The sequence below is a fragment of the Strigops habroptila genome, chromosome 10 (genome assembly GCF_004027225.2).
Source record: "Strigops habroptila isolate Jane chromosome 10, bStrHab1.2.pri, whole genome shotgun sequence".
Classification (NCBI taxonomy): Eukaryota; Metazoa; Chordata; class Aves; order Psittaciformes; family Psittacidae; genus Strigops; species Strigops habroptila.
This window is the reverse complement of record NC_046359.1, coordinates 37,483,645-37,555,733: the sequence shown is the minus strand read 5'-3', so window position 1 is coordinate 37,555,733 and position 72,089 is coordinate 37,483,645. Positions and strand designations below refer to the sequence as shown.

Sequence of the window (72,089 nt, the reverse complement as noted above, 5' to 3'; positions counted from 1 at the left end):
CTTTCTCCTTTCTTCCATTTCATGATCTCTTCTGTGAAGTAGGATCTGTAACCAGCAATAAAAGATTGAGTTCTTTTTTTCTGTAGACATAATAAACTGATGCACAAGTTTGCCAGCATCTCACCTCCTCTCTAAACACAAACACTTCCATCTATCTATACTTAGGTCTTTCTTGTACATGTACTCTTTATGTATCAATTTCTGCATGTGTTATTCAGAAGAATAATATACAACCTATAGTATATTGATGTTGTCATTCTACAGTATCCTTAAATTTGTAATGGAAAAAGCCAGATCCAAAGGGAAATCTAGGAGGTTGATTAATACCAGAAAAGGAATAAATAAGATTGGAAACAGAGTGGATGCTTGAAAATCTTACTTGTTTCTACCTTGGGTCACTAATTTAATTTTCTCCTACCGTCCATGTGGTTTTTGGTTTTTAATTTCCAGGAATTCCTGACTGTTTACTCTATAGTGAACCAATGAGATTCTGAGGCCATGGTTATGATGTGGGAAATGTCTCAGTAGTATGTGTTCTTTGTTAAAAGTTGCTGAGGAGCTGCCTTGGTGTAATTGAATAAACACTAACTATCCCACTTTTAAAAGGCAGCGTAATCTGCACATCAATTAAAGCCAAATGTCTGCTTAATGGTTAAGACACTGCTATGTGTCATTCTCCCGACATTCAGCAAAGTGTCCCACAAGTGCCTTTAAATCAAATTGCCAGTGTTGGAAGAATATCTTCAAAAAGATGTGTGAAGGCAGATGGCTTGTTTATATATGATTTTAATAAGAACAACATTTTTCTAATAAAATCCTGTGTGATTCATCCAACATGTAAAGCACAACAAAGGAAAACAAGGAGTGGGCTATATGCACACACACGCTAGGTTCTGATTATGCAAAGGGCTCCATCTCCTACCCAAGCCTGGCCAGCACTGTGTGCTCCCTCCCTCCCTCCTTCCCACTCCAACACCCATGGTGCCTGGATTCAGGTGAGAAGCTTGTAAGATGATGGCCACCCTGCTCAGTTCACCCCTTGCCACATCCCTCCCTGCTTCTAACAGAATCCTAGCATTAAATATAGATGTAATCATGAAAGAAATAACAGATGAGATGCTGCCACCGGCAGTTGGTAGATGTCTGTCCCTGATCTAGGTCCAACCTCACTTGTCGTTCCTTGCCTCCTCCCATTGCTAATATTCCTCCCAGTGCTTCACAGATGTTTTCTTATCATGCTACTGAGTGGTTATTTTTCAAGTGGCTTCTCAGAGCAGATGTTCCACAGGCACGTGCTCTTCAGCCTTCTGTTGACATTATTTTTCTATAAAAGAAGCATTACTGCCACGCTGCTTTAAAAACAAAGGAAAAATAAACCCCAGAACTTCAAATAAACAGATGAATCATTGTTTATTTGTTTAAATACCTGCCGGTAATACTACAAGACAACCCTGATCAGGTTGAATGCTGTACTTATTATTGCACGTTTCACAAAGTAGCTCTTTCAAAACGTCTCTTGGACAGAAAGCTCTATTCCCCATCTAGTTGCAGGACAACTCATTTAACACAGCAATAAAGGCTACATGAGAAATAAAATGTGGCACACATATGTTTACTCTTTAGACATACACTATTTCACCACTATATTTTGATTATTTCCTTTAATAGAAAAGTCCCAAAATAAAATATGCATCGTTTGGGTTTATGCCAGCAGGTGAATTAGTTCACGCTCAGTGAATCCTGCCTCTGCTCCCTCCACCAAGTTCATACACTGGGGCATGGTCTTTTATTTACTTGGTCTTAGCACCTATCTATTCCACTTTTAATATAGTCTTCATTCCAGTTACTAATGCAGATATATGCACTTTCTGCAGTTGTGCTCAGGTTTTCACAGGGTGTTTGGAGGTGCTGCATGTACACTCAGCTAGTTCTCAGGTCAACACTTCAAACTCATTGCAGAGAAGTATCGTTGGAGGCTGGATTTCAAAGAGAAATGTGCAGCAAAGCAGTCATGTGGAAATAAAACTGGGTTGGAGGCACTAGCTGGGTGGAGAAAATAAATGTTATATGAGTTTGGTAGCTACAACCAGTGGCCAGGTTTCCCCCAGCAAGTATTAAACTGGAATTGCTCCATGAATTAAAACTTTCACAGGAGCTGTGCTAGTGAAAACCAGCTGAAGAGCTAGCCCACAGCCCACAGCTTTTGGCTTTGACCAAACTGCACATCCCACTACATGCCCTTGATGTGGAAGCATGGCCTTGAAGAACAAGCGCAAGAGCAGAAAATCTTGATTCAAGCCACCGCATGCCTCTGCTCCAGTTGGCCTTTCTATACAACCAGCTCATTAAACAATACTTTAAGTGCCTGATTCATCCTCTTTTATGCCAGTGAAACTGTTGGATCCAAATCAGCACAAAACTGGAGCCACACAGGGTTTAATTAAGCCCAAGGATTTTGAAAGGGTGGATTAGCTGATGCTTTTCTCAGTTCTTTTTAGTATTAAGCACCAAATGTGTTACTCTTGCAGAGACTTTTTTAACTTCTAGAAACCTAGGACCTGGGGCTGGAGAAGAGCAGCAGTGTGACAGTCATAGGTATTGGTTTTGAAACAGTCTATTCACCAGGTAGCCTTCTATGACTCTCTGAGATTTCTGCTCTGAAAAGCAGCCTCATCCTGCACTCACCAGTTCAGGAAAAACAAATCCAACTTCTGTTTACAGTCTCTCCCTCCTTGGATTAACATCTTTCTCACTGTCCTACATACCACCAAAACATCTGGGGTGCTGGCCTGTGCCAGAACTTACACCGAGTTGTCCAATTGGTCGGATGTCTCCAAAGATAGGACAAATGCCTCGTATCAGATGTCTCTCCTTTTTCCCACTTTTTGCTACACTAAGAAAATAGTTCAATGGTTTAAAAAAACCCCAAAACCACAAACAAAACCACCCCAAAACACAACAGTGGGACACAAGCAGTTTAGAAGCCAAGGTGAGGAGAGAAAGAACAAAAAGGCTAAATACAGTTGTGTGCATGCATGCATGTATTTACTCACACACATAAAAACACTATATATATAACATGCTCTCAAAATATGTAAGCTGGGCAAGAAATCTCAAGGGTGAGCACAGAATATTAGCAGAAAGCACAAGAGAAATAAAGTAGCTGACTGAAAAGAGTGGAAAGTACTTGTGATTGGATTTCTACTAACTGTGGGAAAGCTACTAAGGGAAAAGTGGGAAATGTTTAAGTAACTGTTGGAAAGAGTGCAGTTGAAATTTTTCCCACTTCAATCTAAACAGGGAAAAGTGCAACATAGGCCATTGTGGTTAGGTAAGGAATGAAATGCAAAGAGTTTTACAAGCAGAGAGCTGAAAGCTTTAAAAAAAGATAAACAAATCTGGCGCAGAGGATTTGGAGGCACTGTATGTAAAAATAAGCAGAAGTAAGTTAAAGGATCAAATTAAAGGAGCAAATGGAATTACTGAATGCTAAGCTACATAAATATTTCAACTGACAACAATGGGCTCTTCAGACATATTCACATTAAAGGGAAAATATAATGGTGGTCTTCTAAAACTGCACCAAAAAAAAAGAGAAACAGGGACAAAAGAAGTTGTCTAATAATAGTATAGAGAAAGAAGGAAAAAACCAAGGATTATATTACTGTTCCTGATTTAGACCCCAGTCCTACAGGAACAGAAATGCATCTCTTGACTCTCTTAGGGGCAGGTCTTCATTTGCACTAAGTGAAGGCCGAGACAGAAAAGGCAGGACAAAATGCACCACTTTGCCCACCTTTTCTCCCAACTGTGACTATGGAGCTGGTTCAGGCTGCTGTGCTTCTAATAGTAGGCACAAAACTCCCGCAGATTTTGCCTGACTGCAGTGGTCATAAAGGCTGAATAGCTGGGAGTCAGCTGTTTTCTGATCACTTAGGAAATTCAGCCCAACATGATGCCAGATAGCAGGGTGCTATAAATCCATTATAACAATGCTTTAATACCCTTTGCTCCAGAGAAATCCCAAAGCTTTCCCAAAAGCTCAGCAAAACTTAGGTAACTCCCTACCTATTTTGTTGACACCTGTGCCCATGAAAGGAAAAATGGATACTAAGCATTAAGGCAATATTAAATCTCAGTATAACATAGGCTGTGAAAGAGCTATGAATGACGGTCAGATAGTCAGTGACCTATAATTTCTGGACCTGAAAGACTGACTTGCTTTACATGGCTCTCTTCTGCCAATTGGACCTTCAAAGCAAGGCACTTATGCAGAGGGGGATTTACTGAGGGAATGGGCTAGGGAGGCTACAACCCCCTTTGCATCAATATGTGCTCATGCTGCTTGATGGAGAGAGGCATTGCACGGCAGTGGATAAACTAGCATTTTTCTTTCAAGCTCTCTCTCCCCATCTGGCTCAACACCTGTTATGTGTTAAGCTTATTTTCAGTGACAATGAAAAACATTTAGGATGACCTAATAGATGTGTACAAAATAATGAAGGAAGTGATAATGATGCACATGGTAAAACACCCTCCCATCCAAGAGGCCTAACAGCCATGAAATGTGGCAGAAGCATTCTAAACATAAACACGAATAAAATCCAGTAAGAACCTTTCTCACCAGAATAAATAAACACCTGGAAGAAGTGGTTGCACTGGGCAATGAAAACAAACTGCAACAGTGACTTAAGTATTTTCATACTGCAAATATATAAAACATTGGAAAATGGGAATGAGATAAACGCAACACAAAAATCAAACGAAGACACCTGGACGTGTCCATGTGCTGCATATGGAATAAAAGCAACTGCAAAAGAGCAACTGTTTATTATTATTAGAGTTATCCTTACTTTATTCATTCTTTTGACACCAAATGTATATGAAGCCAAAGGCAGACATATCATTACAGTGGAATTAGAAATAAATACACACTTACCAGGTTTGCAAGAACAAATCCCGATTTCCTATTTTGAGGCGTCACTGTTGAAGACATTGGCAATGCCATATTATGCCTGACCACTCAGGAAGGATGTTAACCTTTCAGAAGTAAGCCCACTGTACCAAGACTATTTCCTGCTTTGAAAAACCTTCCTGACCTCTCAAACTGATTTGGTTAATTTAAAGTTAGTCCTGAACCTGAACCCCAAATCCAAAACCTTAAAGGTATGTTTCTATCCCTACATTTGAAACTTAGACCTTTCTCTGGGCCTTGTTCTGAATTGCTTTATTGGTCCCACACTGACTTACACGTGCTGAGTGTGTGGGTCTCTATGTTTATTCTCTAAAGATGAGCTGAAAAAGTATGTATGCCCTGTGTTTTGAAACAGCCTTTGAAAATAGTGTTAAATCCTTAATATTGTTAAAAATATGGGAGTACATTTGATTTCTTCAATATCTCTACTGTCTCCCAGTTCTGCTAATTTTTGCCCTGCGGCACAATGCCCATATGTTCAGATACTTCCCAAACACGCTGGACAACAACCCTCTGTTTATACACAGGTCAACCCTCAGCCCAAGCTTCTCTTCTCAGTCTTCAGAAGACGTTTTCATATTGTTCTCAACAGACTTGTCTAAAGGCAAGAAGCAACATGGTTTCGTTATTCTTTTGTTTGGATGATTGCTGATTACCACCCACTATGGACGCTGGGGTTTGTGCCGTGTTTTGGCCCACATGTGCTGCAGCTCTTGCCCTATGTCTCACAGCCAAACCACCAGAGGATGGCGATGGTTGTCACTCCCCATTGCCCTCTGCCAGTTTGGAAACCAGCCACTGAGAAGCTGCATCTCATTACTGCCGCTGGACAGTGCTGAACCACATTTGCGTACAGTGATTAACTCAATGAATTTGGCATGCAGGAAAGAAACGTCTTGAAATTGCATTATTCTAGTCAAAACACCTGGATGCCCTTAGGAAACAAATGCAGCAACTCTGGTATTGAGGGAAAAAAAATCACTAAGAATTTTAAAAGGGGGAAATAATTTGAAGTCACAGCTTTCATGTATCAGAACCAGCTTGGTAAAACAGATCCTTTTATAGTGTTATCAAATGCTCCCATGATGGAGCATGGAATCATAGAATGGACATGCAAACTGCAGGAACTAGATGATCTTAAGGTCCTTTCCAACCCTAACTATTCTATGATTCTACGACTTCATCCATTGAATGCTTTGCTTTAATATTACAAACCTGGACAGGTCTTTTCTATGCCGCTATGAAACAAAACCCTATCAAAAGGAGTTATACTTTTGCACCCCATAAATCAGATCAAAACCTATGATTTTGACTCAAGGTCAGTAATGTCTCCCTCCTCCTTCCTCCCTAAGCTTTTAGACAAGAGAAGACACTAGAGAATTTTAGCATCACTCTGTTTTCTTGCTTCTCCCTTAATAAAATATAGGAAAATTGAAAGCTTTAGTAAACCCACACACCCCATCCTCACGTATTAAAAAGCTGAAAGGTACTGGTAAAGCTCAGAAGTCAGGATGTCTAAGCCAGTAACTCTTCTACACCATTACCTCAAAGGCTCTAATATTAAACCACTTCAGTGGTTTCAATTCAAAAGTGTCATAGTGGCCCAGATATTTGTAGCCTTTCTAAAACTGAAGTTCAGGATTATAAATGGTCATACAATGGCAAAAGCTATACGAAGAAAAAGCTCTGCCTAACAGTCCCATTTTGTATTTCAAGTAGTTACCATACAGAATGGCAGTGACCAGGACAGAGAGGAATAGAAAGGAATGTCACCCTCACATCTACTCAATAGGATTTTATTCGTTGTTTTAATTAAAAATAAATCCCTTTAATTAAAAATAAAATTCTGCTTTCCGAATCATTGGCCAGACACATAACAGTTGCATGTACTCTGTGATTCCTAATATGTATCTCTCAGTTAGCTATTTGAGGACAATATAATCTAATTTCAGTACTCTGAGCTAATCAAACCAGGGTGAGAGGGGCGAGTGTTTCCAGTGTTTTTCTGTGGAAATCTCTCATGGCCCATTCTACTAAAAACAAAAGTGAGATTCCTTTTAAATGTATAATTTCTGTATGCAGTCAGTAAAACTAAGTTCATATATGACCTCATGGAACAAAAGAAAGGTAGTGTGATGATGTGACAAAGGTATTTATTTTCCATGTTCCATTGCTATGAAGTTATAGCTTCCCAAACTCACCACCTATAACATCAATCTAAATGAGATAGAACAGAACAGTTCAGTCTCATTCTACAGCTTTCATCTGGCTTGCGAAACCCTTTCAGAATTTACAATTCCTTATTTACTTTTCTGAACTGTTTTTTTCAGTTCACTGGTATGATGAAAAGAACATCATCTTCACACCAGTGGTCTCTAGACCATTTCTCTACAGTCATAAATTAATTAGGACTGACCATCTTCAATGAAAATACGAGGGTTCAAAACTAACAGTGTTTCTTTATCTGAAATACAAATTGCGCTTATAATCACTGTGATAGCATACCCTAAGGTGTTACATGTACTTATAAAATACACCAGAATCTGAGTTGCACATGTCTTGCCTACATAATCTCTGCCTACATGTAAAGATGACAAATGCTAGCACCATGTTACGGATCTCAGGATTTATTCATTTTCTGTATCTGAACAGCAAAACACATGACACAAAAGCCATATCACGATTAGTACTTGAAGCTAAACTCAAATCCTTTCACATTCAAACTACTATTTGAGCACTTGTAAATTAGCATTTGCTTGTTCAAGATCTTACTGCAATATTTTGGATGAGACCTTTTAGTATAAAATGCTGATTTTGTTCATTACGAAACAAGACCATTGTAAAACAAGACCATGACCTCTTACCTCATCCTGTACTGAACTTTTGCTTAACTTCAGCAAAACTTTGATAACAGTCACATTTGCTTCCGCAGTATCTCTGATAAATAAATACGCTCCTTTGAAAAAACTTCACCCCAAGTTCATCTTAGAAAATAAGGTCCTCCTCTTAGAAAATAAGGCATATTTTTTCTTCACGACCTCTTTCCTAGCAAAGACAGATAGATTGTGTGCAGAGTTTATTACAAGATCGATCAAGATAATTGAGGTATAATTTTCTCAGCTATTTCTGTGATCATTTTTAAAGACAGAGATGATTATGTTTTTCTTTCACCCATCTGGGAAAGCACACTGTGTTCTCATGTAATATGAACATTTCAGCAAGGATGTGAGGCCATCTTTTTGGATGTAGCTAATAGCTCTGCCATTAGGCCATCCTCTCCCGAGACTTCATTTTTCTTATTAATAACTGTCAACACTATCTCTTTTTCAGAAACAACCAACCACACCTAAGTCTTCTCTTCCTCTCTGGCACAACAACAGCAAATATTAAGTTCAAAATGTGGCTACGGTTCTGAAGATCCTTCAAGGTTCATTTGCCTCTTACGAAAATCTTCATAGACAATCCTTTTTCTATAGCACACTTTTTCTTTTTAAGAATTATTATTGAACATTTATGTAAAAAAAAAAAAAAGCTTCATTTTTTTAAAGGTCACCTCAAAATTAAACTCCCAGTCCCATAGTTTTGCTGGAGTGCCCATACGCAAAATTTCCTTCTCTTTCATGCCAATCTTCCAGTGCCATAATCTAAGTGAATTACTCTTAACTGCATCTAACCTTTCAGAGAACAAGATTCTGACTGCCTGCTTTGTTATTTTTCACTCAATCCTTTTTCCCCCTCTGTGCTATTCTGTTTCAGGTAACTGTGATATCAGTTACCACAAGAAGCATTCCTGTTCTGAAATACAGTTTTTTTGATCTAATATTAGATAATTTTCCAGATCTGTGATGATTACACTCTGTTTCACTGTGATCACTTATATTTCAATCTATTTTAACAACCAGTTTTCTACCCAGGACTTTTCTATCAGTCAGCTCCAGTCCTTAATGCTTGAAAAGGTTAAGACTTTAAGTCAAATTTTTTGCCTCTGCTTACTATTAAGGTAAACCCAAGACATTGAACAGGTTCACAACAGATGCATGAGTGTATATTATCATGTATTTAGTTTGTATCAGTGGTTTGAACCCTTAATTTGTTATTTTTCTAGAACTGGCAGTGATAAAACATTCCTACTGGATTTAAAACCAGTGATTTCCAAGTATATTTGTGACATCTAAGCAGATCTAAGCTTTAGTGTCCACACCATATCTAAGCACCTGTATCCACATTTCACATTCTTGTTTATATATATATATATGTACAGAACCTTTGATGTATCTTGTGCACCAAATCCACTCATCTTATATACATAAGCAAGTATAGCTGCTTGCTCTGCGTTTGACTTAGAGTGATAATATTAATAAATTTACACTGTTCCAGCTTACTCTTTAACAAGTTTTTTTCTCTACTACCAAAAATGAAGCATTTGAACTAAATTGTTTTGTGAAACTGAAAAACAGAATCAAAATAAATAGTAAGCTTTGAAAATTTGGATAGTAATGGTGACTCTTAGTTAAGGAACACTTTTTTTCAGGACTGTCAAAATCTCTTTTAAAATAAACCTCAAATTACTCATTATCTATCTGGAAAGTTCAAAGCGCTTCACGATTTTACCCAAGAGTTTGCCTGTTCTGACTGGCAGCAAAATAAATATGATGGGTGGTCTGTTTAAGGCACCTGTCCAAGCCCAATCACATTACATTTTCATAATATCAACAGTTGAAAACACTATAGCTGTTGCATCAACAAAAGTGCATGGGAATATCTCCAAAGCAGATGGCAACTAGCACATCACAAAAGCATGCAGATTCCTGAGCCAATTTATATAGCAAACCAGCATCTACCACAGAGCAAAGGGAAGAATAATTAGCATATTCAAACGTTCAGAGCTTCCCAGCATCACATGTTTTATGCTAAGGACCATGAAAAGTAATTGCTCTCATGTAATACTGGCTTTCATTTGGACAGGACCAATTTACAGCAGGGTTGATCCAACTGAGTAATCCCCTTTGAATCTGAAAGAATTTATTTAAAAATACTGGCTAAATTTTGCATTACAGAAAACACTGAAATCCAGACAAGGATTCAAATGCTTTAGTATTTTGTTGTCAGCTCTTTTAAGGTAATGTGGTTCTAATGTCATTGATGTATCAAATTTTATTGTAATTCATAGGTAAATTCCTAGGTCTCTTTGCAATTGTTTCTAAAAACACTGATTATGTTACAGAAATGTAACTTGCATGCTTCACATTGTCTGAAAAATTAATTGTTTAATTGTCTACATAATTCTCTGTGTTAGTTGACTCAGAATGGAGTCATCCAGTTATCCACAGGTGGCCCAGTTTTGCAGTTTTCACATGAGAATTCAGATATGTAATGGAAAAAACTGCTCTACAGCCAGGCTTTGAGCAGATCCAGCACCCTGGTGGGTAACATTTCTACAGTGACCTGTTCATATTCTTCATACTCTAATTCCATAGTTCCTCTGGTGCAGGAAACAAACCAAATCCTTGTTATTGCTAGCTTGATGGTGCTGATTTTAAAACCATAGGTACATTTCAGATATGGCAGAACTGAGCCATAACTTTCTTGTCATTCAGCCATCACGCTTCAACCACGAGAGTTTATACATCCAAGCTAGGACCCAATTAGAGTTCTGAGAGACATCGTTTTCAGTTGCCTGCTAATAATGGTATGGCCATGGAATCCAACAACACAAAACCAAAGTAGACCGTTAGGATTTGATTAATCTCAGCTAACTTGAGATGTCCAGACTTCACATGGATATAGCTGAGCTCCTGGTCATACGCACCCTCTACAGACCATACAGAAGACTCACTACCTCTGTTGACCACAGGAAAGGATCAGTATTACAGACAAAGAAAAAGATACCCACGCCCTTAAAGCCCAATTAAACAAAACAGTAAAAACCAACCATAGATTTTATCCTTACCACATAGAAAAAAATAAATATTATCATTATTTATTGATTGAACTTATGAACTTATTATCAGACATTGCAGAACTACTCTTTTAAGACATATTTAAATGTAGAAAAATAACATATGTATATATGATAGTCACTCTGCATATTGGTTTTATATTAAATTACAAATTTATATGTAGGAAAATGTACTGATGTATACTGCATGTCCTTATTCCATATGCCCATGGCAGGGGGGTTGGAACTAGATGATCTTTAAGGTCCCTTCCAACCCAACCCTTTCTATGATTCTGTATCTGGTCTGCTGTGGAAAAGATACACCACATTGTTTTATCTTAAGGCATTGCAAATGTTATCTGAAAAGCCTAGAGTACAGTATTGCATGGTGCGGCTTATCTCGATATTAATATTAGATGTCTGTGTATGGACATGTTGGATGCACATAGCACATTCAATTTAAAGAAACAGGGTTTCCATTAATCCACTGTCTGAAAGCAGAACTATGCATCTTTAGGACATGCTCTGATTTCCAGTCTTCCAAAGATCTTGGTGGTTGGTCCTGTCAAACAGTCACAACATTGTAGTGGAAATGTGAACGAGATACTAATTTTCCCAAATGAAATGCTATAAATTTAGGTTAATATAAACTTGTCAGAATTATCCCTCTATAAGTTTCACACCAGGGTGTGGTGCTGAACAGCTGAGGAGCTAAGCTAAGAAGTGCTGAAAAATTAAATACGATGCTTTATGGCATCATGTAAATTGGCACCAAAAACCCCCAAATGCTTGCACCTACGCCCCAGTTTTCACAAATAAATGCCAAAACATGGAAGCCATACAAACAAAGTCCCACTAGTCTGAAAACAGGAGAAAAGCAACAAACAGATCTGCCGGGGAGGTCTGTATTATACATTTCTAGTGTTGACATAACTTTTTACCTGCTCAGGCTCAGAAGGGGCAAATTAACAAAACCCAGTGTGAACACAGATACTTTCTACATGCAGATTAAAAAAGTGATTTCTGCCACTTCCATGTTCTAATGCCATTACAGGGTTTTGAGGCCAAAAGACTCTCTTGTTGGGTTCAACCTATCTCTGGGTCAACCAGAGGGAATTACTCCACACTGACAGTAACATAACCAAAACCAGATTTTAGCATTTAAGCAAGCAAAGCTAGGTTTTGTTGTGACTGTATAAAATCTTGCCAATATATTTATATGAGTAAACCCCTACTTCAGACTTCCAGTTTATACTGGTAAAAGTACTCCACATCGACATGAGATACTTTGGATGGATAGATAGCACTTCTATGGAGAAAACAAGAGATTGCTAGCACAGCTATGTCATCTCAGAGTGTGATATGTTTAACACGCCCAATTTGAGCACACATGAAAGCAGAGAAGGGCAGCACAGATCTGGGCACACTCATTTATGAACTCCGGTGTAGTAGTCTCACTAGAGCATTCCTATTAATTTCAAGAATTCCTAATTCATAAATCAGAACTTAAAAAACTAGTTTGAATTATGAGTTTTAAATCAGAACTTAAAAAATGAGTTTAAATTATGAGTTTTAAAATAGGAAACTTGATTTTGGATTTTTTTCTCGTATGTCTGGATTTTAAGGTTCATGTTTTCACAGCTTTTTCCTCAATTTAGAGTGCTTGTGTCCTTATTCAGTAACACATATGCAAAAACACTGGTCCTCAAGAGAAATACCGAAACACAATGAAATCCCAAGGTATAACAAACTTGCCAGATACACAGTTTAAATCGACAAAGGATCCTTCATTCCAAGTCCAGGAATTTTACTGACGACTGTAACAATATTGTCCCATTACCAACATCTTCCCACAAGTAAAGCTCCAATGGAGCTAAACCCTCCCACACCACCAAAAAGTCCTGAACTCAATGTCTCATGGCCAAGGTGTGTTCACTGACCAGGGTGAGCAACTGCCAATTTAATGTAAAACCAGTCATACCAGTTAGCAGCTTTATCTCTAATCACCAATGTACTAAATAAAAGGCAGACAGCACCAGTCCTCATGTTAATAGAAAGCAGCTTTGCTATTTGCTGAGAATACTGTTAATGTGTTTTTGGTAAGCCCTGAGCATGTCTGCAAGATTCCTTGGGGAATTCTGCTTCAGGAACATCCCTCCCTCCAGGCTCCGGCAGGCTGTAAGCTGAACAGGATGGGCCAAGGAGTTTGCCTGGGAGATGCCTGCAGATGCAGCAGCTGAATGGACGTCCAAATGACTCAGAAGCAGCAAACCCGCTGCAGAGAACAAGCAGAAGAAACACACAGGCACCAGTAGTGCAGCCAAGCCTGGATTTGTTTTGGCAGGGTGTTGGCTAGCTGCAGGCTCAGGAAGGGAACTGCCTCCTGTTGTCCCTGGGACTGTGCCCTCGTTTGTTTTTAAACAAATAGGATGGCATGCAGTAAATAGCTGGCTCCTGCTAGCAAAATTATCTCGCAAGACCCTAAATACCAATTATCTCTTGGGCCAAAAAGAACATGATTTATTTATTACTTGTTTACCTTGCTGTGGTAACTAGAAACACTGGGTCCAGTTCCCTTTGTGCCAGACAGTATTTGGATGCAGAACACAACTTGCTTTTCTCTTTGTGGACTGATTTCCCCCACCCAACTCCATGGTAAATCATATTTGTGCACCATAGTATGGATGTAGCCTAGCCAGGGACCTTATTTTTCTAAGAGAGCTCAGTATCAAAATATACTCCCGGCTGGACAGGAAAAAACTTTCAAAATCTACTAATTTTGAATATTGATCATTGGTTTAAAAATTTTTTATTTTAAATTAGAAAAAAAGATTTTATTAAAAAATATGAATGAAAATATATTTTTCATTTAGTTTAGTGAGGGTATGAATAGCTTAGCATGATAAACAGACTACTAGGTTATGTGCCTAAGTAACAACCCCTATGGCACTTCCTGCCTCTACTGTGGCAGTTGTGCAGAGAACTGTTCACAATAACTTTTTAGAATAAACTATGCCAACATATACACTGGAAGATCTAAAACCATACCCATGCCATATAAATTCTATGTCAAAGCATTGCCATTGATTCCCAATGAATGAAACCACCTGCAAATCTGAGGATAGTTTGTTATTTTTATCAGATCGCAGTAATTGGCATAATGGTCTTAAAACTAGTGGACAGACCCTTCAGCCTGTAAGAAACTGGGAGAAGGATAGGAGATGGAAGGAATGTACAAAAGAGGCAAAGAAATTAAGCATTTAATTTTAATGCCTTTAGTAATAAAGAAAGCAAGTATAAGATAGCTATAACTCAAGCAATAAAGACTACATATTAGTGATGTGATCTTCTTATATGGTTATGATAATGTCATGATACTGAAAAGAAACAAAAGGGGTGTGTGGAAAGATCCAAATACTGGTATTTTTACTTCCATACCAAAATCCTTACTTTTGTCAACATCACCTAAATGTAAATATAATCGACTAGAAATCAGATACACTTCTCTGTAACCATTGATGAAGCATTTGTGGGTTAACTCACTTACTAAAAAAATCCCAATAACTGTACAATATCTACCAGCTATTTTTCAGTGTGGGGTTCAAGAGCCTTAGTTCTGCATATATAGTTACACAAATGTTTCTGGACATTCTATATGTACACATGCTGTACATAAAAAAATACTCTGCGACACACTGTTTTCAGCTAAAGTTAATTTTAAAGTGCAAAACCATTTTAAATGAGAAAAATATCAAAGTGGTTGCAAGTAAATTAAACTCTTCTGGTTTCTTCTGAATAGAGTTAGTGTGAGAGAACAGAAAGCACTGTAAGCAAAAGTCCACCCTAAGGAAGAAAACGCAGCTCCCACTTAACATTTACTTTCTTTAGAAAAGTTCAATATGGCCACATGTTTACATTTTGATATTTATTTAGCATTTAAGTCAAAATTTAATCCATTTATTTCATTAAGCCTAGGGAAAAAAAAAAAGAGAAGCAATTTCAACCAAATATGTTTTTAAGGGTGTGGGAGGACATTTTATTGACGCTATGAAATGTAATAAATTCCTTTTGGACATGTTGCATGTCAGCAGCGAACGACTTGTAAAACACCACAAGCATCAGAACTTAAGCATATGTTAGTTTAACAAAACTTGCAAGCTATTTTCATATTGCCTGTCATTTCCTACAGTTATTAACATACTGTTAATTCATTCAGGATAGTTCTATCACTTAGAAAGGCTAGGTGTTAGCAGCAGCCATGATTCTCATGGTTTACATCGGTTAGATCTGCACTTCATAGGTTTGGCCCAGGGAAATAGTTATAACCCTTTTCTAGCATGTCCCCTTCTTCCCCTCCTTCTTCAGGCAGAGGGCAAAACTGGCAGGGAAGGGGACTCTATCATGCCTCTAATAAAAGAAAACTCCCAGAAATGACAAAATCATCTTGTGGCAATTTATGAGCACTTGATACAGACCTCTCCCAGTTAGATGTTCGTTTTGGGGTGGGGTTTTTTTGGTCCTTCTCTTTTTTTATGTCATTATATTTTTTATAGCATCAACATTCAATATAATTAATATACTTTAAAACACCCCAAGAAAAGATTTTCCTCTGGTATAAATAACAAGTTATTACAGTAGATTTGTTGTCATTAGAAATGTAAGTCAGTTCTCTTCCATTTATGTTTGTTCAGAGCTCCTATTCTCTCGCTAGTTTCTTTAGTTGGCTATTTTGTCTTTAATTTTTTTTAAATACAAGTCTTTTCCCTGAAGCCTTGGAGTCCTCTCCACTTAGGGAAAGATATAGATAGCCCTTTGCTTGTTTTTTAATGGGAAAGAATGAATAAATCTTATGCCTTGACTGCTTCTCTTTAAAAAAAAAAAACAAAACACAAACTCCTCCAAACCTAGAGTACTATTTTTGTATGGCTTGATGTTTTATCCTTTGTTTTGTTCCTGGCATCAAGCTTTATTTGTTGGCACAAAGAAATCTTGTACCTCCAAGCTTGTAACTCAGAGGCAAGGAATGACAACGCATAAGCTTTAAAAAGGCTTGATCATATTTTGTTGCTGTAACTGTGCAGGAGAGGTTGTCCAAAACCACACATCACTATTGTACCTTTGTTCAGTCACCCTTCATATAAAATAGCTCTCAAAAGCTACAATGCTCATTAAAGATGGTAAGATAAAATATTACAAGTATAATTAAATGAGTGAATGCTGCCAATAGTCATGATTAAACTTTCCTGCTAAGCTAGTTTATTTTAAAAAGGAGCCTTGATGTGTCAATCACCACAATTATTTTTTTATAGTGCAAGTTAACCAAAAAGTAAGGTGTCTCTCTGCTGTTCGGCACTGGCAATACTGACTTGTTCATGGTGGCACTACTTTGCTGACGTTTTGTATTCTTGAATTGGGCAAATAACATTGTAGAAAATTTTAGATGAATCTTTCACCCTTCTCCCCCATGCAATTTTCTCATTTCCCCAAATATTGGATTTTTTGCTTTCTACTTATTTTTGGACCTCCTGCAGATGCTTGTAGATACATTAAAAAGACAGCTGACACACATTCTGAAGAGCATTATAACATGCCATTTGTCAGTCTACATTTAAGTGGTGCTCTAAGATTTCATGGCCTAAATACATAGGAAAATAGTAGTCAGGACAGTAATTTGAACAGAAATACAAGCACAGCATGCTCTTCATATTACACACACACTGATGTTTCATCTACTTAACCCACAGGCCATTCTGAAGGTAATAACCCACTACCTCAAGAGGCTAAGGTTTCATTACATTTTTAAGGACTAGCAGGTGTGCCCCTATGGCTTGCCAAAATCCTTCTTCATGATGAACTGCAAAACTAATCCGTAAACTTGCTGCTCACCCCCTGGGTCGCACTGCACCTGGCTAGTGAAACAGCAATAGTGGGGTTTATGCCTGGTCATCCTTGTTCCACTGCCATAGACCTCAAACCACCCAGGCAGGTGGTTAAGCTACACATCACTAGGAAATGTGTCCTACGACCTTGAATATATATATAGGTTACCAAAAATACAAGAGTAAGCCGCTACCCCTTATGCCCCTACAGCATACCAAGAGCATCATAGTTGTGCTCAGACATGGATTAATGTCAGACAAGCTTTCAAATGCCTATTAGACCTTTTTAATACCGGCCTTTGCAGGCTTTCTGCAGTGCCTCGGCGGAGCCATTAGAGCCCCCTACCTCCCCTCAGTTCTCTTGCCAACCAAGCCTTCACTCTTGAAAGCATGCACCTGGTGAGGCTGAAGCCTAATCGCCTTTCCAAACGCATACAACATTAAAGGAGCGACCCCCATTTGCTGTTTGATCCCCGCTCTGCCTGCCATATAGCATTTCTGAATACGTGCTCTGTACATAGTATCGCCTATAAATAGGCTTTGGTAAGGGAGCGCGGCGTTAAAAGTGAGAACTTTGATGGCTTAGGATGAGGAGCTCAGCTTCGCCTAAGAAACATAGCGCCCAGCCCCGGCCGAAGTTCACCTTCCCTGCCCGGCTGCGGAGCCGCTGTGCGCCGGCGCGGAGAGGCACGCAACCGGCGGGGCCGGGCCGGGAGAAGGAGCAGGAAGTGGAGAGCACTCGGCATGGCGGCGCCCGTAACGCTGCAGAGGAGCGTGGTGTCCCCCGTGGGCAGGCACACCGCCTCCCTCATCTTCCTGCACGGCTCAGGTGGCTGCTTTGTCCCCCTTCTCTCCCCTAAAACCCTGCGGCGGGGCTGGGGCGCGGGGCAGGGGGCTCGGCGGGCGCAGGGGGGCCGGGTGACCGCTGCCGTCGCTCCGTGCGCGGCGAGGGGAGCGGGGCAGGAGCAGGGTCGGTCCGTTCGGTCCGCGGGGGCCCTGTGCTGCGTGCGGGGACAGCGGGACGGGTCGTGGCTGGAAAGCGAGGAGCGGTGTGAGGTGTCCCTGTCCCTGCGGGTCTCGGCTCCCCTGGGGTCAGCGCGGCGCTGTGGGCAAAGTGTTTTGTGTGTGCCCGACTGGGTCTAGCGGCTGGGCTTCCCCTGCCTGAGCGGGGTCCCTGGGGTGTGCTTTAGGGACTGTGCTGTTACACACTGGCATGGTTTGCTTCGCCATGAGAACAAACGTGTTCCAGAAGATATTCGCTTAATTCCTCCCCTCTAAGGGTAACCACATGCGAAAGGTGGTTTTCATAATTAAAGTGCATCTTGGTGCTTTTAGGGTCAGACTGAAAGTACTGCCAGGTTTTAAAAGGCGTTGTTAATAGACTGACTTATGTCCAGAAGGGTCCTAGTCGTGTCCAAACTGGGTTCATGGTCACCATCTGCAGATTGTAGTTAGTTACGTGTGTCAGTAACCACGCTGAGTACGCGATGGGAGTGTCTGTTTTGTTTGTTGCTTGTTTGTTCCTTAAAGGTTATTTCTAACCTGCTAAATCACAACAACAGAGTCCACCTGACATAAAATAACAAACAAACCCAAACAACAAACAAGCTGTAATTATAGGCATTTATTAGATCAAGGCCTGAGGAATCAGTTCTTTTGAGCTGTCCATGTGCATATGGCAACATGTTCAACACTTTCAGTGGCTTTCTCTTAATTTTACTTTTAGCTGATGCTTCTTTTTAGTTGAACAAAGATGTACAGGCTTATTAAATTTGCTTCGTTTTAATAATCTAGTTCAATTTTGCTTCTCAAATTCTGTGAGTTAGAGAATGAAAGTGAAAGAGGTGGTAAGATGTGTTCAGCCGTCTTGTTAACGCTGATGCTTTAATGCTTGAGGAAATAATTTCCTCTCATGTTGGAGGAGTAAGGGAAGATTATGGTTAGAGGTTGATTCCACATGTGGTTAAAGTACTCTACAATTTTTCATTTTTGATATGATTTCATTCATAATGTTTGCAGTAGGGAAGCACGAGGGTGCTTTTTATTTGGTTTTGTTTAGCAGTTCTGCAGAATAGAATCTAAACCAGAAGTAGCCGCAGTGCCATTACTGTGGGCTGGCCTCTAAACCGGAATTGTAAACCTTCTGTACAGTGCTTGTGATGGAAAGTGGCAGTCGAATGGCATGAATTCATTTTGTTCATAATGCTTGCTCCAGGCAAATTATAACACATGGAGAATGTAAATGCAAAATGGTATAGAAAAACATTAGGAGATTCCCAGTACTGCACATCAGATTTAGGTAGAAGATCCATTTGGTAGCTCAGCACAGAAGGCAAACGGACATAACAAGTGTATAATAGTTTTTTTTAGACTTCGGTTTACAACTTTGCATGTTGTAACATGCATAGAATCATTCAGGTTGGAAAAGACCTTTAAGATCATAAAGTCTAACTGTTAACCTGACACTGATAAGTCCACCACTAAACCATGTCACTAAGCACCACATCTACATGTCTTTCAAATACCTCCAGAGATGATAATTCAGCCACTTCTCTGGGCAGCCTGTTCCAATGCTTCAGAAGCCTTTCAGTGAGGAATTTTTTCCCAGTATCCAATCTACATGTTGCATGTTGTTAAGTTTGAACTTCACACAGAAAGAAAATTGGAAATTCAAGCTGTACTTGAAAATAATTCATGTTTTATTTGGAGGGGGGAGAGAGAAGGATAATATTGCTTCCTATATTCCTATATTGAGTCTATTTCAGGTTTGCAGACAGACTCAAAGCAGAATTCTCTGTGCATTGTTTTCTTTTTAGTAGTGTTCATAAGAACATATAATGCTAAAATCAAAGAACGGCCTGAAAGACACATCTTTCAGAAGATTGTGGGGTTTTGTTTGGTGTCAGTTTCCTCTCTTTCTCCTTCCCCTCCAAATTCTATTCTTAACAAATCAAAATGCATTACTTCGGCAGGCAGGTGCTTGCAGCAGTTGCAGAGTATTTGGACCATGGGGACTCTTGGCATAAGGTCATAGTTAAATTTTCTCTCAGTAAGTTTTCTATGAACTTTTCATGGACAAAAACTAGCTTCATTAACTGAATTTCTGCTGATCTTGGCAAAGCTTAAGAAAGGTGAATAAGTAATAAAAGATGTGTCCTGTACCATTAGGGGGAGTTTGTAAAGACCTAAGTAAGTCCCATTTCCGTAAGCATTCAGGTACTGCTTAAGTTGACACCTACCTGAGGGTTGGTCCTAAGCAAGTATTTGCAAAGCCTAGACTTTTGCTTTCCAACTGGAAAAAAGAGGAACGTGTAAGAAAAAAAATGTTTATTCAAGCCTCCTTAAGAGATGCTTTTCATAAATTAGGCGACAGCAACCATGAGGAAACCCTTCCATGTCAAGCATGTCTACTAAGAATAAGAGGGGTGTTTGGACTGCAGACCATACTACTCATATAAGCAAGTGCTGGTGGGAATGTGTTCTGAAGCATCTAGTTAAAGATGTAGCTTTGATGTTTCTGTTTAACATAGCACAGAATAAGGTTCGTGTCAGCTTTGTGACCCTATTGCTTATTTGTCACTTGGAGTATTTTAAATCAGGCAGAAAAATGAATGGTTACACCGTTTGTGCTCCACAGTTAAAAAAAATGCTGAGTTTGAATCTTTCTTGCCTTCTATTTTGATTCTGAACATGCATTAATTGTATTTGTAAATAAAGATCTCTGAATTTTGTTTGAGTGCTAAAACAAGAGTAAATCTCCACTGGGGAGTTGTAATTGTTGTAACAGTAAACTTTACTGTGTATTCATGGGATATTGTTCAAATGAACCCATGTAACATGGCAGTAGGCCTGGCTCAGGGCAGTGATATTTTTTTCTTGTGGTTTGGCCATTTTATTGAAAAGAGTGGGTTGAGTGCTAAAGTCAAACTATCATCTTGAGATGAAGTAATAGAGAATACCATTAACTCATATTAGCAGTTTGAGTTGATGATAATGCTTGACTTCAAGCAAGACTAAAGTCCTGTGGCGTTTGTCTTGTTGGATACTTGTGTGTGCATGCTGTTCAGAAGGGTGGCAGTGAACTTATAGTTGAAGATACCTGTGATGCAAAGGCAAGCTTTAGAAACTGGTATATATATGTATATTTTTTGAAAGGAACATATGCTGTCTGCATAAGAATTCATCCTGTGTTCGTAGCACTTCAGCCTGCAGGGGTTTTGGCTATAGGTGGGGTTGATAAGACTAGGAAAAAACACACTGAGAGTCAGATCTCAACTGGCTTTCAAAGAGAACCATAGGATTAAGGTTTCCAAGGATCCTGTCAGATATTTTAATCTAAACCCATGTCTTGAGCACTTTTGCAAAATGTGTTTGACTGACACTTCCCTTAAAGCCTACGTGTAATATTAGCATAATTAAATGTGAAGATTATTTTTATTGCTCTTGACTAGGTTTTGAAGTGGGTTAACTTAAAATTCTGTAGTAAAAGTAATTATGATTTCTAAGGGGAGTAGCAGGTTTATTTTAAGATATTCATCAGTATTTCTTCTTTATCACTGTTACCAGTAAATAAGGTAAGTTGCAAGCAAGAGGTAAGGCCTTGTGCTTGATTAGGAGATACTTAAGTAAGCTATTAAACTTATGCTGTGGGACCTCTTAAGTAGTCTATTTCTAGGAAGTTTTGAGTCAGTCTTCCCTGGAAAGGGAATTAAGGTTATTTTAGTTCTTTTTTAGCATTTTGGAGGATTAACTTTGTGATTTAGAAATTGGGTAAATCTGGTCTAAATGTGTTTGACATTGTATCGTTTTCTTTCCAAATGCACAGAATAATTCTTGTACTCTTCTGTGTGATACAGGTCATACTGGCGTGGGAGCAAGAGCATGGATAAAACAAATTTTGAATCAAGACATGGTTTTCCAACATATAAAAGTAATTTACCCAACAGCTCCTGCCAGGTATTGTTTAATGTATTTTAACTGTACGATTAAATTACTTCATTCCAGTACTGTAAAATATGCTTGTGAATATTAGTGCAGACTGTCGAAACACTTCCTTCTTCTTTCTCATATATATACTTTTTGGCAAAACTGAAGCTCAGCAGTGCATTGCTACCCAAAGACTGTGATTTTCAGTGGGTGAGACTCTACATGGTTAAGACTTCAAAGAAGTAACAGTCTCTAATTCAGATTCAGGTATTGTCCTCGCAGTATCTTTCTGTCTCCTTCATATAAATAGAAGATGATACTCCAGTGTGTGCTGTGATGGTATTCTAGAGCCATGTTCTGGATCACAATCCTACCTATATCAATCCCATAAATTAACCACTAAAATATCCTGTTGTATTTAATGCCAGATTTCAGTTCTGAATGTGATTGGTCTTTGGCAAGTAGGATGTGGAAGATCTTCAGCTGCTTGAGAAAGGATTGGGAGTTTAAAATTACACATTTCTTCTAGTTTCAGTTGTGACCCAACTGTTTTGAAGAGAATTGGGTTCAACATTCATTCATTGTATAGGCACAAATCTCCCTGACCTGGTGTGTTCAGTGGTAGACCAGAAATAAAAATACTTACTGTTGGGAATTTGAAAGTTAATGAGGTCAAACCCAAAGGCTAAAAGTTGGACACCTACCTCTGTATTTAGCCATCTAAAGACATGGCCTTACATTTCAGAGATGTTTTATTTTTCTTAATATAATATCATTTTTAGGATGTCTCTGGCTCTAAAGTTAGAAAAATGTTTCCTTGAAAGGTAATGGGACTTAACTTTCTTGCTGAATTTGGGCGTAAGTGCGGATGAATGCTGAAAGGAAAAGGAAATTGTGACATTCTACACAGACTTTTGATGTACAGAGGTTTGAAAGTCAGAAAAAGCTTCTTGGAGGTTATAAACAAGTATAATAGCAGATTTTGTCTGGCACTCACTAATATGTGAAAAAAAAGAATTTCCTTGACCATGTAGGTTTATGATCTACTTAGGCAGGAAAAACAATTGAGAGATTGCAGTGTGAATGTACTCACTGTGTTACAGAACAATCAAGCCTGGGAGTGGAAGTCTTTGAGGCAGTGTGTTTTGGGTTAGTAGGTAGTGAATATGATTTTCTGTAAACAATGTACTCATTACTTCATTGATGACAGACTAAAATGATGCTAGAGTTATCAGTGGCACATCACGCATACTGACAGGTTCCATTTCTTCGCTATCAACACAGCAGGTAACTGCGAAGTGCAGGAGGTTTTCTTCCCTGTGAAATGATCTTTTTTTCAAGTGTTACATGCAGTCAGAGCAGCTCAGACCACGTCTATTTGACCAGTGCGTCACTTTGCCATCCCACTGAGGTCCAATCCTTTTCTCATTTCTTTCTTTGGATACCTACAGATGTAAACTGTATAAATGATAAACCAGTAAGATCTCCTGACTCCAATGAGTGGCATTTATGAGGAATTTGTTTTTTGTCTTAAGACTTTGGATATCAGTATTTTGCTAAGCAGATGGGGGAAAAGGTACTGTTGTGATTAAAAGATGTGAATAAACGGTTAATTTCACGGTCTTAAGTTGAGGCTACTCATGTTCTTCTGAATTGATACGGAAGTGGTTTTTAGCAAAACTGTGCTAAGTTGTATATTCAAAGAATAAAATACCTGCACTGTTTGTCTTTGGCTGGCAATATGAAGTGTGCTTGGGAATATTGGTGTTCAGCCTCCTGTCGCTGATAAGCACCATTAACTAATACAGTGAAATAAAACAGATGCCTTTAAGTACCATACTATTTGCCACTGTTTGCAATAATGCTGAAGTGAAGTTTGTGAAGATACGTTTTGTTGGTTGAAACCAAATTAACAGAGGCTTTACAGACCAATTTCGTGTTGTTTTGGTATTCAAGTCCAAAACACAGTATAAGCTTTGAAGCATTTGTAATGGTTACTGTCCTTTCTTCTACAAAAAAGAAAAACAAGGACTAGAACATCCAAACTTGAATGGCAGACATTAAAATAATATTTGCATTAGGAACTTGAGTATATGATTTTATTTTGTGTGTGCGCTTTGGTAATTCCAAATACTTCTGACACCAACAGGGGAGTTTGGTATCCATGATAATGAGACCTATAGGTAGGTGGTTATGGGTGTGCAGATATGCTGAAGAAGGTTCTGATCCAGTCTTTGATCGTATAGAGACAAAGTGATATGCTGGTGGAAGGCTATGCTGATGTGAAAGTCCCTGTGGGTGGCACAACCTGCAACTGCATGGTCAATTACAGGAGCAGAGTGCAGAGCTTGCCAGCACATTTTTACGCTGATGATGAAATCAAAAGCTTAAAGTTGGGCAAGACCATGCTAGGATTGCTTGGCTAACATGCTTTTCTGGCAAAATACTGTGAATGTGGATGTAGTTCGTACTCTATAAACTCCTGTCTTTCCAGCATAACTTACCACATACACATTGAACGCTGTCCATCAAAGTAGTTATGCCAGTAAAAGCAGGTTTGACTATATAACTGCAATGCTAGAGGCATTGGCAGGATAAACTGTAGGTCAGGAATACCTCTTCAACGTTTTTGATGGATATAATTCTGCAGAGAGAGAGCTCTATAGATTTGGTCTTACATATTCTTCATCTCTATTAAATAGAGTTCTGAAAAGCAACAGGATTCATGTTTTTCAACAAAATATTGACTTTTTTTTTATTTTGTGGAGGATAGATGGGGTTTTATATTTACATTTTGTTTATATTTTATCCCAGGCACCAAAACATATATATCTTCAATTTACTACAGCATCAGAGACTTAGACATGTTACATGTTTGAATTCAACATTCAATATGTTTGAAACTTATTTTGGAAAACAAGCCCAATATATAATCTGGAATAAGTCTAAACCTGTTCTCTGGCTTTGTTAGCGTTGATTTCAGCAAACACTAGAGAGGATACTTCCATTTTACAGGTAAAAGCAGTAGAATATTACTGAACTACATTTTATAAAGCTCTTTTTTACTGTTCTCTCTAGGTCTTTGTAATAAGTTACCCTTGTAAGGTAACTGTTCTGTAATCATTCTTACAATGTGCAGGGCCTGCGTAGAGAATGATCACCAGATGTCCCCTGGACAGGTAAAGTGTTTGCAACATTTTGTCCAGTCATCCTTCATTGCTATGGAAAGTCCTGTAAGTCTCATATGTTTCCTGAGTAAAAATAATATAAGTAATGCAATTTACTATCAAAAAAGAAACTCATAAAATTTCTAAGTAAAATGATTATGGAAAAAGGCATGCTTAGACAAAAAGGGAAAATACAGGGATTTGAAGTCTCAATGTAATGTAGTGAGAGTAATGCCACCTGAATTTGGAATAAATGCGTGTAGCTGGGGCATGTAAATCTTGCTTTACAAACGAAAACTTTTAGCTGTTGCTTAGAGGTGGTGTTTTTTCTCTATAATGTAGGCAACTGGAATACTTAAAAATGTGTAGAGAACTTGTTTTAATAGGTTGTTCTTTTAACTTTAGCTTTATTTCAAGACTCTTTCTTCTGAACATAGGTTGAACTTGTAAAGCACAAGAGAATTCTATTTCCTCTCCCTTGTAATGCTAATATGTATCTTTAATTAAAAAAAGAAGCTCAAATTGTAGCCCTAGCAGCTGATGCAATCCCTAAAGCCACGTCTACAGTAATAGTTTTAAAGGAAAGGGTTTCCTTTTTCCTTTTTTATTTGGGTCAGAATGGCTACAGCTTTAAATACTGTTTCAGCTGCTACAACTGTGACTTAAACATTAGGTTTCTATTGAGTTTCTAAATCAGAACTGAATGCCACCCAATTCAACCTTTTTTTTCTTTTTTTTTTTTAATAGAAAGTGATAGTTTAAATTGGCATTGCAGGAGCTAACGTGGTAAAGTTAAAACCATTTATGCTCCACTTGTTTTAATAAGTATACCTTGCCTTCTATAATTCCCTTTCAAAATCTAGGTCAAAGATTCTTTGCGTTGTCTAGCATTCCATTCTGACAGTCCTTCTCTTTTGCAAGTCAAAGTAAGCTATAAATACTTTTGGGGCTATTTTGTGGATCTTTTGGATGTTCACTCAATATACCTTTCTGTGGCAAATAATCTATATACAGAGTTTGTCGTCAGGTGTTTGTTTTGTTTGTTGAGGTTTTCTATAAGTATGTGGCTGGTAAGGGCTGCTCAGCACTATATGGCCTGGTATTCCATCCTTTCCCCTAAGTTCACATCTCTACTCAGCTCATGGGTGGAAATGAGTTTCATCTCATCGTAGTCCCCATTTGGCTATATCACAAAACCACCAGACAGTTTGGCACCATTCAGCTACATTGGCAGTCTCTACTTGTGAGAGGCCTAGGATTGGAAAAGCAGCAGGGGTACTGCAGGTCAGACTGGAGATGGATTGGCAGAGCTGCGTAGGGGAGTGTGCATGGTGCCTATCATACTATTTTTGGCTCAAGCAAATGTTATTAATCCTTTGCTTTTGTAAGCCCTAACCTCATTCATAAATTCAACACAAAGAAGTCTTTTTAGAGGTGGAAACCTGAGGGACAGATGGAAAGGGTTTTGGTTGGTATCATGGGGTGGTTCTTTCATCCTTCTGTAAGTAGAAATGTAACACATTCTGCATTTCTCCTCTTGCATTAGGTGAGGAAAACATGGATATCCATACATGTAAGGCTTGCATCATATGCTAAATACCATGTGGAATTCAGTAAACACTTATCAGAGATACTTTAGTCATGCTTGAGGAAGCAAAGTCGAATACGATGGCAATAATCTTGAATTTCTAATCCCTTTAACTACATTGTCCTCTTAGACATCTTTCCTCTTGTTTTTCTTCTCTCAGCCGTTTTTCAATACAGAAGAACTGGAGACAGTGGGTTTTATATGGCCCCTCCAGCAAGCAGTTACAGGGTTCTAAGGTATGTGTCATTCTGGGCTCTTTCCTTTACAGTCTTTTCAGGGTGTTCTGTGCTTGGTGTGTGTCATTCATCTATCCTCAGTGGTGTTTGTCACCATCTTGTGCAAGACACTACTTTGAATCCCAAAGTATCTTTCAAATCCCATAATGGAGAACTAATTCAGATTGGACCATGGTTTGCCTCTGGCTGCTTGCTTTCAGTGAATTCATAAAGCAGCCACTGTTAGCTGGTTGCTGAGGAACTGGCTGTGTGTAGAGAGGTCTTTTATGGTCTTCTCAACCATAACATTATTGCCCGTTCTCTGATTAGTACAAATCCCCACCATTTACACAAATACAAAATAAACAAAAAGACCAAACCAAAACCAGCAGAGAAACAAAGAAATGGAAAGAAACTCAGAATTTGTCCTGCCGAGTTTCATTTCAGCTTCTATTTGGCTTCCTTTGTCTTCCATGCATAAGATTTGTCCCACGTAACAAAAGGTGTCAGAATTAGTATTTCCTCAGGTAACTGTTCTGTACCGGCTCAGTTAGCACTCACTTCAGGCAATATACGTCCAGAACAACTATCAAAAACATTTGCCTGTGGTTGAATGAACAGACACAGCCTTTTCTGAGGAACAGTTGAAGTTACTCCTCACAGAGATGACTCTCACCTTTTTAATTTCTGAAGTATACTTCCAAGTTTAAGCTGTTCAAATTTCTGACACATCTTATGCTCTGTTGAAGCTCAGTTTTAAGACATACCTTGGGCTAGAGCTTTGAATTATACTTCTGATTGAATAGCTGGATTCTCTGCCTGCCCCACCTTTTTCTTTTAAAAGTCACTTTTCAGCTTCAAGCAGACAGTGGGAATTAAAACGCAGATTTATGAACTAGATCTTCTATTATGGTGTACTAGTATCAGCAATGAGATTATGCTAGAAGAGAATTTGGGACTGTGGAGGAACTTTGCTTTCATTGGAAAAACCCACCACCAGCTTTAAGAGAGTAAGGATTTGTTTCTAGTATCATAGAATAGTTTGGGTTGGAAGGGATCTTTAAAGGTCATCTAATCCAACCCCCCTGTGATGAGCAGGGACATCTTCAACTAGATCAGGTTGGTCAGAGCCCCGTCCAACTTGACCTGGAATGTTTCCAGGCATGGGGCATCTATCGTCTCTCTGGGCAACCTGTTCCAGTGCTTCACCACCCTCATTGTAAAACATGTCTTTGTTATATCTAATCTAAATCTACCCTCTTTTAGTTTAAAACCATTACCTCTTGTCCTGTCACTACATGTCCTTGTAAAAAGTTTGATCCCATCTCTCTTGTAGGCCCCCTTTAAGTACTGAAAGGCTGCAATAAGGTCTTCCCTGAGCCTTCTCCAGGCTGAACAAGCCATACTCTCTCAGCCTGTCTTTATAGGAGAGGCACTGCAGCGCTCTGATAATTTTTGTTGTCCTACTCTGCACCCACTGCAACAGGTCTATGTCTTTCCTACACTAAGGAAAGACATAGAGCTGGATGCAGTACTCCAGTGGGATCTCACCAAAGCAGAGTAAACTAGAACTTAAGCAGTTTGGCAGTGTGCTCTGTAGACTTTTTTCAAAGGGATGCGTAATCTTCCAGAAGAGGACGTCACAATGTCTCATGCTAGGCTCTGCCTCCTGACTGAGAGGAGATGGGTTTGGGAAGGAAGCAGAAGCGAGGATTTAAAAAATGTTGATCTTTCTTTATTTGAATCTTGAAGCCTAGCTTCACTATAAATCCCCAGTTCTGTCTGACATCTCAGGAAGTTCTGTCTGGAACTTCCAGAAAGCTGTAAGCCAGCACCAATGATCTGTGTTTTATGTGACTGCATTAGCTGGTGATCATAGTGCTGAGTGTGAAGAAAGCGATACAATCGTGCATCAAGAGAAAGAATTGGGGGAAGAATTATCAAGGTGCTGTCTGCTGCTCTTATGTTTCTTACCTGAAGCAGCTAGCTTGTCTTTTAAGTTAAAACGTTGGACAGGGACTGTGATTTATTGGCTAATGACCAAAACCACCATAGTTTTATGTGAATCACTGTGCTAATTAGCATCATTTTGGAGATAGAATTTGACGTGGTTTTAGACCTGGGTGTGAACATTTGTGTAGCATCATTCAGTTGCTCTCCATTTCTGTTAAATTCAGATAATTTCAAACTATTTAGCACAATTCTAGATGTGATTAAGAAGGTCCAGAATATATAATCCGTGCTTCAGGAAGGTGGAGAACGATGGTGTTTATTGCTTCCTGCTTTTCCTTATATTTTCATCATTAGTACATAATTTGCATTAGCAGAAACAAATCTATCTTGAGTTGGTGAAAACTTCAATGATCTGTATTACTTTGAAACTTTGCAGGGAAATCAACAGTGAAAATTACTGCTATTTGAACACATGTTTAAAAGATTGGAAGGATGATAAATACTTAGAGATATTACAGGATATGTTTTCCTGTTCAGACATTCAAATATTAGGTGTGTAGGATCTTCTCGAAACTTCAGTCTCGTGCAAGAAGGGTATGTGTGAGAAAACAACTATACATCAATGTGTAGCCTTAAAAAATAAGACCTATAAAGTAATCTGAAAACATGGTCTAAAGTGATTTGAGGATGTTGGGAAGCATTTTAAAGATTCTTTTCCTTAGAGTGCCTGCATTTTTTTAAATGCCATTTGGTATTAGCCATGTTTCCTTTACATCTTCCTTTCTCTTTATATGTTAAAGAGTTAGTTGGATTTGTAGAAAATTATATTTCAAATGTCTCTTGATGGATTCAAGTTCGGAAGTTAGATATACCCAGAGAGAGAGGGTTTGATTCTTGTTTTCTTATATGGATTTGAATCTTCTGTGTGCTCCAAAGCAAGACAGAACACACACACCCTTTAAAACTAACCCAACATCAACAAAAAAAGTACCTACAAAACTTGGGGGGGCTATATATTTTTGTTCCAAGTTTCAACAGCATATGTTGTAGAGATATAGAGCTTTATTTTTAGTATCATTTAACAAAGGGAATAAAGACAGTGAGGTACAGAGAAAAAAAATCATTGGGACTAATGTTACGAGTTTAATCAAAACTTAAAAAAGCAAAAACCCCCCAAACTTAAAGCTTACTACTTGGTCTGATACTGTCCTTAACTGACCATGCTGTTCTTACCACATGGAGTTTGCACTCTGTATTTCTTCGCTTTCGTGTGTTTCAGCCCAGCCTCCTGTGTCACTGTAACATAGGGTTGGTTTGGTTTTTTGTCTTTTGTGGTTTAATTGTATGAAAAATTTTTGTGCTGTATTCTTGGAGCTGTACAGATGATTCCATGCCAAACATATTTGTTTACCGTGGTAATGTCTGACTTGTAGTGTGCCAGCTAATAAAGGGATTTATTTAAGGAACAAGGTGAATGACTAAAACAGATGTGCCAGTTGGGTGAACCATTAAAAGAATCTTACTTCTCAGCTTTATGTAAAGGTTATTTTTAATGCATTTCTGAAAAATCAAGAGTGGTTGCAAGGATGTTTTAGAGACAACTGAAAGCATCTTGTCCATTTGCTTGGGGGTCTTTTCCTCTGGGCTTAAGACACATTAGTCTTTCATCTATCTTACTGAAGAATTTGCCAGGACGGCAGGTAAAAGTCTTGAGTTTTGACACTCAATCAAGTAGTATAATCTCATCACAGATTTTGTCCTGTTTATAAACTATATGAATCTTTCAGTTGTGGAGAAACCTATTTTTTTAATATCTCTGTAATGTGAGTTTCTGTAATGTAATACAAATACATATCTTCATTCTATGGAAATCCTGGGCCAACCTGCTATGATAATACTGCAACCTTACACATCTTTCCTCACACAAATACCAGGTACTCTGGTTTTACTAGAAAATGAAGCAATCTGGCTGCTAACTAGACGTAGTATCAAAGTGTTTGATAGAGAAGCTAAAACCATGAATTCAGTTCTGTTTGCCCAAGTGCTTAGTCTGTTGTACATCACATTATCCAAGTAACTTCCAGAAACACCACTAATTCTACTGTTGATATCTTTGGAATGCTTTGACTTCCTGTTAGAAGTTGACTTTTGTGGATTAGAGATTTGTGATCTTGGGGTTTAGGTGTTGATCAATTCATTTGAGAAGAATCCTGGAGACAGTGGTAATACTAAAGAGAAGAAAACCAAAATAAAACCGAAAAAACCACAAACAAACAAACAAACCTCAATCACACAAAACAATAAGGGGGGGAGGAAGGCAAAAAAGCAAAAGCATTTTAATAACCTTTTTTTAAACTGAGCTTTAGCTTCTTGGGTGTACCAAGTATTTCCACTGAATTTCCTTTAATTTAGGAGTTACCTTTTTTAATAGGTAAGTAAGGGCTAACTAAAATAATTGTTAATTCTGGTGCTTAAGTATATGGTTTGTCTTGAACTGAGCAAATGAGGACCTGCTTAAGGCACACACTGTACTGAGCTTGACCACGTTTGTGTGCCGTTTGAAACTTCAACAGGGGGAGTTCAGATTAGATAAAAGGAAGAAGTGCTTTACTGTGAGGGTGGTGAGGCGCTGGAATGGGTTGCCCAGGGAAGTGGCAAATGCTCCATCCCTGGCAGTGTTCAAGGCCAGGTTGGACAGGGTCTTGGGCAACGTGGTCTAGTGTGAGGTGTCCCTGCCCATGGCAAGGGATTGGAACTAGATGATCTTAAGGTCCTTTCCAACCCATTCTATGATTAGGTACTCATTCCTGAAGCTACACTCAAAAAGATAAAACAGTCTAGTCTGTACCTATCTGTTGCTGTTTGTTGCCTCTTTCTTTATATTTGGCTTACCAGCTTTTTAAGTTGTTGACTTTATTTCATGTTCATGGCCCTGGGCAGGTAAAAATCTGTGTTCTCTCATTTTTGACTTGCGTGACTGAGTAACGCGAATAGTATACTGCCTCTTGTACTCAGTGGAGTATTTCTGGTTTAGAAATAGCCATTTACATATGTGAAGCCTCTCTGGTATTAATAAAGGCAGAATTTGTTCCTTCATTAAGAGTAATTGAAATAGCGGCTTCCTTTTTTTAGGTTAGTTGTGGTTTTGTTTAATCCTAGTACTGAAAAAACCCCTAGAATGAGCGCAGAAGTCAATGTTAGTGTTTTCAGTGGATTCTCATCCAGACAGATCTATCAAAGGCTGTCTGTAGGCAGCGATTGTCATCTCATCTGAAGTAAAAATGAAAAACTTGCCCCTGATTAAACATTGCATATAAGGATTTTAGGGGGCTTGGTTTTGAGATGAAGCAGCAGTCTCGTAGCAGTATGTTTGGTATTAAATTGTAGAGCCATCGCAAGGTGGTAAGATCACATTTCTTGGGATTTCAGGGCTCTGTTCATTATTGTTCTTTAAAAACAAAGAAGGCCTGCTTTGAATTGTAGCCTCCCTGATTCTCTGAGGTTTGGGCAGCATGTTGGAGCAGTTAAAATACTAATCCGACAACACAGAATTATCATGGGGGGGGAGAGTATCGTATCTCTAATTTGTACCTGTGCACAAATCCAGTAAGCACGTGGCATTTTGTTCAGTTATTTTTATGAGGTACCCGCTCCATTAAGGTGAGGAAGAAGTTCTTGTATAGATACCTAGAGATTTGTAATACCTATCTCATGTCAATTTTGACAAGAATAAGATGACTGAATCCCATGAAATTAGCTCCTACAAAGCTGTCTTGTTTAGCAGTTACTTCAGTTTGTCTTATTCCAAGGTGGCTTTCAACCCTAACTGTGTTTAGGATTAAGAACCTCTTGGTGGGGTTAAGATTTAAAATGGTTAGGTAACCTGATCAACCTTCATGTTGAAATATTTTACACAGCTTCCAAATGCTGTCTTCATTCTTGAAGGACCATGTTTTTAATGCAAGGAAATGCAATGTGTCTGGATGTAAATTGAGTTAGAGACAAAAGAGGTGCCTTCTGTCCTTTGTTGGAGAGATACTGAATTGGTTTTATTTATCATGTATGCTGAAGGCTTTTGATCTTATGCTTGGCTAATCATTTGTTTTCTTTCCTTCCACCATTCCAGGCCATATACACCTATGAAAGGAGCCTCCTCCACTGTCTGGTTTGACAGGTACAAGATCTCCAATGACTGTCCAGAACACATTGAAAGTATTGATTCTATGTGCCAGAGACTTACAGACTTGATCAACGATGAGATTAAAAGCGGCATTGCAAAGAATAGGATACTAGTAGGTAAGACTTAGTTCTAATGTGTTTATTAAGAGATCATCTACTTTGAATTTACTCCATCCTGAAGGCTCAGAAGCATGCCTTGTAACTGCCAAACACCCTCTTCAACAGCCAATCCTCAATCATTTAAACCTGTATTAGGTGGGGAATGTGGCTAACTGTAAGCAGTGCCCTCAAAAATGTAACTAAAACCTGATTTTATTGTAAATAATCATTTGTATTCATTATTTAAAATACAGAGTGGGAAGTAATTTCTTTGAAAAGTACATGTTTTTACTATTTTCTTTTAGCCCTTTTCAAGAATAGAGAAGTTTACTTTTCCAAAATGACTTACATTTTGGAGAGTGGAGATGTAGCGTATAAATAATCATCAGCTTTTCCTTACTGCTCTAATCATTTTGAGTTAATTCATGGGGAAAAAATGTGCATGCTACACATCACTAAAGATTAACGCTTGCTAACAAATGAAGTATTTGCTGTCATAGTTCATATGTGTCTTTCTGTTCCTCTTGATTTCCACAAATTTCCAGTAACTTCACAGTACTTTGGTGAAATACATAGTGGGATATTGAGGCACAATAGTTGAGGGCAATGCAGAGCCTGTGTTGGAATGAGGATTCACAAGTCCTTAGTTTCCTGTCCCATCCCTAGACCACAAACTATTTCAGGTTGGGGGAAAAAAACTCGAAGTGGGAATTTATAAATTTATGGCTGTTTGAGTCATGCCATCAAAATCCCTGAGGTGGATCCGCTACCACTCAGCCTACATGTTTTCTTGGTCCAGCCACATATTGCTCTTTGAAGGCCTCTGTTTGCTTTCCCTTTCTGGCTTATTGCCCTGGCTACAGAATGCATTGTTTTGGATGGCTGTCAGCGCAGCCTCTTTGATCTGTCTTTCCTGTGTTATACCTGCTGGCTTGGAAACAGCTGAAGAAGTGCACGTGCTTTTGTGCTTTCCTGTAGAGTGAGCTGGGAGATGGTCTGTGTTCAGATCCAACTTGCTACTAGGCTTTTCTCCTTTCTCTGTAGCCTTCAAAATTAGAAATAGCGAAGCTGCAGGGTATGGAAGTTGTTTCACAAGTCATAAGCAGAGTAATGAAGTTGGTATGTAGTGATTGTTTCAGTCCATAGATTCTTTGGAAGTCCCCGTCTCAGTGTGTTTGCATTCCTTATCTGTAAATCAGGAACAATTATACTTGTTTTCTCACTCTTGAGAGCTTTGATTTCAGGCTTCTAGAGTAAGATACTGTTTCCTTGCCTCTGTGACAGAGACTATACACGTATATCCTCACAGCTGAACCTAAGTCTTTATGCAACAAGCAAAATAAGCAGCCCCGCAAAGTGCAGAAGGGAACCCATGGGGGTGCATGAGAAATTCACTGGTGGAAATGAATTGTCACTTGTGGCTGCACACGGTTAAGTGTTCTTCCACGAGAGCTTTGTGCCACCTTTGCACTGGTTTTGATGATTAACCAGTGTGTGATGCAGTGGAGAGTGAAGCTTAGGGATCCTGTAAGGTTTCTGTGCATAAAGGTTGGTTTTCATTCTAATATGACATTCTTAGTTGTTTTAGGTGGGACTTGTGCAAATAATTGCCCATCTTCTGGAATTGTTTCTTACAAGAAATGAGGAATTCTATAAAAGCATCTGGCAGCTTTATAACATTTTTTGATCAAAAGATAGTATGAGGCCAAGCTTTGGTTATGAGGGTATAGTCAGTGAATCTGCACCAGACTATAATGCCCGCTGGAAAATGAGAAATGGGTGGCCTGAAATTATTGAGTTTGGGGAAGATTGGTGTACAGGAGATAATGGAAGATATAGTCACTCACTTAGAATGTCAGAGAATAAGTCCTGTCAGATGTTTTTAGAATTTTCTTCAAAAAAGTTGGTAATATCCATTTGGTACAAGAAGAGGAGGCTTGAGGTAACAGGCTGGGAGCAGACAGTGGAATTGTGACTGCTGCTACTAGTTGGAGGAGGCAGCCTTATTGAGGTGAAGGGAAAAATAAGGCAATTATAGCAGAGGAAACCATGGTAAAATTTTGCTATGAGTATTTCCTCAGTGCATTCAGTGATGTCGAGTCATTATTAATGAGATCCATAATGGGAATATTGGTATTTATCTTATTTTGTCTCTACTTTCCATAATAGTTGAGAGAAGAGACTGGAGGACTTGTCTGTGAAGAGCAGTGGGGGCCTTTTCAGGTAGGTCACAGAAGCCAAGAGAGCAGAGCAGTTGCATGAAGAGGTGGTCACAGAGGATGAAGTGGTTGTTAAGGGGTTAAGGAAAACTGGGTTGTGGGACTGTCTGTTTTGTAATGAGTGGGAGTTTTAATGAGTGGAAAGAAAACAAAATGAGTATGAGGAGGGTAACAAGATTGAAGGTTATGGTTTTATATGGAATAGCGGACTAGAAATTGCAGGCTGAGGATGAGCGTCAGATATTGTTAGATGAGGGCAAGGGAGGTGTTAGGCAAGCAGGAAGGTGGGTAGCTGCTGACAGCTCAGAGGTGCGGGATAAGAAGGCAAGATCTGAGGGAGCACTGTGCAAAGGAGAGTGAGTGGGAAGAGAGGGGAAGCAGGGGCAGGCTCTCAAGCAGTGGAAAATGAGAAGCCCAACACCTGGTGTTCTGGGGGATGATTCTCCTTCTGGAGCCATTCAGACTTTCCACAAGGCTCAAGATTGTGGGTACACTAAGATCATTTGTTCTGAGAGAAATTATAACCTATGCTGTTTGTTTCGGTAGCTCAGTTAGCTCCGAAGTCCACAAGTGGCTGCTTGTAGGGCAGATGTCTAAAGCTGAGGATAGAGTCCAGGTTGTGCAATGCCATTCCTCTTTATCTATGTCAAGAAAAATACTGTTGCAGCATTGTTTTTAACAGCTGCTCTATGAATCTACTTCTAAAGAATTAAATAATTTACTAGAGGTAAATCAAGTTTTATTATTAAAGCCTCTGTATCAATTTAGTGCAACAATCAGCACGCAGTAGTACACAGCTCATCTACCCATTCCCGTTTCCTGATGGTTTCATGGATTGTTTTCCTATTAATACAGAAGTCTTTTGAAGAAAGTAGACTTGTGGTTTATTGAGGTTTATTTCCCCTGACTTTGGAGGAGGAAGGAAGGGAGACTTGACTGCAATATATAATTATTCAAAAATAATTATATCATCCCCAGAATTTGATAATGGAAGTAATTTTTTAGGCAAACATTCTTGTTGAGTTACTCTTACTGGTCTTCCTGGCTAAAGGACTTCCTGCAAATAGGCCTGTAAATAGGTTTATATTGACTTTGGAGATAGGAGAGGATGATAAAATTAGTCAAATTCTGACAGTTGGAGCTTTGATAGTATCCCTTCTTAAAACCTGGATGTATTCCTTCTTTATAAATGCCTGAATTCATCACTAAACAAGCAAATAACCCACAGTTTGAAATGTGGGACAATAATTTCTTTTTCTATTTAGAGCTGAATTGGTTTTTTCAGGTGGTTTTGCTTTGTTTTCTTGTGGGTTTTTGTTGTTTTGTTTTTAACTGCTTCTGGAGTGTTAGTGCACTGTAAAATCACTTAGGTGGAACCTGTCAAAGATTTCAACAATCTTATTCCGGAATACGTTAGAAGCTCTTGAAAGAAGTGGCCACTTCACATTTGGAGCATTATGATAGTGCTCGCTTTAGTTGACTACACTTCAGTGACAGGCAGTCTTTTTGTTCTCTCTTTCCTTAATTTCGCACTACTTTCCTGCTTTTACAGATCACTTCTTGTGTAGTGCAGAAATGCTGATCGAAGCATGTTGGTCTCTGCCACCTGTAGTCACTTGTGTAAGCAGCCAGGGAAAATAAACTTTCGATAACAGTCCTGTAGATTTGACTGTATGCCAAAAAACACATGCATGATTCCTGACCCCGTGTACTGTAACAATAACACAAGACACACAACCACTTTTTGTTTATTGCTAGACTTCTTACATAGCTACTGAAGCATGGTGGAAGTAACATGAAAGCTCTGTGCTTCTTGTAAATATTAGCATTTCCATCTCAGTGTGTGTGAGAATGAGGCGGGAAGGAAATATCTTCGCTTTGATATTGCAGAGAAACAGGATTCTGTAAATATGGGAAGATTAAAAAATCAACAATAAGTCATTAAAACATTGGGCAAACTGCTTCACCTGCAATCTCAGTATTTTGTGTCTTTTGGCTTCTAAGCCTTTTGCTGTCACTCATCCTCTCTTGTATCTTCTGCCTTTAGTAGGAAAAGGTTGTCTTTCATTTAGAGGCACTTACTGCCTTGCTCTCACAGAATAAATTCATGGGTTTATATTGCCATTTGTCAGTGCAATTCAAATGAGATTCCTCTTTCTGTACCACCCATTATGTGGCTTTGTGGTTTATCTAAATTATGCCTATGAGATGCTGGGCTCAAAGCAGTACTGTTGGTCAATCTCCCCCATAACACTAGGAAAGGTTTCATTAATTTTCAGTGCAACAGTGTAAATTTGTATTGCATTTGTACTTTGGGGAAGATATTTGCTCCTCTTGCTTGTTTACACCTGAATGGCCATTTATTTTTCTTTACTACTCTTTTTGCTTCCTGATGCGCAAGCAAGAGACATCAGCAAATGAATGTTTCTGTTTCCTTCTTAAATCATCCAGTAGGAGGTACAAATGCTAACAGTTTTAACCAGAGAGTAGGATCTACCACTTGTCGCTTTGTTTCCCAGCTCTTGATGGCATCTGTATTAGCATATCTGGGGTCTTTGGAAGGTGGCACATTCTCAGTTTTGATCTGTGTGGTGTATGACAGGAATAGCAAATGATAGTGAAGATTAGGAGTAAATAAGGCTTACAGCAGTAAACCCAAAAATAATTCAGTCATGACACTGTCATCATGTATTATCAAATAGTGGCTTTGGGAAGAAAAGAATTATAAAGTGAATTGACTTGGGATTTTTCAGCCTTAATAGAATTTCTGTTGAAAACATGCTTACTCATCTTTAATAAATGCCTGAATTCAGTGCAAAATTAAACAGATGGATGGGCTTTTAGAATGCTTGAGAGTCATGTGTAGACATGCCACAGGGTGCACATTAATCTGTACTTTCTTCACAGTAGTGCCTGCAGAATCATAGAAGAGTGGGGCTTAACAGCATCTGTTAATCCATCCTCATATGTCAGTGCAGGTTCACCTCTATTCAGTCATATCCTTATTGCTTTTCTGCCTTCTAAAAGGTAGCCATTAATGAAAGCTTCACAGCTTTCCACAGCAACCTGTTCCTGTGCTTCTCTATTCTTCACTTCAGAAAGCCTATTTTCTAGTTTCTTTTCTCTGATTTAAGTTTAAAATCATGAGTACCATGAGCATAAAGAAGAGGTTATTCTCTTCTGTTTTCCATGTGATGCAGTTAGCTGTCATTTTTACAGCCAGCATAAGTGTTGCAGCAGGGCTGTGCCATCATCCTCACGAAAACACACTGGGTAGGTAAAGCAAGCCATAGATTTGATAGAGTAACATGTTAGTAAAAATTTGAGACTTCATCTTCTCGTGGATTTTATTTTCCTTCTCATGCTAAAAATTGATTCCTTAGGTACATGTTGGGTTCCCCCTACCACCCATATCAGCTGAAAATAAAACCTTAACTAGTTCTGATTTTACTGCGAATTGATACATTAGCAACTATTCTTGTTTTTACAAGAACGCAGTAAAACTTGTACCACTTAAATACACATTTCAAAGTGTGCTTTGGCTGGTGAGAAAGTTGGGTAGCAAATTGATTCATGTTCCTAACAAGGGGAAGTGGCTGAGCCCTTCAAGGGAAGTTGCCTTTGTTCTCAGTTACTGAGTAACAAACAGAATAAAAAGGCTATCAAGGGTGCAAACCATTGGAGTTCTGCTAATGTTTAAGGTTAGTGTTTAGTGAAGTTCCATGAATAGATTAAAAGGAGAAAATTGCTGCTCTGAGGAAATTCACTGGACACAAAGTACATGTTTGAGCGCTTAGACAGGAGCTTTGTTCCGGGAGTTCCGTGGAGGAGGGAATTAGCTGATCCCCTGACCTTTATACTCTTTGCTCATATTCATATATGAACACTGTTAAAGGTATATAATACTTCCATTCGTTTATGAAAAAAGGTCAAAACAGAAAGTCAGCTTCTTTGCAGATGATATGTAGAACAAGGTTTTGCTGTTACCATTAATAGAAGGGAGATCACAGAAAGTCCCTAGGGACAGCAGAAAGTAAACTGAAATGTAGCTTTAGGGAAAAAATCCAGATAACAAACTGATTAAGGTAACTATGTTGAAATATTTAAAGAAAGGAGAAATTGAGAATCAAAAACGCTGGAAGAATGGAAAGAAAATGAGGCAAGAGTATGTAATGTATTGTGATGATAACAGAACAGGCAAAGACAGTTTCTAACTGTGCTCGTGTAGCCTCACACAACAGAAGAGTGTTTGTCTCGCCTTGCATGGTGCTGGCACATGCATATGCTGTAGCATTCATCTCTTGCCACTTTGTTACTAAAGCTGTACTGACAAACTTGAAATAAAGGGAAGATGAAGAACAACTATGATCTACTGGAGAAAAAATAGTGAAGAAATACTGCCTAAATTAGAACGCCTTGAAACCTACTCCTTATCAAAATCTGGGGCTTAGCTCTTCTTCCTCTTTTGGTTCTGTGCTGTAATGAAAGAGTTTCTACCTCTGCCACTCGAATTCATGTGAGAAGAACTCGATTTGTCTCTGCAAGGAGCAGAAGATCTGCACTTGGCAGAATTGACAGGGGGTTGGAACTAGATGATCTTAAGGTCCTTTCCAACCCTAACCTTTCTATGATTCTATGAATTCATGCACTAAATGGGATTAATAACTAAAATTTTTTTCCTATGGCTGTGATTTCTAGTATGGAAAATAGCTTTGCTCACATTTCAGAATTACTCTGGAAAGACCAAAGAAATTGTCTGGTTTGTTGTTTCCTAAGTCCATAAACATTATAACAAATAGACTAAGGCATTTTATGGTTAGATCTGTATGACTCAGGAAGCAATCAGCAATGTCAAAGCTGTGTTTGTTAGAGAGGTGGTGTTCTTTGTAAAGAAGAATAGAAACCTAAAGAGCTTTCTGAACTCAGGAATGGGTTGTTGCAGGCACTAAAGTGGAGCATGGGGGAGAAGGCAGAGTTTTTAGCACTTTCTCATTCTCTCATGTCATACAGGACACAAGGGAAACACTAAATGAAGAAACCTTTGTGCTTTTCTGATACACAAACCCAAACGTTGTTAGACCAAATAGAAAGAAATTAATTAAGCAGAAATTTAACAGTAGGTAAGTATTTGGTTTCCTGAACTTGATAAAAGGTTGAAGTGTCATCGTGAACCAGATTATTATTGTAGGTATATTAATTTGCTCCTCATTTGCATCTAAATCAAGATCTTTAGCAGAGGTGAGCTCAAGGTTTTATACAAACACTTCGATGTTTAAAAGTCTCCTAAAGCCATTTGCAAACTCTGGAAAGAAGGTTTTATCACTGAAAAAGTGGCAGCTGTGATGAGGGTTTCTATTTTATTCAGGCAGGAATAGATTACATATAAGAAATTCAGTCTCTATTCACTTTGTGTTACATCATCATATGGCTGGGGTTACCTTAACATAGTTACAGATGATATTCCAGCAAAGAATGTTTTGGTTTTAGTACGGTGTTGTATGGGAGTTTCCTTCTGATTCAAATTCTTCAATTTGGAAGTGTGACGATCCTGTGATTTCAGCAGATCTTTCTCAATTAGCAGCTTAATTCTCACTGCGGAGGGGTGTTGCCTAGAAACCAGCACTCCACAGAAGTAGATTTGAGGTCATAAATGCGTACTTGAGGGAAGTTTCCTTGCAACTGAAAGAAGAGTGCTTTAATTGAGTCTGTTCTGTATGTGCTTAGTGCTGACCTTTTAGCCTGTGGCTAGGCATCCTTTCTAAGGCAGGAAAGTTAGTGCAGACAGATGCTTTTCTGGACTTGTATCCTGAGCACTGAGGAGCCAACACTTCATCACTGTTTTGAAGCATTAATCACAGATCTTTTTAAAAATGGATATAAGGGGGCAAATGGCAAATTCTGAACTTCTGTGCACACCCTTTGTACTTCTTGGAATTTGGTCTCAAGCAAAGGGCTTGCTATGTTCTGCCCATCTAAGGTTGAAATGATGCTGTGTCATTTTGATCTTAATACTCATGACCCAATCTGCTTAACAATGCTGTGAGGTTTATGTATTGCTTATGCTGAGATCATTGGTGTACATAAGCCTACTTGTACTTTTGTGTTTTGATTATGTTCTGTCACTTCATACGTTTGGTTTGTGTAATAGCTGTACCTGCCTCTTATTTTTCCTTGCTCTAAAATATGAATTCTTATAAAAGTTCTTGACTTTCAAGTGTTTATGCTTATACTGAAATACTTCTTGTAACTGAAAAAAAATTTGCCTGCAACTACAAATCTTTACTCAAAGGGTTGTTTCTGAAGCATTTACTATACAGCATTTTTTCAAGAGATTGTTGTGGTATCAAGTGATGAACTTCAGGTTTTCCCCTGGAAAACCAAACTCAAAGAACTAGTCCTTTGTATTACATTTTCTTGTAGTAGTATAAGCCACATAAAAGACCCATTACCTAATAGTCTTCTAAACAGAAGGTGACTGCATTGTCAAAGACTGCTGGTGAGTAATTGCAGATAGTGTTGCCAGATTGTGACTAAGTGGGTACAAAATTTTAGATTAAATCATTTACAAACTAGTAATGAGTTTTCAATGCAGCTTTTTTTCCTGTCTTCTGGAATACTTAAAAGGGACTTCAGTTTATATGTGGGTAAAATATTTCTGTATTTATTTGTAAGCAAATGCAAAATGGTGTCTTAAGAGTTTAAGTGCTACTTTCTGGGGTTGGGGATAACAGCATCATTCAGAATGATCAAAAGGAAATGAAGAAGTAAATGATCAGATTCCACAAGAGAGAATAAAGGAAACTTCAGCACAAGATGATGTTGTTTACATAGTAAATTTGCATAGCTGTTGTATTTTATATACTTTCTCAGAAGGCTGTATTTTTCTCTATCTGTAAATGGGGTCAATGATGAATTTTTGTGGTTGCAAAATGGCAGTAATTACAAGTGCGGTATATCAGTTTTGGTTTTTTTTCGTTGTAGAATTCTTACATGTGACAAGAGGACGTGTCTGATAGGAAGTGGTGATGCAGATGAAAGGCTTGCAGTGGTATTTTCAATATTTTTACTTTTGTGAAGAAAAGTTTTTATTTAGAAATGTCAGATGTGGGCTGTGTGTGAGTTCTTAAGATGTGCTCTGCACTTGTTTACCCACATTCGCTCCTATTTTTCCTCAACTACGTTTGTTTCTGAACTGCCAGTGAGCACTTAGACATACTACACTTTCAACTGGTTAGAGATTGATTCATATGGCAAATAGCAGGTCCTGGCTTTATTTACCAAAGAGAAATATCAGAGTATTATCAGCTCCCTGGGTGCATAGCTAGGGGGTACCAGGTGTATCTCCTAGTTTGAGGATACAACTCTCTCAATTCAATTAAGGACTGTGTTTGAAAAAGGAAAGCAAGACTCCAGTCTTCCATGTTGTGTGGTCTTGCTCTTTCTCCTTAAGATCCACATTTAGGAACCTGCGGTTACCACTTTTGACCATGATCATCTCATAAGACTACAAGGTGACAGTAAGTAGAAAGAAGAATCAGAAATTCAGTAGAGATTCTGATCAGAAATTCATCAGAAATCAAAAAATAATGTGTGGGAGAAAGGAAGAAAACACTTCATGTCTGGGTTAGTCTAGTGTTTTCAGGAAAATTTCCTACGCAAATCCAGCCAAATCTTCCAGTCATAACATGGGATGGAGTGAGAGCTACAAGGGCCTCAGACCTGCTGGGACTTGCAGATAAACATGCTGGAAGAGGATTCCCCATTAGGAACAGTCTAACCATGACCCAACTAATATTTCCAAAGTGCAGCATTTCCTGCCTCTGAGCTGGTGTGTGCCAGAGATTTCCTGTGTGGTCCCAGGATCCAGTGAACTACCAAAGTTACAGGGTGTCACTGGGCTCAGTTTCAGTACGGGACACTCTTCCTGGCTGGGTTTTGTTTAGCACCTATGTCAAACTTCAGCATAGCACAGAAGTCAGCCACAGAGGGATTACATAGCCCTTGCAAACGAGCTACTCCCATTCTGGAGTCTCACTTTAATATCTTCAAAAAAATAAGATGAAATGGTTTGGTATTTTGTCTGCTATTTTTGCATTTCTTCAATCCCTAATCTCATGTCTCTGGTGTGAAAAGGTCTGGGCTCAGAATTTTACAACTAATTAGCACCAGTTGACTGCCTGGCACAAACCAGTTGTATCACCAGTACCATGGATGCTAATGCCCCCTAAGCAGAGCTGCAGTCATAGCCTTTCTGCTGGCTGCAATCTCTGCTAGAAGAGATTTCAGCAGCCAGTCATTCTTCACCCTAGTCATTATCTGAAACAGTCAATATAATAGCCTATGTACTGTGTCCTTGTGAAGTAATGCAGTAGTCTGGATTTATTTCCTAATGAATAATCATTTGTCATGTAAAAATCATCCCTGAGGAATTCTTGCGTAAGGAATTAGTGCAGCTGAAGAGACATATGGAGCACAGAAGGCCATTAATTCAGAGATCCTGTTAGAGCTCAGGTGGGGTACACTGCATTTTTTTTTTCCCCATTTATTATCTATTCTAAGGTGTAACAACAGAAAAAAACCCTCAACCTCTGTGTACTAGGTCTACTGTGGTGACTGTTTATTGATTATGTACAACAGTGATACAGACCTCTCATGTGTGCATGCTACTACCCTAGGGGAAAATTAAGTTGAATAAAAAAGCGGTGAGAATTATCTGTTCAGAGGTTTGCTTTGTTAATGTCAGAGAATATATGACCATGGTTTTTAACTACCTATAGGGACTGTACATATACATACAGTAACTAATCTTCAGCCGTGCTTTGTATCCAACTTCTTAATTGAATCATGCTTTGATTTAAGATCATTGCAGCCTTTATGTTACTCAGGATCGGTTTTGATTGCATGGTGTATAAAAGAAACAAGCCTGAAGATAAAAATAAATTGGATGTTGGGTTACAAAATCATATAACAAAATCCAATATTTGTTTCTTTTGTTGCATCCTAGGAGGCTTTTCCATGGGAGGTGGAATGGCAATGCATTTAGCATATAGGTTTCATCAAGATCTGGCAGGAGTCTTTGCTTTGTCTAGTTTCCTCAATAAAGACTCTGCTGTTTACCAGGTGAGTGTGTGGTAGTCTTTACAGGAAAAACTGCTTAGCTAAAAGAAAAAGAGGGTAATTGAGTATAACATGTTTATTCATGTGAGGCAGTTGATTAATATTCTCAATCTGTGACATTTCCTGGAAATAGAGTATTAGGAAAATGAGGCTTAACAGCTGTCCTTATATGATGTTTTGTTGCTTTTTTTGCACAGACAGTGCAATTATTTTATTCATAGTAAATTAGTGTAGAAGGCAGATGAACGAATTAAATGCTTTCCGAGTTGTCCTTAGTTGTTAGAGGGTCCATGTAAGTGTAACTATTCTTTGAAAATTTGTGATGAATTATAATACTCATGGGCTCCATCTACTGTCATGAATTTTTCTTCTATTTCTCTTATTGGAGAGGGATATAGACCTTAAATCCTATTATTTGCCAAGACTTAGCACATTGGAATTGCACATGGAAGTGCAGTTTATTCCCATTATTTCCTTGTTTGCTTTTGTAGAGATAATACAATATGACTACTAAAATGTAGATTAATAAATGAAATGCTATGTAAATTTTCACCATGTAACTATTCTTCTAAATTTTTTAGTGATGTGTCTGACTGGTTTTTTCTCCATCTAGGCTTTGAAAAGAAATGAGAGTGTTCTTCCAGAGTTATTTCAGTGTCATGGAACTGCAGATGAACTTGTTCTCTGCTCATGGGGTGAAGAGACCAACAAGATGTTAAAGTCACTGGGAGTATCAACGTCACTTCATACTTTTCCAGACCTTAATCATGAGTTAAGCAGAACTGAAATCGAAAAGCTAAAAACCTGGATTGTAAAGAAATTACCTGTTGAAGCAGCAAACACAAATGAATAAATAAAATGCAGCTTTCACATACTTTCTGATTTTTGTGGTTTTAAGACCATGCATGGCATGTATATGGGTATCCCATATACCTTATATAAGCACAGCTTCAGGCAGACACTCTTACATTACATAAAGTTCACTTAAGTGGTGAAATGATGGTGCTATTAACACTCATTGCACTCATTATATCATATGGATTTCTTTTTCTCTTTTCTCATCCAGTTTTGAAATACACATCCATGTCAGTCTATGGAAAATAATGACTGATAATATTAAAGCCATTCCTAAATAATCAAAATAGTATTTGGGGAGCATTGATCTGAATTTCCCAGATACCTTTTTTCTTATTTGGTGTGTGTTCTAAGATGGAAAATACACAGTATGGGTGTCTTTCTAATATCATTGGAGCCAAAAAAGGCTGCTAAAGTCTGTTATTAAAATAAGACTTTCACTTGTAGAAGTGCATGCATGCATTCAAGTTAGTTTGCTGAGAGGAACCGTGTTGGCTTCAGTTGGATTCTTAGCATGTGGGAATGAACCTGCATCAAAGCAGAGCTGTATGTCACTTCAAAAACTAACCAAAGTTGGTGTTAAAAGCCACAAGTAGCTGTGTCTAGTATACCACAGGCTCTAGTTATTACCCATTCTCATTGTTTTGTTACTTAGAGATCTAGCTTTATGCAAGTTGCTTGAGCCCTGTGTGGTTTATAGTGTAGGTTAGAAAAGGATAAAGTGCCATCATGATTGTGAAGTTCTATCCTGTTTTTGAAGAAATCATTCTTTGGGCACTGTTCCTGTAGAAACCTATTTTTGCCGACAGATTTATTTTGGCCTGCAAGATCACATTTGAAATGAAAAGATGAGGATACTTGACTCCTCTGTGAATATTTAAGAGTTGTAAATAATGATTGTGATATAAAGAAAACTTGTATCCCGTTATTTTAGTGGTGGATGATTCATCTCTGTGTCAGTTTGATAAATTAACTCAGGGTATAAATATCTCTTCTTATGTAATTTTAATGCTTTTTTTATTGCCCCCCCCCTTTTCTCCTCCCCAAATTTAGCAATTTTTTTAGCATGACAAGGTATTCAGCCTTTTGCCAAAGCCAATAGATCCAACTCCCTTGCTTAATCTTCTCCCTCCCCCTTTTCTGAAGAGTGGATCTAGGACACTGTTGTTTGCCCTGTCACAGCGGACTGCTGTCTGTACTGGCTACAACTCCAGAAGCATCAGCCAGCTCCGGCGGACTAAGAGTTTTATTTGAATCCTCATGTGCCTAAGCCAGCTTTTACCTATCTTGAAGAATAAGCGAAGGGGAAAAAAATGTCACTGTTCAAGCACAAGGCATGTAATTGGCAGTAGCAAGTAACAACTTCCTGCTGCTAAAAATACTTTGCTTTATTTCATTTTGCTAGCATTAGCGAGTCAGCAGGCTGTTCTGAGAAACAGGGTTTTAAATGGCACATGAAAACTCAGCTATTTGAAACAGTAACTGAGCAGCACTTTTTCCTGGTGCCCCAGGCTTCCTAATTACTACAAATTAAATTGAAGCAGGTGTGTTCAGAGGCAGCTGAGCTAACATTGCTGTAGCCCAACTCTAATTGCAATCCTTGACAAGTGAAGTTGGTAGCGTTTTAGGGCTAATGCATCATTTTGAGGTTTGCACTGTTTTCTGCTCATCCTACAGTTCCTATCAGGAGGCTGCTCGAACTGCTAATGCAAAGTGGCAGTTCATTTTGGTGACAAGTGCATTCAGATGCGAAAGTGGTGGGCTCCTGATAAGGTGGCTTTTTACAAGGTCAGAGAATAGCATAAAGCAGTTGAAATAAGATCATGGAGGAAATAGAAGTTGCTACTAAGCCAAACCCAGTTCTTTCGATTGTTTTTGCAGGGTCAATAATTGCAAATACAGTGGATGCAGGTTTTGGTTTTGTTCCCCTGATATAGGAGAAGCAATTATAAAGGTCTGCATTTCATGGCTTGCTTAGAAAACAGTGAAGTCCCCAGTTTGCATCTTTTTTCTTCCATCTTGGCTTGTGAGTGAAATGCCACCTAATCAGGAGACGCATTGTGACATGAGATTGGAAATCTGTTGGATATATGCTTTGAAGGGGTCTCAAATCTCAGAGTTTTGAGGTCACTTTTGGGATGTTAGACAACTTCTCAGTAGAGTTTTCCTTCAGTCTGCAGGTAGCTGCAGTGAGGACTGCGTGACTTGCCTAGCCTATTTACTGATGATGATGTGGCTCTGTGTCCCAGATTGTGCCTAGCTCAGGTTGGACAAATAGATGAAAGTTTAGCCCAGAAAAAGTTGAACTGCTGGTTGGTATTGAGAAGCAGCCAGAGGCAATATTAGTCCTTGAAGACAGTGGGCCTGCTGTTAAATCTCTACTCAAACAAAAACTTCAATAGCCAAAATCAGCCCAGTTGCTTGACAGCATGTTTCAGAAGGAATCCAGGTAAGTTTTTGACTGACCGGCACCTTTTTACTACACTTAAAAGTAATTGCTTTTCAGATTGATACTGGAGCACTGGTCAGGGCTTCATTTGCCAAAAGGGCATCTCTACAATCGTTATGGCACTACAGCTCCAGGATGTACCTGCTGATTGCTGGGTGGAGTTTGAAGTACTTTGTAGAATCTTTAAGGATTAAAGAGAGTTTCCTTTTGAATAAGTGGTTGCATGTTGTTGGGACAGAGTTACAGTAGCAGGTTCCAGGGTATACAGCCCTGAGGTGGTATGTCATATCAGTTGTATCTAGTATAGATGAAGAGATTGGAAAGGAATACAGCTGTTTTCATTCATCCCTCATCTTTCAGTCCTGATATCTTTAGGGGTGTTTATGTATCGTGTGAAGATGTTAAGGAGATAGATGGCATGTACTCGTAAGAGGAGCAAGCTCAGAGCTGTCTCTTCTCTTTTTTTCTTTTACATAGGCTTTCTCCTGTTTCTTTCTTACAGATTGAAGGAGGAAAACATGTTTAAAGATACAGTCCTGCACATCATTTTGAGGAATAAATTGCAACATTTCAGTGCTAGGCATGGATCTGTATCTCTTGAGCTACTGAAGGTACGAGAACATCGCTAGAAAGAAGGTGGCTCTGTGCTGTGCTGATCCAGAGGAGGCAGGAACAATTAGCTGGCATGCTGTTTATGTTCCTACTGTAACTCTTTGGAGATTTTTTTCTTTTAAACTTAGAAAGGAGTTTAGCATTTAAGTACAAACTTCTAATACCATTTAAAAATGTAACCAAAATAACTGAGTAAATCCATTCAGATTCATGTTACTTTATTGGAGCTTGGTACTGTTTCAGTAAGCAAAAGCAAGCCAGTTTAATTTAACCTTTAACTCTCATGGGCTCAATTGGTGTGTCCCATACTGCTTCAGAAACAAAGGACCGAGTGTTAGGACTCTTTTTCTTTCTAATTTTCTGACACTACATGTTTGTATTTCAGATGTTTGCAGCTTGTGACTAGATCATTGCTTTGAACTTGGGTGCCTTCTGAGTAATTAAGGTGCTAGTACAGACGCGTAGAGCCAGAGAACGAATGTGAATAAGGCAGAAACTGGCTGATCAATGTGGGAAGCCAGAAGTTTTTGGTAACATAATTTTAACATTAAAGTAAGTTCTGTACTTAAATTAATCTCTTCTCAGGCTAGATCTTTAACTCTAGTTTTTTTAGTAAATCATCTTTAAAGCCATTTAACAAGTCTCTACAGATGGAGTGAGCCAAGTGGGTGAATATAACTTGTATTTATGAAGATGAGATCCAGATGGCAAAACGCAGAAATGGGAACCTAGTGGATGATGTTAGAATTAAATTTGTTAAGACATAGATGGAGGAAAGCAATAGGAGTTTGTTTCCAGTTGAGACGCGTTCTAAGACAGCTGAGAAGGTTGTTTGGGAGATCTTAAAAGAAAAACCTATTCCATGAGTTTTCCAACTTGAGTCAACCTTCATTTGGGATGCAGCTGGTTAAAAGTGCCCTAGAGAAAGGAAATAACACAATTACCAATTAATGTAGTTTCCTACTTTTGTTTGTTTGTTTGTTTCCCAAACTCCCTTCCATTGTGGGAACCTGATATTGCTATTCAGATGAAACAGCAGCTGGCAGTTCTGTTTTCAATACCAAATTGTCTGCTCAAATGTTTCTTTATACACTGCAATGGGTCTTAACAGCATCCTGTTCATGTCTTGGTTACCAACTGATCAGTAGCACTCACCCAGCATGTGCGAGACAAGTGCTTTTTCCTGTACAGAGCTGTGAGTGAGAATATTTGTCTTTACAAATCAGAGCCATAAGGAAAGGAAAAGGCAGTGGTTTTCCCACCCCCATTCTGTATTTCAGTGGCTAGCGTTAGCTAAAGATGTGAGACACCTGGATTTAATTCCTCTGCCCTTCTGAGTGTGCACCTGTGTGCCAGGTCTTGAAATGTTACCAGTATAGTCAATTTATCTAATATATTTTTAGTATAGACTGTATCATCACTTATTATAACACAGACAGTATTCCCCATTTTCTTTTGCCTAGGTGAGTACCTGCAAAAGAGTTATGCTGCTTCTCCATCTTTCTCTCAAGGAGTGTTTAACTGTTGCATCCTGCATCCTGCATCAGTCTGCTGATCACTGATTTGAGTAATTTCCTGTGAGCCTGGAATATCGACCTGCACTCTCTTGGGCAGAGGCAGGAAATTATCTTGTTCCCTGTGTCTTGGGTGAGCACTGTGTTTAGTGAACAGTTAGATTAATAGAACAATTTTAGAGGAGCCGGTGGCATAGGTCTAGTAAAGCCCCTTATTCCCCAAGGCACAGCAGTGAGCCTGACTACTGTAGCTAACATGCCACCATCAAGACAGGTTTTGTAAGTTCGATTTAAAATGCAGAAATTCAATTCTTCTGTTAAGCATTTAAGGACTGTAGGCTCTCTTTGGTGAGGAGGCAGGTGAATTCTTTTGTGAGTTCGTTGTATAAATCTATAGGTTCCTTTGAAAATACAAGCAAAAGCTGGTTACTCCTTATTAAGTCCTCCAAAACAGTTATGTAATGAGTGTTAAACATTATTCTTGGATCATTAATTGCTAGTGATAAGGAAGTTAGATTCCTGAGAGCAAAGCCAATGAGACTGTGTAACCTGGGCCTTAAAAGATAGTCAAAATAGACCAGAGATATACTTTTCCACTTCTTCACAAGGCCGGTATTTTGTGGTTGGAGGATATGTTGCTCATGGTTCTTGAAAGTGGTTATTGTTTTAAATTAAATGCAACATGAAGGAGTAATAATCTAATACTCTGAAGCTCAGAATAAAACCATAGGAGAATTAATAGGTTGCTTGAAATCTCTTGGTGTAATTAAAGGTGTTTTTCAAGATGTATACTGGTAGACATCAAGCACATCAGATAGCAGTTTGAATTAAAGCCATCAAGCTATGTTACTGTCATGTATACAGCAGCAGGGAATTTATAAAGTATGACTTCTGCTGCTTCTTGGCCTTTAAAACATGCAGAACAAAATCAGACAGCAAGGCTTACCTGCTGTCATTGCTGATCTTAGTGTAAAAAATCCTTTCTGGAGCGCATTTCAGCCAGATACTGATACTCAAAGCTGTGAATAACCTCTGCTGCCTTAAACCCTATGGTTCCCACTGATGGATCTATGTAGAGAGTCTGGCTTCAAAGATGGAGTTTGTTTTGTTTGAGTTTGGAGGGTTTGGGGTAAAGTTCTTAATGTAGCCAAGGTCTTGTGGGGGGCAGCCAAAAGAATTATGAACCTTAGTCACAGCAGTATGCCAAAAAAACAAAGGCAGTGATTTAATACTTCCAGAGTAGTAAGAATGGTCGAATGCTCACCCATCCTTCCCTTCCATGGCTCTGATTTTTAATTGCTAATCTCTAGCCCAGTTAAGGTATACTTGTGTCTGAGGAAGGTCTCCCTTTTGGGTTTACTTTTTTATGAAGAGAAAGTTAGAATAATTTGCAGGTTAACGTTATACGCATCCTTCTGGCAGCAAATTTCATTTATACTTAAAAGAAAATGGAGCTTCCCTTCATTTTCTTTGCACTGGAGAAGTAGCAATGGCTGATGGATAACCTTCTGGGCAAGAACTGTTGCATTACCATCAATAGGACTTTTCCAAATATGCAGTAATTTAAATCAGGTTTATCACTAGACCCATTTTGACTTAAGCCTTAATCCTGCACTTTTCAGAGAAATTAATGGTTTTTACAGTGTTTTCACTGAACAGATTACAGTCTAAATCTGCTAAATAAATTCCCAACGGGAGCTCAGGTTTTGAAAATAGAATGAAGCCTTCCTTTGGTATGTGTAAGAGTATTTTCCAGTTAGGAACTTACAAGTGCCTGTCTGACTGCCACTTTTCTTTCCCCACTGGTTTGGGAAGGGGGAGGAAACTTGTTTAGAAGTAGGTTCCCTTTCCTGTTAGGCAATCAGCTTGCTGAGAAATGTTTGATCCCATGAGATGTCACATCAGATTTACACTTAGAACCATGCTGATTTTTCTTTACAGGAAGAGATTTTTGTACTATGGACACCTGCAGCATGTACTAAGGTGATGTGGAGTGCCATGTGCTAATCTGAAACAATTCTCTCAGTAATGAACTGGATCAAAAATGCAGGATGGTGCTGCCAGTATTTTTTAATAATATGTTGACATAGTTTTTGGAAACAATGTGGCCCATGCTTCTGTTTGTATTTATAATTTAGCATGACTCATAACCAGAAGTCAGAACTGTCCTGGTGAAAAGAAGAGGATGGATATTAAGATTACAAGTGCCAAGGCAGATTTTGTATATCGAAAGTTGACAAAAAAGACAATTTGCAGAGGTTTCAGTAAGTGCATCATTAAATCATCCTTGGCTCCTTCTCAGTTGTTTTTTTTAAAACGATGCTTCTCTAAGCAAAAATATAAACATGTGAACCACTGAAGGTGACTTTTTTGGAAGAACTGGTTTTTTCCCCACTAAGGAAATATATTCTTTCTGAGATGTCCAATTGATTAATGCCAGACCATTGGAATTAGTAAGTGAAATCCTCAAGATGTTCTATTGTTTTTATAGCACAACTCAGTTGCCAGTGTTTTTCTGTATGTGAAAATATTTGGCAGCTCTGTTGACCAAATAGGCAGTGGTATGGGAATTTCAGATTTTATATAAAGGCCCTTTGGTTTCACATGTAAAATGTAGAGATTTGACATTCAGCTACACCAAAGGGTAAGCGATTGCCTTCTTAGTTTCTGTAGAGTGTCATGAGAAAGGAGAGCCTCGTGTCGTGCTTCACTCCACCAGAACTGGACATACATGTCTGGCTTTCCTGAAGGCATTTTCACACACAGCAAGCTGTCAAGTGTGGCATTGCCTGTAGTCCTGCTGGCCTCAGCAGCTCTCCCCATGGCCCATGTGGAGACTTAGATCTGCTCTCCTGGTGTTATAAGCAAGTTCCATCTTCACAGAGGAACCCCTTACTATGTTTGGCGCAAGCAGCACTGAGAAACATACGTATTGTATAAATTCCCTTCTTGAAGCAATACCAGTACTTTGGTTAAGCCACTGTAAAACTACTGGTATGCATTTGTTCATAGTTTGGAAAATACTGTTTTCATTACAGTAAACCAATATAAACATCAGCAATATTGCTATCAAACAAATTAGTTCTCATGTGAAATGTATGGTAAATTTGTTGTGTGGCTGAATACAGTGTTGTTTAATGGAACTTGATTTGGTGCCAACCAAACATACGGATCTTTAAATGCATTCCCCTTGTGGCTATGTTGAAATCATCCACCAGTAACATGTGCTGAATTCCCTTCCAGAGTTGCAGGCTGGCTGCCCTTATTGTATGAGGTTTTGAAATGCAACAAATAGTGTTGGTGAGGGGGGAGGAAAACAGTGCAACAATTTCTGTTTTGTTAGTTATTTTTCAAACAAATTGGCTTGACTAAAGCTTTTCTTCTCTCTCCCTTTCCCCCTTCTTTCAGCCTGGAAAAGAGTTATATTTTATCTTCAAAAGTCATAAAGATTCTTCGTTCCTTTGAGGATCCATTTCTCTTCTTTCATTTTTTACCAAGGGAAATTGATAGAAGGGCAAAAAGAGGAGATAAATGGAAGACAGGGAAATGCAGGTAAATCTTTTTGTGCTTGACTTTTTACAGTATTAAAATCACTACTAAAGGAATATGTATTTCTGAATAAATACGTATTTTAGAAAACACTGCCTTTTCTTTTTCTTTTTTTTCCCTTAGCTGTGACAGTCTCTGCTCTTTGACAGGAAGCAGTATTGGGAAAGCTACTTCAGCAATCACATTTTTAACCACAGAACTTTAATGGGCTAACACAATAGTTTACATTACAGCAGAAGTAATAGCATAAATCCTTGTGTAACAAACGCTTCTGTGCATACTTATATTGATTGCTGTGTATAGTAGTAATTTAAATCAGTGTCATTCCCTTCTTGTAGTAAAACATACACAAGTATCAGAAAGTTTAATAGTGTTCTTCCATAGCAGTTAATGTGTTAAGGTGGGCTTTAAAAATTACTGCACTGTAATTACCCCAAGTCATTTAAATTTAATTCACTGGAATTTCTTTAAAACCTTCCTTTTATAATTAATCAAATGCTGAAGTGGTGCTAAGCAGGATGGGCCTCATTTTACTTTGTCAAATTCCCTTCAGTGCTATAACCACAAGTGAGTGTGCTGTAATGATTTACATGTATAACATCTGCATGCACTAATGTCTCTTGTAGTCAAAATTGTGTTTTGGCTGAGACAATCAAATGGTGTAAATTATGTTCTCAGATTTGTGCTCAACATCGTATTCAGGGCTTTGAATGTGTTCTGGCTGGTTGGCCAAACCTGGTAAGGTTACCTGACAGTGGCACACAAAACTTGCAGGCACTCAAAAATAGCTTAACATCTAACTCCAGGCACTGGATGGAGACCACCTTGGAGGGATTTGGCTTTAGAGAGCAGCAGGAAAATAAAATGTTCTTTCAATAAATAATTAGGATGACCTGTTAATGCTATAGGGAGTAGAGCAGAGTTGTCTGTGCCAGTTCCTTCTGTATATTGGTGTAGCTCCTTTGGGACCAGTCGAACTGTGCCAATATACATCAGCCAAGGACCTGATATGAGTGGAGTTACTTGGGGTTTGACCCTGTGCCAGCTGAGGAGCTGCTTCTCCTGCATAGTACATCAAGTAGAGGAGGATGTTGAAGGGGCAATTCAGCAGTTGTCGGGGGTTTTTAAGCCTCAGGAAAATGTCAATGAAATGGTGGCATAATGCTGACAAATGGAGAGGGGGCACTTGTGTTGCAATTTATACAGCAACCAGGGCAAGCTGAAAGATGTTCTTGCTCCTTCAAAAACAAAGTTAGGGACTAATTATAGATCCACTGATGTAATGGGAACATTCTGACCCACCATTATTGTCATAATCATAGTTGTAAACCTGGTAAATTAAAAGGTCTGTTTTCCTTGCTTTCTGCGTACAAATTCCATTTCATAATGTTTTGGGCTATTTCGGGGAGGTTGCAGGGCTCTGAAGGTGATTAAACTTACTCAGTCATCAGCAGCTTGACTTGTAACCCACCCAAGGACTGCTTATAATAGCATTGCTTCATGTTGTTATTTCTCTTGAAAATTTCTTAGCCGAAGGTGAGATGCAGTCTTGGGAACCTCACTGAAAAATTGGAGTTCTGTGCAGCTAATATTGTCTATTTTGTTAAAATCTTGGCAGAGGGGGGTAATGAGGAAGGGAAGCAGTATGGGGGACTTTAGTCTTGTGTGTTGTCCTCCTACAGTGAGCATGGAGCAGTGTGTTTATGGTAGTGATGTGCTCTGTGGGGCACCATCTGGAGCAGGACCGAGAAAAGAGGCACCTGTAATTCTGTGTAAATCCAACTCAGTCATCACACATTTGCTGACACACAGACTTGGGGTACTTTTTTTTACTAGGTGAGTCCACCAAGTCTATCTGCGACCTTAGGCTTGTGTTTCTGCAAGAAAAATGTGGCTCCTGTCTCAGGCCATCTCTAGTGACGATTGACTCCTGCACTGTTTCAAGGCAACTTTGCTGTGAAACAGTTTTGAGGTACTCACCCTTTGCTCTGTTTGGACTTATCTGGGAAGAGATACCTAGTCTTTTCCCAAGGTGTTTTCAGATTGGAGCCCAAGTGTCCACTTGGTGCAGGTGATGGTTTGGACTCAGAGTATAACTGTAGAAGAAATGGGAACGAAATGCTCAAGAAGTTTCTTCTGCCTGCAGGGTCATGTTTGGCATATGGATGACAAGGTCCAGTCATCATCAGAGTAGTGAAAGCCTGGGAATGTGCTATCAGGTTAGTTGGCTGTGAGTAAGTTATACCCATTCAGTCAGCAATAAGCTGGGCTTTACTTGCACAAGCCAGATGCAGAGACAAAACATCTAGGTCTTGAGTGTTGTTTGGATCTGGTGTTGCAACCTGAATTGTACTGAGTGAGGTGTCGTGATAGCAGTATGCATGGGTGAGAAACAGTCCCAGAGGATTTGATCTCTTAGGAAGAAAAATGATGTGCATCACTCTTTTGTTGTGGGGTTTGGGATGGGGTTGTTGCGGGGATTCTTTTAAGGATCAAAAGTGATGTGTAATATGGTGAGCCAGGGTAGCATTTGAAGTTGACAGTACTTAGGAAACAGATAGCAGAGGCACAGGCATGATGCAATCCAATGAGACATGGTTGGAGAGAGCGAGGGAGGACAGCAGAGATGGTGAATAACCTTCAGAGGAGAGACCCTGGGAGCCATAACCTCAGTCAGAGAAGAGGTAATACTCAGAGGGGCCAAAGGGGGAGTAGAAAATATCAGAAGCCTTTGAGAGGGGCAAAAGGTTATGATCTGTTCCCCAGCCACTACTTGGAGATAAGCTTCTCTTTAAGAAAGAATCAGCAATCTCTAAAATTTATGTGATGTGCATAAAATGAAATGCTTTGTCAGCTGATCCCTTAGCCAAATGTAAAACATAGTCTGAAGCTTTTCAAAGCTTCATAATCTTTAAAATTATAAATCAATGTTTTTACACTGTATTGAAATTGCCATAAACTCCCAACCTTTGTGATAAGCTACCACAGAAAGGACTAGAAGCCAGCAAATATTTCTTGTTAGTAATCTCAGAAGAAACTCCTTTTTTTTCCCCCAAAGACTGAAAAAATTTATTCCCAAATTCTGCTCAAACTGGTGTTGATAACTCTTGTGCTTTGGTTATGTAGTGAATAACTCTTTAGGTTAAGGTTAGAAGAGTGCTAGTTAAAAGACACTTGAAATTATGTTAATTTAGCGAAGTGAAGCCAAAGTCACGCTGTAAAAAAGAGAAACTGCTCAGTGTAGTTTCTCTGTCACAAAAGTGGAAAGTAAGCTGGGTAATGGAATAAATGCAGAGCTAAAAACTCTTGTCATTTTGTGATATATTTCCTAAAGCTGTAGCTCGTACAGAGTCACAGTTATGTGAGAATTTTTGCTTATGAGTGTATCACATTTTTAGTCTGAATTGCAGGGAAACTAAAAATATGCTCTAAAAACTCTAGAAATACAAAGCAAAGGGAAAAAACCCTTCCAAATGATACTTAGTAAAAAAGATAATGTGGAGGTTTTTAAGCTGATCATACAACTTCAGGGTGTATATCTTGAGTGCTGTATTTGAGTAAACTGTATTTGAGTGCTATGTTTCACCACCAACTTCAAAATGATGATCCAGCCTCAAGAGAAATATTTGCAAAGTAATATGACCAGGTCAAGATGAGGGTGATTCCACTGCATGATTTCACTGCCATGTGAATTTACAGGTGTGTAACTTAAAACTTCATTCTTGCAGATAAACTGAAATTTTTCTTTCTCTTTGTGAAGTGAACCTCGAAAGCATCTGATCACCATCCTCATTACATTTTTGTTTCTTCATATTGGGAAACTGTTTCCACTTATCCCTTGATACTCTGTTCCTAGATGAAATCTAAGTTCTTCAGTCTTTATGTCATGTTTTGTAGGCCTGTATAATTTTTATTGTTCTTCTGTGGTTTACTCCTTTTTAACACGTGAGGTTCAAATTGGGTAGAGTACTCTGGATGAGACCTTGCCATTGCAAAGTTGTGCAGCACAGCTACTGCCTGTCTGTTAGGAATGATGGTCAGATTTTTAACACAAACCAAAAACACCTTTGCCTTCTTTCATGTTATTAACACATATTTGGTTTGTCATCTGCTATAACCCCAGATCTTTCTAAATTAATCTGTATTTGGTAATGATACAAAAAAGTGACAAAAAAATCTTTCTGTAACTGAGCTGTCTTAAAAATAAGGAAATTCACTTTAACTCTCTCCTTCAAAAATAAAGTGGGGGTGGGTTAGAATTAGGTTTTGGGTGGAGAGCTTTTATTTCTAGTTTCATCCCAAAGCAAATTTCTATGGCTGAGTTATAAACCCCTGAAAATTGCAGTTCATAATGGAAACATTGGCAGACCCTGAACAGTACTGCTGTAAAGTAGTACGGAGCTTTAAGTTTTTCCACTTTTAGACCTGGAATATAACTAAATTACAGCACTTTCCATACGGACATTTGATTTCGCCCCCAGTAATTTCTGCTGGATCTCTCCAGGGTTTCCTGACTTCCTATCTTGCCATTGGACTTTTTCCTATTGATTAGGCAGTTCGTTTCATTCAATCGGTAGATTTACCGATGGAGATACTCAAACTGTTGTTTACTGGGGCAGAGGGTGCTAGGAAATGTAGTGCTGGCTTGAGGAAAGTTACAGTGCAGATTTATGGAAGAAATTTACAGCAAATGGGGCTGGAATGAGTATTATGGGATTCACAAAACACATGAAATGATAAGGGTCCCTACAGAGCTCTGCAGAATAGAAATGTTCTTCCAGACTCCATCCAAACCCACTGACAAAGTGGATGCAAAGGCACTCTTAGGAAGAGACTATCAAGATTGTTTTCCTTTCCCAAGGCAGCAGAAATAGAGCAGCATTGTGATTTTTCATAGCGTTGCAATATGCTAGGGTATTCCAACAGGAGCAATTTTATCTGAAAGTGGACGTGAAAGCAACAGGCAGAATGGAAGTCAGCAAGTGGACAGGGCTTTTTTCTGGAGTTATTCCTGGAGTCATTTCTCATACTGGCGCAGGCTGCAGGAAGCCAAACATCAACATGTGGGTTATTTATAGCCATTTTCTAACTGACTTCAGTGCAAATGATCTGTTTAGCTACTTCAGTCCTTAGGGCAAGAGTTGCAACGCCAGTCATTTGGCCCCCATGATATTCCTCTTACAAATTATGGAACCAGAGCATAAGCAAGTAACGTACCCTCGCTTTTCTGGTTTGGGTCCCTCCATGAAGATGAAATTTTTTGTTTATTATTATTGTTGTTGTTGTGATTGCATCCTGATGGGTCTGTGGGAGTTTTTGGCACATCCCCTGGGTGACTGAGAATCATTTCTAAACAGTGAATTACCTTGGGTTGGATTAGCATTCCTACTGAAGGCTTTATCTGTGTCCATACTATTTCTGCACTTGCCTTTTCCTGACTGCAGGAGTAAAGCCTGCAGTCCATTGTAGTGAAAAAAACAATTGTTCTTTCCCAGTCAACTGGAAAACTTTGTGCCTCTATGGGGGAATTATAGTAATGACACTGAGCAATTAAGAAACTGGACAACTCTCTTTTCCCTTGGTTTTTCTTCTTTCTCTACGGCAAAATAAGTGGATCTCAGCATGAAGCATCTCCAAACACAGACCCTTCTAAAAAGATTTTAGATCCAGATGTGGCTGTGTTTACTGGATGGAAGCATATGTGAGCCTTATAATCTGCTGCAGGAAAAGTTAGTTCTTTGACTTTCACTGGGGAGCTGAGCTATTCCAGTTGACTTTGAAGGTGAATTCCAATGTCTTTATCTGAAAAACCTCTGTGTAGTGTTGAGCCCCCAGTAAAGATAGTGACAAACTGGTGCAAGTCCAGAGGAGAAACACCACAATTTTTAGGAAGCTATAGCATGAGAGAATGCTGCAGGTGGCTGAGGGAATGGGATTTGCTTAGTCTGGAGAAGCTGATTGAGGGGATCCAGTTGCCGTCTTCTGCTATCCAAAGGGAGTTTTTGGGGGAGATGGGGTCAGATTCTCTAAAGGATACTATGGCAAAGGGATAAGAGGTGATGATCATAAGTTGCAATGAGGGAAATTGTATTTGCCTGTGAGGAATGTATTTCTTCATTAGAAGAGAAGTCCCCCCTTGGAGGTTTTCAAACATCAACTGGACCCGATCTCACTTCGAACAGCTTGAAGCTGGCACTGCTCTGAGGAGCTTGAAGCAAGTGACCTCCTGAAGTCTCTTCCAGCTTTATTTTTTAACTTTATGATTCTGAATTCCTTTTTACCAGAGGCAGCATCAAGATGAGAGGGGGAAAAATGCACCAGAATTGAGGATTTGAGAAACAGGTATATATCTACATGACCAACTGAGAGAAATAGATTTCCAGCTATTTACTTTTAGTGGTTTAGTTTTCCTTTGGAAAATAAAATCAGGAAGAGCCTAGAGTCTAAAAGCGAGCAATCTGGTTACAATCAGAAGGGTTTAATATTTTTAGCTCCTGTTTTTCAAAAGTAAAACATCATTAAAAAAATAGCGTGTTTCCATTGCAAAGCAGAGAATGACTGTAATGTTTCTTAATATGCACTGAAAAGAACAACAGTCACATTCTTCAAGTATGTTTGTGTGTGCATGTATATTAAAAATATCTAAACTTTGGTTTATACATTTTCAGTCACTTAATGTACATAATTTTGCATTTTAAAGATTGTGAGCATGCAGTTGTCATATAGGATGTTTTGGAAAAGAGCACACTCAAGAAATTTTATAGTGTTATGACAAACTAAGGTGATTTACACTTACTATTGACTTACTTTATTTTCCCTTCAGCTGCAGCACAATTGTGGAAGGCAAGAAATGTGAAGAACTGGCTTTTTGCTAATGTCACCTGTATAGTAATCGAAGTCTTGTCACTTTGCATCAACTTTACTTATAGCTTACCAAGAAGATCTCCTGTCCTGTGAAACAGTCTATTCACTGTTTATTCACCAGATGAATTAATAACCAGAGACAGAGTAACTGGTGCTTCATGGTGCTTGTTGTGGGACCTCTTTTGTGAAGGAAGCAGGAGGCAAATTTGGATCAGAAAACAGGTCTTCTGTTCTCAGGGCTAGTCCAGCTCACTTTTCTCTGTCCTGCACAGTGCATTTGTTGTTAATGCATGAACCAAAATCAACTAAAAGCAGATAACCTTGTGTTATAGAATCCTGATTGTTTTTAAACACTGATAAGGGCACTTTGTAAGATCAGGTTTTGATTTGTAGCTGTTTACGTTTGGAAGAGACTGACAGATGCTAATGTCCCTTCTGGGGGACATTGTAGCTATTTTGCTTTCTGAAGATTTGTGGGTTTTACATGGCGTAAGATCAAGCAATAACAAAGCTGTGACAGCCAGGACTGCTGTTGAGGTACAGAATGGCTCTTTTGGCTCCAAACACGTTGCTTACTTTGCAAGTCAGTGTCTGCTCGCTCCAGTGACTCCTTTTGCGTAAGGGTCATCACTTCAGATGTATGAAAGATTCTGAAAAACACACACAGTTGGGTTGCATCTGCAAGTGGATGAAAGAAGGCTCTGAGCTGGGGTTTCTTTTCTGCTCAGGTAGGCTTTTTCCTGCTCCATAGATGTCCTCACAAGACAAGCAAACATAGTCTCTGTTATTAAGCCAAAAGGAGCAGATAAATCTGACAAATTTTGCTTTTCTGCTGTTTTTCTCTTCTTGGTTTATAAAAGGTCACAGTGTGAACCACTTCAATGCCTTCCACTGTTTTCTTTTACATTTTATAGTGCTTGCATGATCTCAGCGAGGGAGCGTATTTATTGTGCATGCCATTCAGTTTAGATTCAACTGCAGCACATGATTACAGCAACTTAGAGGGAAAAAACTGGAAAATAAGTCCCTGATGTAAAACTGGTAACTGAGCCAAAACAGTAGTGCCAGTTATTTCAGTGCCTCACATAGTGATTTACGAATTCACTGCAAACACATTTAACGATTTATTGGGACAACTGTGCATAATAACCAGCTCTCTTGAAACCTTGGATGCAAACTGCTTTTGATGGTAATTTTTCCTTTCAATATTTTACAGGGAGGCATTAGAAGGTGACAGTAGGGAAAGCTTGTGTTTGCGTCATACTTCTCAGTGCCACCCGTGAGTTTATCCTTTTAGCCTCCACTGTATTATTTTGTTTGGGAAAGTATACGCAGTGTCTCATGGAAGAATGAATACCTACAGGACTGATCTGAATCCTATAGGCATTTGGTAAGATAACACATTTTCCATGCGTGTATGGCACATGCATGTGCCTACATGGCTCTTTTAGGCTGATGAAGAGCAAGAGAAGCAATTCGTAGCTGGTATCACTGATTGTCTTCCAACATTTGCCTGCTCTTTCCTAATTTGCACAGATGAAATCTGCAGGATTTACAAGGAAGGACACAGCTGGATGGAGGATGGCAAGTAAGGACAAAATAACCTTTAGAAAATGTCTGCCAACTTCCTGACCTTATACCACCTCACATGCAGATAAGTTCCTTTTATTTTAGGCAGGCATTTGTTTAGCTTTATAATAGTTTCTGTCACACACCTCTTGTCCAAGAAAGATATTTCCAAATTGTGCTTGTGTTGATGGTAAATGCAGAAGCTCTGTCAAGCCTTTCAAACTATGTATGAGACACCAGAATACTTTCTTACTTAGAGAATATTACAGCTGCTGTCTTCCTACTAATCCTGCAGCGAGGAATGACTAAATGCCACCTGCAAAAGGTTTTAGAGTTAAACTGAATGAAAGCCTCAAGTTATTTCTTTATGTTCTCAGCTTAGAGGCTGGAAGATGCAATAGCTCAGATTTTTTTGATCCAATAAGATCCTATCGCATGACCTTATCTGTATGATGATAAGGTAACACAGAGCAAAGTGCCAGCACAAAATAGCTGGTAAGAGCTAAGGGTTGGAGGAGGAGGTTGGAAGTAAAGACTCGTTTTTCATACTGTGTGAAAGCTTGTTCTTTGTCATCCCATCTGGCTGGTTACCTGCAAACAAGGCGGATACTATTATGAACACTTCAGAACATAAGTTTGTAAATGTTCAGTGAGCTTGGTTAGTAACGACAGTAGAAAAGATCCTTTTACTCTCACTGCGTACATACAGCATATGTCGAGGGCTCAAGTATCTCAATCCTGTTGCATATCTATTTTTAAAAGCTGTATTTTTTTTTATAGCTTACATACAGAGTCTCCAGTGCACATTTACATGCTACAATGAGGTCATTTTTCTGGATAATTGGAAAAGTTAAGTAATTGCTTGAAAAAGTAAACATTTCTTTTAACATCCATGAAGCAAGTCTTAGAGCAGTTTGATACCTATACTCCTTAAATTAAACAGTGATTTACATCAACATGAAATCCATCTTGAGCTATCCTATGATGTCATGTGGCACTGCCAGGGCACGTGCAGGCTCCTTCAATACCCTTCATTCATGATGGGGAGCCTCATTGTGATTTCACTTTTCCCTTAGACAGCAAAAGGCAATATGTAAAATGTGGAATCAATATGATTTGTGTGTATTTGTAGAGTACGTGTTGACAGCTTAAGAGACAAGTGGGACTGACTAGCAGAGCTTTTCTCTATCATTTATTGCCTTTATACTCTCTAAAGCATGTCCTTGTGCCTTTGAAGTCATTTACCTGTTGGCATACTCATGTGGCAGCAAGATGCTTTGAAACCACCCCATTTTTTGTGATGGTTGTATTTATTCAGGACCAAACAGACAAATCTTGGTCTGTGTCTAGGCTTCCTTATTTTATGTGGTTTAATCATAATTGCCCATTTCAGCCCTGGTGGCGATCGCAGCTTCTATGCTGATATGCCCAGCTTTTCTGAGGCATTTCTGTAGCTTCTTCAGTAGAATTTCCCATAAAATAATTCCTAATTCATCAGTCTCTGGATAGGATTTGGCTATAAGATGAAGATTTGTCTTTGCATATCAGAAATGTTGATTCTGGGATTACTGCTTCTAATGTAGCATCACAATCTAATCACTTCTTTGTTTCCACTTACTCTCTGTGATTTTTACTACCTTATATCATTTGCCAAACTCTTAGACTAAAGCTCCTTCAGACAAGACTCATCTTTTTCTCATCTCACACTTTGATGACCCAAACTCTGACTGGAATGTCAGTTAACTATTTATCCTGTGGTTATTCCCAGTAAGCGGTGTTATTCAGCTCACTGAGACAGGAATGATTTTGGGTAGCAAAAATCCAAATGCCAATTTGATAAGGACAAAGTTTATGATCTAAAGATGAAAAGAAGAGATTGTAAATTTTGTTGCAATAAAGATGAGTGATGCATAATGAGGCATAGGAAAAAGGGAAATAATCTGGTTTCAGAGACTGTTTCTGCATTACAGACATTGCCTATTGCAGGAATCTCATTTTTTTGAGTTAGCGTGAGCAATTGCTTGTTCTCTTTGTCACCAGCCTTACAGATATAAGCCAAAGATATGGTTTAAGTGTATTCTCCAGCAAAGAAATAACTGGAATTATCTCCATTAATTGCAACAGCCATGTTACGAACGGATCTAGTGGTGAAATCTGTTTCCAGTAATTAGCATTATTTAGCATAATTAGTGCCTCCAAGAGTTGAATGTTTTCTTCAATGCTTGATCAAATCCAGTTTTAATTTTGACCTATTGAATAGTTTTACTGGGGAATAGCATTTTAAAATCAAAATGCACTCATCCACTTATAATAAGCTTCAAAGTTGTAAGGTCTGTGGAAGAGGATCTTTTTCTTCCAGGTTAACTAGTCACACTCCCTTCTATCATTAAATTACAGTGCTACATACATATTTAAAAGAAAGCATTGACAACCACAGAAGCATCACCACAGGCCATGTGGTGGCAGTGATGATCATCATACTGAATGTGCATCTTACTAGTTTCCCCTCATTCCAGGGGTGATTAGGGCCCACATTCTGAAAATGGCCAGAGAAGGCTTCCTTTGATTTGGTATATGTCCTTTTACCTCGTTATTTCAGTAAGGGACAAGTTCAGACACAGGCTTAGCCATGTTTGATTTTAATTTCTCTTCCATTTCTGTCTGTGATAGTCTGTTTTGTATTTATGATGGAAATTCTGTGCTTTGTGCTTACCTTGAGGACAAATGGAAGCCATACTTCTTTAAGAAGTATTTCACTATCTCAGTTGGAGATGTGAAGTTTTGAAATTTATGAATAGTTTCCTGTGTTTAAATGGCTCTTTCTAGGACAACAATGGAGGTCTAAACAGCAGAGTAGAAGCCCATGGCGCCTGAGGTTTTGATGCAGTAAATTACAAAAGAGGGGAACAAAAGGCAAGAGTCTTTAAAACAACCAACCAAAAGTTACAAATGATTAAGAGATGTAATTCTGTCATCATTCAGCCTCCTCTGAGATGGATAGCTCCATAAAGAATAAAGATGAAGATAAACCAAGACCAATGAAGATGTTTAAAACCTCTTCTGTATAGTAATAACTGCATTTCCAAGTCATGCCTGTGTGTATTTTCTATTTCTACACATGTCAATGTGTTCATTCAGCCACCAATCAAACCTTACGTATATATGGCCAAGCAGTTTTCATAAAACGTGTTCATGAGCACCCAAGAACCAATTAGAAAACTTAGTTGTGGATTTTTTTAATAGGTTAGGGGTTTTTTTGTCCTACAGCTATTAGAAGAGTGGGAAGAAAGTATTTACTCCACCACTTGAGAGTATATATATAACTTAGGGATAATATATATATTTAAGATATCACAGAATAAATCATCCTCCAGATGATGTTCTAGATAATGTCTAATCAGACCCCTTCAGATATTTTTATAGTTCATTAAAAGACCCAGAATTAACCAAATCTCAAGAGAAACTTTCTAGCTAGCTCTCAGCACAGAATACAATTAGCTTATTAACAATTAGTCTTCGAAGAACAGCTGTATCCTGACTCGGAGCAGCCAATTCTCTGATCAGAATGTGAATGTTTTTCACATGCTTTCTGGTAACCACCCCCCAGCAGTACAGGTTGCCAGCAGAAGAAGCTGCCCCAAGTGCTTTGTAACCACATTTGCCAGCATCTCCAGCTGCAAAGATCTTGATACAGGGGGGAAGTAAGTGCCTGAAGTGAAGTGCAGAATTCCATTACCTTGAAATTTGGTTGCTTTGCCCTCCCCTCATTACAGGTGAGCAAGTGGATTTAATTATTTGGTTTTTACACCTGCTTTTCATCCCAAAGAGGGCAGGAATGATTTAGAAAACATCTGAGTGCTTCATTATGAAAAGTTTTAAATGCAGGATTTCCTTTCAGAAATGCCTTTGGTTTTCTGTCACTTTTAAGTGCAGATTATTTTTATAGCCCATTCTAAGTCACTAGCCACTCTTTATGACTAACCCATTATCAAGATTCAGTTAAAAATTTACATCAGCTCTTAGAAGAAAGTAATGTCTTAAAAACTTAGCCAAAGAATGAAGCAACGCACTTTGCTTTTTGTGTGAACAAAGTGTTCTTGGTTAAACTTGGATTATTTTTATGAATTTGAAATAAATAAAACTGAAAATAAGTATTAAATTGTTTAAGGTGGAAGTAGGTAATCAGTTAAATACAGGTCTGATTAGGACCATGCCTGTTTCATCCTCTGTGATTACAAGTATACAATTATATGTATTTCTCAGTAAAGTAGGGATTCACATTTCTAAACTTCCCTAGAATGTAAGGAGCTGGTTGATATCCTTGTTGATAAACTTTTTTAAGAAGCTTTCAACCTTCCTTGCTTCACTAGATTTCAGTAAGAGAAGGAACACCGCTGTTGAAAAGGGTGCTGGTGAGACAGCATCAAAACTGCACTACACAGCTCTGGTCATCTGTGCTCTGGAAAGATTAACTAAATTAAAGCCTGTGAAGAGAGGAGAAACCCTTGCTTGTCCAGCACAGGAAACTGAGAAAGATGACTGATCTATGTGGGCCAGTCATGGGGATTAAGGGGAAAGGAAAGAATTACTTAAAGGATACTCTTGGCCCATGAACAAATAAGCTTGAACAATTAATGAATAAATGAAGCTTTCAGAACAAGCTTAAGTACAGGGTCTGGAACAGTCTTGTAGTCAGGAGAAGTGGGTAAAACACTGACCCACTTTAAGTTGGAGCATGGTTAGCTATGAAAGGAGCTTGTATAATGCAGCTGTTGAGTGGCACAATGAGCCCAGGGAGGTTCCTGTATTGCAGGGAGCACAGGAACAATAGCAGCACCCTAACAGGGCTGTTGACAACTGTAGTTTTCCTTAATGTTCTCCTTGCTTTTCATATGTATCTTTGTTCTTTTTTCATTAAACAAAAATTAACGACATCCCTGCACTTCAAAGATTTCGACTGTAAAATATTTGAATAAGGGAGCAAGAAACAAGACTATTTGTTGAAAGAAAAAAAAACGAGGTAGAGCTGTCTTTTACCTCTTGAGATTTTTTGTTCCTTGTGGATGTTTGTTATCTTGCCAGGAGCATGTATTGTTGGCTGTGTCCTTAGCTTTTAGTATGGTGAAATAAGGAATAAGGAGCTAAAGATATTTGCTTGATCTATCTTTTTTAGAGATTCTAATTTTTTGAGAATATGAAATTAAAAATTTCTACTCTAATTAAATTTGCAATGTGGGTGACAGTCACTTCCATCCAGTATTGCAGGTGCATTTTGTCTAATGAACTTAATCCACTTTCTCATTGGATAAATGGCAGGATCACAAGTTCAGCTATCTGCAACATGCTAATTAAACACCCATCAAAGCCATTTTAGCTGAAGCCAAGCGTTATTTGGGCACAGGCAAGGATTAATAGGCAGAGCTTTTTGTCTATAGCAATAAGGTCATTCAGGGGAGATCAGAAGTACAGTAGATTAGCATCTCCATTATGTGCCTGCCTCCTTTCTGAAGCAACCCTCCGGTCAAGGCAATAAAGCAGGCTTCAGTCCTCATCGCTGTTCAGCTGAAGGCCATGTCAGGGTGCATATATCAGCTTTCCAAAGCAGTAACCACACATTAGCTCGTTAGTAGCTTCATACAAAACAGATCTGGAGTCCCTCAGTGAATAGCATAGAGCTGTCTTTGTGTAGACGGGATTTTGACAAAGCACTACAAAGTGTTTCTTAAGCTGGAAGGAGGAATGAGACAATGAAAAAGAAGAGACAATAAAACATGGTATATCCAGTTAGGTTATTGCCATAAGCCTTCTTCCCTGATTGAATCTCTAAAAATCCCATAATGTCTTAAGACAGGCACTTGTATGTTTAATTCAATGATTTGAAGTAAAAAGAAAAGCACCACATCTCACTTTTCTAATTCCCTTAGGCTCTGGGGGCTGAAATCACATTAGATTTCTGTGAGACTGATGTTTTTAAGTGTCACTGTCTTTTTTTTAGATGGGATTTTAACACAGTCAATTTAAAATAAAGGTAAAAATAGTTTTCAGCTCTAAATTTCTCCCCGCTGTCCATAGAAGGTAAGAAATTTTGGTTGAGGCAGAGACAGAGGGTATTTTGCTTATTACGCAGTATTTTGAGATCTTGTATTTGGAAAAGCCAGTTGATCCAGATTTCATGGATTAAATTTTATATTTAATCACCAAAAGAGAAGTCATCAGATCCTAATGCAACTTTCTTTCAGAGATATAGTTCATCTATGGCTAGACACTTCTAAAAAACCAACTCAGACATGTCTGCATCTTTAGAAAAACATCTAAACCCCTTTGAAATTTGACTATAATATATGCAAACTCTGGTTCCCATCAAACACTGTATATTTCCATGAAAATTCAGCATTAATTTTCTCTGTGACTAGACAGCCAGATGCTTGCCACCTTCCTAAGAACACATACCTCCCTTTGGCACAAAACATATTTGCTACAAGCATGTATTTAATGCTGCAAACAAATGTTGTAGCTGTTGCAAAATCTGATTTAAAAAAGCAACCCCACTTTCATGCAAATCTGCCAAAGCCTTGGCAGGGGGGTAATTCCAAAATGCTGCTGGTAAAGTGATACATGCTATAAAACATCCACTTCTGAGTACTCTCAAAATATAAAGACTAAAACTAATCAGGGTAATACAGCACTATGAATTCTCTTACATGAAGAAAAAGTTTAAAATATAGCATTCATTTACTTTGGTTTGCCCTGTCTTCTTCAGCTCAGAATAGTGACTGAAAGAAATTGGTTTACTGAGAACAGGTACAATGTTGACAAAGGATGGATTAATGAAAAACATTCTTTATACAGAAACTGGAATTTCATGTTCTTTCTGAAGACATTACAGAAACACAGGGTGACATTTGAAGATACTCAGCCCCCCCCCCGCTGTGTGAATGAATTTCTGCCATCTTGGGGCTGGATTAAGGGTTGGAATTTATTGTAAAGACTTTTAACCTAGATTTTTGTCTCTGTTGTACTCCTAAATTTTGTGTCCCTGCCCATGGCAGGGGGTTGGAACAAAATGATCTTAAGGTCCTTTCCAAACCAAACTGTTCTGTGATTCTATGATTTTTAGTTAGTTATTGCTTGCCATAGGGTAGTGTGAGAGCAAGTGGTGAGCACGATGGGAAACAACTTGAAGCAACCACAGCCAGTCATCCAAAACCCAGCAGGTTTGCCCACTGACTTCTCTCCCTGTTGCTAGTTTCTGTAAGTATGAACATCAGACTTTAGTCATTTCCTGAGCATTTGTCTAGTCTGCAAGGCAAGCTGTGTCTCAGTTTAGCTATTCATTGTGGACCTTCCCATTTGGTCAAAGAGGATACCTAATATGTATTGAATAGGACACTATCAGTTTGAACTTTTCATAGAGTCCTCAGTTATGAGAGTGGACTATACATATAACTAATACTGATCATAAAGTAGTAGTGACAAAACATGGCTAACACCTTCCACCTCATATGCAGTAGCTTTCGTCTGACTTTTGCTCAAAATTGTTTTGCTCCTTTTCAATGCCATCATTAATCTGCTGAGTTTCACAACATTTGCAGGAGGTAGATGACATTATCAATAATTTGCAGGCAAGGAAAATAAGATACAGGTGCTGCATCCCCTCTTGGGAAATACCAGTAACTTAGCTACAGTGCTGGGAATCATCAAGGGAATTCTTACAATATTTCCTCAGAGAATAAAAGCACTAAGCAACTTGTCCATGAGTCACTGGAAGTACAGCTCCATGTACTAACCTTAGGCAGTGTGTATCACCATACTTATTTGATAAATTGCTCAAATCAAGTCATTCTTTTCCAAAATAAATATCATATGGCTTAAGTGCTGTAGCAATCAGTTTACTTCTTCCTACATAGAAATTTTAAAAAAGGACACTGTCACTTCTTATCTGAAACAAGATTTCATTCAAGAACCCATGTTTGTTATCCATGTTATTCCTTTTTTTAGAAGGAACTCCAGATATTGACACCTCTGTGGCACAGTGGCTAAGCTGAAGCTATGAAATGCAAATTGTTATAGTGAGTTAGGAAATAGCAAGCTCCTGGGTTCTGCTGTTTTGTTTCTGGGGGTTTTGTCTGGTTTTAATACAACATTATAAATAATGTTTTGGAATAAAATGAATTTTAAGTATATTTTCACATTTATACAGAAAATACTAATCCATAAAGATGTTTTAGATCTCAGTGATGAGTAATGCTCACCACTCATTTTTTTCTAGGTAAACATACAAGATCTTTCAATCTTAAAAGATGTTCTCAGTTTTAATCTCTTACCTTAACCTGAAGTGTCCATTGCCAGTAAGCCATCCAGTCACTATTTCTGGCATCCCTTTAAAACTCATTTTATGTCAGGTCTTCTGGAAATGCCTTCTGGAAGGGGTCTCTGAGAACAAAACAACTTGTATAATCAACTGAACCTATATGTATCATTAAACTAGAAAGAGTATATCAAAGTTTTGGTAGCTTCACTTGCCTAAAATACCTTGAAATTAATTTTTAAATGCTGTGATTGAATTTTTGATCCTGAACCATCCTTTGCAGGAAGAGAGGATGGTCTCAGCACATCCCCTGTAATACCTCTGAGGTTATGACGGTATCTGAGCTCTAAAATGGGTTGGGAAGGTGGGTACTTTCTGCTCAAGCAAGTTTCATACTCAGCAGCTTTGGCTTACCTATTAAATTTAATGCGTATGGATCATTAGGGTTTACTTCCCCATAGCTGTATTATTTTGTTAGTTCTTCATGACTACAATTATGCTTATCAAGAAAATGAGACATTTGTTGCAAAGGCCTAGATACTGATGGTAGATAGAGAGCTGGGAATGAAGAAATCACTGTGTGAGGAAGTAGTCTTCTTAAAATAGTTATGGGTTATTTGATTTGATGTAGGAGTTAAATAATCTGCTTATTTGACAGCATATTTTAAAAGACCTTTGAGAGCAGATCACTGAAGGAGTTGGATGAAGGCCACCCCTTGTCTCTAAGACAAGTTTCCTGTGCCTCCATTTGGGAGAGAGGAAGGAGGCCCCCACTGGACACAGCTTTCAACCCCATAAGCATACTTTTGCCAAAGCAGGACAAATCTGAGCGTGAGTCAGAGGGGTAACATGAGATTAAGGTCTCTGAAACAAATGTATGAATAACTTGGCTTATTCATTGGCCTTTTCTTTTTCCATTGTTTCAAATTCATTTTTTCTTTCAATTTTTTTAAAAAGTGGGTGATATTTTAAATGAAAAGGAACTTTGCTTATCAAATACGTTTTCATTCAAAAGCATTCAGAAGAAAATATATATGGGGGGGGGTGGGAAGCAAGACGGATTTCATAAAGCCATGACAAATTAGCGGAACACTGTCATATTGCACCTCTGCTTTTTCCTGAAAATAGCTCTCCCAAAACTTGGCATCCAACTCTGAAGAGTAATTAAAGACTATTTCTCCTAACTCCTGTTATCAAGGATGGGTTTGGCTGGCCATTGCAGGTGAGTCCATCTATTTTCTGTGTTGGAGTCCTCCACAGGGGATATCTGACCTCATCCAACTATTTGCTCTGCTTCTCCATAAACCAAGTACCTAGACAGAGGGGTTTCCCCTGTGGTTTCCAGTCATCAGCTGTCTGCAATCAGAGACAACATTTTACCAGTCACTGACCTGGATTACCAGAAGGCACATATCCCTTTGAATGAACGGGATATTTGAGAAATCCCTCGGTCTGATAAGGAGTCCCACTGGGAAGCCCTCACCTGGTACTACACAACATGGTACCCCTCACATGTGTGACCTTCACAAGGACGCACCATCTTTTGTTCTTTAAGGGTAACCAGTTTAGAGTTTCCATTAGTCACTTTTATGCAGCCTACCTTGAAACTATTTTATTGCTTAATTGGAGAGGGTTCCAGGAGTCTACAGATGCAAATCTACAGAGTTATCTGCTAACCAATAGTAGTGCAAAACTGTAGGTTAGGAAGCGTTAAACTGCCTGGCTTGTTGTGTTCACTAAGTGAGGGTCTTTATTTGCTTTGTTTATAACTGGGTTTGTGTCCACCCTCCTCCTCAACTTCAGCCGGGAGCCTGGTTACGTATTGCTTTTAAATCCTCCTCTTCAGAATGTATCACAGTCAGTACATTGTGACAGTACTCTCTGGAAACAACACGCTAATGACCTGGGAAACCGAAATAGCCCTCAGAACAGTTAAGGGGAATTTGCAGGAATTCCTTCATGCAAAGCTGGGCACCCTAAAAGAAAAACTCTTTCGAGTTCAAACTGTTGTTTATTTTGGAGCACATTTCTCCCTCTGCTTTCAATGGTGACCTAGGAATGAGCTCACCATTGGAAGCAAATCTGTCTTCTGTTTCCACTCCTAAAGGATTACC

General features: G+C 38.7%; 1 protein-coding gene across 4 annotated transcripts; it reads left to right on the top strand.

Annotated features, from left to right (window-relative positions):
* Positions 1-17,495: 17,495 nt before the first annotated feature.
* LYPLAL1 (lysophospholipase like 1) lies at positions 17,496-45,130 on the top strand. Of its 4 annotated transcripts, XR_003993507.1 has the most exons (9): positions 17,516-17,621; positions 21,649-21,748; positions 24,858-24,897; positions 26,634-26,709; positions 32,768-32,937; positions 35,089-35,142; positions 42,120-42,186; positions 44,143-44,258; positions 44,869-45,129. XR_003993507.1 is itself a non-coding variant. In XM_030499673.1 (5 exons), exons 1-5 carry the CDS (start codon positions 17,537-17,539, stop codon positions 45,106-45,108), a joined length of 711 nt encoding a protein of 236 aa, XP_030355533.1. In that variant the 5' UTR covers positions 17,496-17,536; the 3' UTR covers positions 45,109-45,130. The 4 variants fall into 4 exon arrangements, 2 of the variants coding, with proteins under 2 accessions (XP_030355533.1, XP_030355534.1); XR_003993506.1 differs by lacking the exons at positions 24,858-24,897; positions 26,634-26,709 and having other exon boundaries at positions 17,514-17,621; positions 44,869-45,130; XM_030499673.1 differs by lacking the exons at positions 24,858-24,897; positions 26,634-26,709; positions 35,089-35,142; positions 42,120-42,186 and having other exon boundaries at positions 17,496-17,621; positions 44,869-45,130.
* Positions 45,131-72,089: the final 26,959 nt, after the last annotated feature.

Excerpts from the sequence above, each read along its gene's own strand:
- LYPLAL1 (XM_030499673.1), top strand. The coding sequence starts at position 17,537 with ATGGCGGCGCCCGTAACGCTGCAGAGGAGCGTGGTGTCCCCCGTGGGC. Across the intron at positions 17,622-21,648 it reads CATCTTCCTGCACGGCTCAG|GTCATACTGGCGTGGGAGCA; the intron begins GTGGCTGCTTTG and ends TGTGTGATACAG. Across the intron at positions 21,749-32,767 it reads TACCCAACAGCTCCTGCCAG|GCCATATACACCTATGAAAG; the intron begins GTATTGTTTAAT and ends CCACCATTCCAG.